This window comes from Leptosomus discolor, chromosome 2 (genome assembly GCF_034619465.1).
Source record: "Leptosomus discolor isolate bLepDis1 chromosome 2, bLepDis1.hap2, whole genome shotgun sequence".
In the NCBI taxonomy this organism is placed as follows: domain Eukaryota; kingdom Metazoa; phylum Chordata; class Aves; order Leptosomiformes; family Leptosomidae; genus Leptosomus; species Leptosomus discolor.
This window is the reverse complement of record NC_141392.1, coordinates 45,574,599-45,629,148: the sequence shown is the minus strand read 5'-3', so window position 1 is coordinate 45,629,148 and position 54,550 is coordinate 45,574,599. Positions and strand designations below refer to the sequence as shown.

At 43.1% G+C, this 54,550-nt stretch overlaps 1 protein-coding gene across 1 annotated transcript; it reads right to left on the bottom strand.

Annotated features, from left to right (window-relative positions):
- Positions 1-15,163: 15,163 nt before the first annotated feature.
- EGLN1 (egl-9 family hypoxia inducible factor 1) lies at positions 15,164-49,927 on the bottom strand. Its single transcript, XM_086460999.1, has 5 exons — positions 49,028-49,927; positions 21,475-21,594; positions 19,043-19,179; positions 17,496-17,563; positions 15,164-15,368 (listed from the first exon to the last, which is right to left on the bottom strand). Exons 1-5 carry the CDS (start codon positions 49,925-49,927, stop codon positions 15,304-15,306), a joined length of 1,290 nt encoding a protein of 429 aa, XP_086317125.1. The 3' UTR covers positions 15,164-15,303.
- Between the last annotated feature and the right edge of the window lie 4,623 nt (positions 49,928-54,550).

The window sequence follows — 54,550 nt, the reverse complement described above, 5'->3', positions numbered from 1 at the left end:
ACAAACATGCTTCACTGAACTGCAAAATAAGTTGCCTGACTGGACACCTGAGAAACAAATATACTTGATCTCCAAGACAAATCAGGTATGAGAGAGTTCAAATGTGTGCAAGCTATTTGTCAACACATGGTTCTGCAAGCTAAAGGCGAAAGCCATCTCGTGCTGTAGTGTTCCACTGGAATTGCTCAGACTGATTCGGATGATAACATTTCTAGAGGTTAAACTAGGTGGGGGTTACTTAGCTATTTCATTATTGTAAGAGGTTGCTCTTAAGTTGTCTTGAACCTGGTTATTGGGCAAGAAATCTTGAAGGTCAAAATTTATTTTCAACTATTTTTTACTTTATGGAAATGTTATCTAGGAAGTTTTTGTAATGTCTGATGAGTTGTGATGAAGGAGCGGGAAGCAGAATTTTTCTCCGGGCTAATAAAAATTCCTTAGTATCTTGCAAGAAGATGGGTAATAGAAATAGTCTGCTTTATAACACGTTTTAAAAGTGATAATGTGCATTCCTCTGTAACATCATGCACAGCGTCGAGTCACTATGGGTAAGAACCAGAGGACAGGCAAATAAGGCTGATATTGCGGTGGGAATCTGTTACAGACCACCCAGCCAGGATGAAGAGGTGGATGGAATATTTTGTAAGCAGTTGGGAGAAGTTTCACAATCGCTACCTCTTGTTCTTGTGCGTGACTTTAATTTTCCAGATATCTGCTGGAAATACAGCAGAGAGAGAACAGTCCCAGAGGTTCCTGGAGTGTTTGGAAGATTACTTCCTTACACAACTGGTAAGGGAGCCAATCAGGGAGAGTGCCCTCCTGGACCTGCTCCTTGTGAACAGGGAAGCAATGGTTGGAGGCCATCTAGGGCACAGCAATCATGAAATGACAGGGTTTTCAATCTTGGGGAAGTAAGGAGGGGGGTCAGTAAAACTGTGGTCTTGGTCTTCTGGAGGGCAGCCTTTGGCCTGTTTAGGAGACTGATTCACCAAGTCCCTTGGGAGGCAGCTCTGAAAGGTGAAGGTGTCCAGGAAGGCTGGACATACTTCAAGGAGGAAGTCTTAAAGGGGAGCAGGCTGTCCCCGTGTGCTGAAAAACAAGTCAGTGGGGAAGAAGACCAGCCTGGCTGAAAAGGGACCTTTGGCGTGACTTCAGGAACAAGAGGAGAATTTATGACCTTTGGAAGAGGGGGCAGTCTCTCATGAGGACTATAAAGAAGTAGCGAGGCTATGCAAGGAGAAAATTAGGAGAGCCAAAGCCCAATTAGAACTTAAACTAGATACAACCATTAAGGACAATAAAAAATGTTTCTATAAATACGTTAACAACAAAAAGAGGGCTAGGGAGAATCTTCCTCTTTTACTAGATGGAGGAGGAAACACAGTGACAAAGGATGAGGAAAAGTGAATCAAAAGGCCCCTTGAGCTGGAACACAGGGAGGACGGGCAGAATGTGGCCTTTACAATTAAAGAGGAAGTTGTCAGTGACTTGATACACCACTTAGATGCACACAAGTCTATGGGGCTTGATGGGCTACATCCAAGAGTACTGGAAGAGTTTGTGGATGTGCTCCCCAAGCCTCTTTCCATCATCTACCAGAAGTCCTGGCTAACTAGGGAGGTCCCAGTGGACTGGAGAATAGCAAATGTGACATCCATCTACAAGAAAGGCCGAAAGGAGGATCCGGGAAACTACAGACCTGTCAGTCTGACCTCGGTGCCAGCCAAGGTCATGGAGCAGATCATCTTGAATGCCATCACGAATCATTTACAGAACAACCAGGTCATCAGGCCCAGTGTCTTGGTTTGAAAGACAGGTGTCTGCTGAGGAAGGCAGAAGCCTCCCTTGAAATGGAAAATGCAACCCGCTTCCCTCCAAATTATTATCATTTTGAAATTAACGGGCCTTCAGGCAAAGATATGGGGAATAGGAATAACAATTCTTTACTAATATATATATATATATATATATATATATATATATATATATATATATATATAAAAACCACAAGGCAGGAAAAAAATACCAACCCACTGGTTTACACTGACAGAGTCAGAAATACAACCTGATACCCTGTTAGGGTGGCAGTAGCAGTCCGATAAGATGGTGTCTGCAGTCCTCCTGAAGTGATGGATGTAGTTCTGTTGAAGCAGCGATCTTCTAAAAGGGTCTGGTCTTCCTCTGAAGGTCCAGTGGTAGGTAGGTAGCTCTTGTCCTCTGGAACTCCAGTGGGGGGGGGGGGCGGGGGGAACTCCTCTGGGAATCCAGTGGAAGAAGGCTGCTAGGGTGTTCGAGATCTCGGGTTTTATTTAGCACAGACTGCTTGGCTCCTTCCCCCCAGGCGGAGCATCTCACAATGGGATGGCGAGTCGTGAGGCAGTTCCTTGATGGGCCATTAACAGGAGATAGTCCAGGAGCGAGTTATCGATGGGTCAGGCGATAAGGCATTGTTGTGCCCAGGAACAGAAGATAGTCCAGAGGTGGGAGGCAGGGAGCACCGCCCCACCTGGTCTCAACAGCTCCTGAAGATGGTAATAGAATACTTTTTTTTCTTTTGGCACATTTTACACTGTAACCTAGGACACCCAGTCAGCATGGGTTTATGAAAGGCAGGTCCTGCTTAACGAACCTGATCTCCTTCTTTGACAAGTGACCCGCCTGATGGATGAGTGAAAGGCTGTGGATATTGTTTACCTTGGCCTCTATAAAGCCTTCACCACTGTTTCCCACAGAATTCTAGTGAAGAAACTGGCTGCTCGTGACTTGGATGAGCATATGCTCTGCTGGGTAAAACACTGGCTGGATGGCCAGGGCCAGAGAGTGGTGATCAATGGATTTAAATCCAGCTGGCAGCCAGTCACAAGTGGTGTTCCGCAGGGGTTAGTACTAGGGCCACTTCTGTTTAATGTATTTATCAATGATCTTGACAAAAGGATAGAATGCACCCTTAGTAAGTTTGCAGATGACACTAAGTTAGGTGGGAGTGTTGCTCTGCTTGACGGTACGGAGGCTCTGCAGAGGGACTGCAGACCCAGGTTGGATCGATGGGCCGAGGCCAACTGAATGACCTTCAACAAGGCCAAGTGCTGGGTCCTGCACTTGGGTCACAACAGCCCCATGCAGCGCTACAGGTGTGGGGGTGAGTGGCTGGAAAGCTGCCTGGCAGAAAAGAACCTGGAGGTGCTGGTTGACACCCAGCTGAATATGAGCCAGCAGTGTGCGCAGGTGGCCAAAGAAGCCAATGGCATCCTGGGTTGTATTAGGAATAGTGTGGCCAGCAGGAGTAGGGAGGTGATTGTCCCTCTGTACTTGGCACTGGTGAGGCCGCACCTCGAGTACTGTATTCAGTTTTGGACACCTCAATACAAGAAAGACAGTGAGGTGCTGGAGAGAGTGCAGAGAGGGGCAGCAAGAATGGTGAAAGGCCTAGAGAATAAGTCTTATGAAGAGCAGCTGAGGGAACTGGGACTATATAGTCTTAAGAAAAGGAGGCTGAGGGGAGGCCTTATTGCTTTCTACAGCTACCTGAGAGGACATCGTAGAAAGGTAGGTGCAGTCTCTTCTCGCAGGTAATTAATGATAGAACAAGAAGTAATGGACTCACCAGGGTTTAGGCTAGACATTAGGAAAAAAATTTTCACTGAAAGGGTTGTCAGGCATTGGAACAGGCTGCCCAGGGAGATGGTTGAGTCACCATCCCTTAATGTGTTTAAAGGTCATTTAGATGTGGTGCTTGGAGACACGTTTTAGTGGTGTACTTGGGAGAGTAGGGTTGATGGTTGGACTTGACCATCTCAAAGGTCTTTTCCAGCCCGAATAATTCTATGATCTCTAGTAGTCCAACCACTATTTGTTTTCCCTTGGGGTACCTAGGTTGCATGGGAAGCATATTCTTACAGTACATTCAACCCTGATGCCTGTGCATAAGCTGATGAGAAGGCTGTTTGTGCCTAGCTGTGCATACGCTTCTCAGTCAGAGCAGGTGCTGCTGCACAAACTGTATAGGAATTAGTTACCTGAGCCTCCTTTCTAGGGATGTTTTTCAAGAGAACAACTACACGTTGCTAATTTGGAACAGACTGTGCTGCCTGCCACTGGGCCAATGTTAGTAACAAAGGGTACCAGGTAATAATATTTTGCAAAATCAAAGGTTAGAGAGGGCTTAGCTGTTAACTGGACAACTAGTGAATAATTCCTGAAATGCAAAGTAGCTATTCAAACTCCAAGCTTCCCTTTCTGCAGCAGCAGGATGAGCTATAGAATAAATGGCTTGTAAGGATTTTCTTCTTCCTCATGTGTTCTTCTGGAGCCCCTCGTTTCTGTCGCATTTTCCATACATGCAGCAACCCTGTACATCCTTCAGGTAAAGCAAGTTACATTTCACTGAAGGGTAGCAGCAAGAAAGAACAAATGGTGAGTTTCTGAGAAAGAGTGAGATGGACATCTTGTCTAAAGTGGTCATAGCAATTCATGGCGATGATGGGATGATGCAGTCTGCTCTGGCTGAAGAATGTTAAGAAACAGCCACCACAGCTGTGTGCTTCATCACTGCTGGATCCAGTTATCCTTGAATGAGGTGTCCATGCATCAGTTTTCACATTTTGCCACCTTAAATTGAAAGGCCACTAAAAGGTTGGACTGGGTGAACTGAGGTTACATCTGACCTATGTTCCCCTATAAGCAGATGATTGCTGCTGCCTGACACAGTAATGACAGCAGTGAAAGAGCTGCTCTCCAGCATCTGCTGCTTACCTGCTAGCCAGCACTCATGAATCTCACTGAAATACCAGACTGAAATACCCAAGTTCTTACTTGCCTCGGGATCATTACAGCTGTTTTGAAGTCTTGAGCTTAAACAACTGTTTGCATGTGAATGTAAAGACTCTAAATTAAATTACTCTTAAAGTGTATTTTATGGGTAGACAGGCCATGAAAGAGACTTGCATTTCAGTATGTCTTTGAAAATACACTGTGCGTGTTTTCATTTACTTGTGTATATAGAAAAAAATACCTAGGCACGAGGCTGTGTGGCGCTTTGGGATTCTTCACCGGGCCATTAGGTGGCACTCCTTGCACTTAAGGAATGCTTATTTCTTCCTCTCCAACCTCTACAGGGAAAGAGCAGAAAGCACAGAATTGGCAGGCTCGTTATTCCACCCACACCTGCACTCCAGGCTGAAGATGGATCAGCGAGAACCCTGAATGGACCACAAACACGTTAAAGGGAGAGGAATGGGGGTGTGGGGGAAGGTCTGCAACTAGCTGAGTGACAAGAAGTAAATTAACAACTGGGTTTTCTGTGTTTCTTTTAGGTTTGCTGCAAGAGAGACTTGGAAGATGAGACAGTAGCTCTTTTTTCTATTTCAGGGCTCAGTGAATAACCCCAAAGGCATCCTTTTGTGGTCAACACATACTGCACCACTTGCATCCATTGCAGTGAAGAATCTAATTTTCTGTCGCCATTTGGCATCAACCCAGCTCTGCAAGAGAGGCAGGATGGAGCTGTAGGAAGTGAAAGGGATTTGTAAAACTTAACTCCTGCGTCTCAGCAAAGCTGGGGAGCTGGAAGGGCGTGACAGGCTGAGGGAAGGGTGGTGTACTGTAGGTGTGAAAGCTAAAAAAGGGAGATGGCCATGGCCTTAATCCCTCTGTTCCCTTTTAGCTTCTGCCAGGCCAGGCTGCTTTAAGACTAGATTAAGTTTCTAAGTAGGTGCAGCAGCTTGGCCTGAATAGCTCACCCCATCTCCATCCCATCTATGCCCTATTGTTTGCATCATTTCAGCTGCTTTTTTGTCTTAATAAGTCTTAGACTTGACTGCATAACAAAGAACGTTTGAAGCAGCAAAAACCAACAAGCCAAATATTTGGCTCCTCCATTGCTTAATTTCGAAGCAGTTAATTCTTTTTCTTTAAATGACATCAACCTCTAGACCATAAGTTCTGTGGTCAATGCAAGTACCTTCTCTTCAGAGATCTGTCACTAGTCGCATTGAAAGACTGTGGTAGGATGTGGACTAGAGCTCAGGCAAGTCCTGGTACAGTGCCTTAGCTACACGAATATTGGTTTAGTTGGGGTTTTTAATTCTTCTAGTAGCTTCCTTTAGCAACTTACTGATGGGAAGAACAGCCATAAGGCCTCTCTGCTCTTACTCCACTTCCTCCCCTGCCTTTGCCTTCCCACTGACTACCCTGGTCTCTTCCCAGAAGTGTCCCAATAATTACCTGCTTTCTTCCCAGAAGGATCCATTCTGTGGGTATGCTGTCACCCATTTGTAAGCGTTTTCTGATTAACCAGGAGGGTGAGGGTTGTGTTTTGAGAGAGGCACGAAGCAAAAAAGCTGTGCAAACGGCTTGTTCGCAGGATGCCCACCTGCAGATGCAGGCGCAGGCTCTGCAGCGCTTGCCTGCAGCCAGCGCACAGTGGGACGCAGCTGCCAGCAGCACCCACACGTGGCTTGAGGAAGCACTGGCCATATTGTTCAACTCAAGGGCATTACTTCTCAGAAGCAAGAAATAGTTCAACCAGAGCAGTTTAATTTTTTACCGATTCAAACACCCCTTTGACTGCAGTATACCAAGTCCAATGGTTTTGGTGTGTTTAATGTGTAACCCAGCACACACTTGCTCTGTTACAGGCATTGCTCCCAAGACTTTTAGGGGCCGTGCCATTTATAGTGCACAGCACATCTTACACTAGCTGATTTTCAAACAACAGCAAGACGAACTCCCTGGAGTGTGACAGGACCACACAACTTGGCACAGGCTGCTCCAGGTAACGCAGCAGTGGAAGGATACGGTACAAAGTCTGGGCTGTTCTGGCAGATGTCAAACGGAAACATGTCCAATGCGAAGAGTCCTCCTGACGATAAAACATACCAGGGCCTTTAGAGAGAATGGCATCTGTGCCAGTTGGGGCATGGAAAGCTGCAAGAAGGGGACTTCAACCTTAATTCTGCCATCTTCTGTGGGATAAGGTACTAAGAATTACTTGGGTTATTCCTTTGATTTGCATTTAGCAGTACATATATAGGAAATTTAGTTTAAACATAAGAAACAACTTTATCACAGTGAAGGTGGTTGAACGTGGGAACAGGTTGCTTGGAAAGGTTGTGGACTCTCCATCTTGAAGACACTGAAACCCCAACTGGACACAGTCTTGGGCAGCCAGCTCTGGGTGGCCCTGATCAAGGGCAGGGGAGCTGGACCAGACCATCTCCAGGAGCTCTCATCACTGCCACCACACAGACCATGCCCATGAGGGGTAAGTCCCTCAGCTCATGCTGGGGGACTTCAGGCAGGAGCCGGGCCTGTGCCACGACACAAAGATAGGTACAAGGAAGCTCTGCCCTGCCAAGCTGGGTGGAGGAGCAGGTAGCTGGGTCACCGCCTCTCATGGCCTGCCCTGGCAAGGCAGGTTTTAATTGCTGCTTCCTCGCCAAGCCACGCTGGCAGGAGGAGGATTATCAGCCCTGCAGACGGTTTGAATTAAAGCTCAGATGTAATTAACTTTGAATGTACCTATAAGAGATTTAGGAGGCAGGAAAAGCATCTGATGACAGGAAATAGGAGGTACTTCAGGCACTGCAAAACCCAGAAAGACTATTCAAGCTAGCTGGCAGCGTTTCCCAGGCAATTTGGCAGAGTTAAGAGGACACCACCCAAGAGGTCTTACTGCTAACATTTGGGCTAAGACTTAGGTCTTTAAACACAGTTTGGTCAAAGCAGACACATAACCAAATAGTAAGTTATGCCACGACTCTGGAGCTGTTTGCAAGGTGTTATGGACACAAGCATCCCCTGAAAGAATGAGAAGACCTCAGTTTGGAGGAAAACGCTGAAAAGTTGCATTAATGCAGCCTTTCTCTTAATCCCTTTACAGACTTCAGAAACATTACCTTCCCCCAAGACCCTTCTGCAGGAGCGCTCCCAGACTAAACCAACACTTTGCACCCTTAGCAGCGCAGGCGCTGAACCGCGCATTGGGACAGGGTCAGTCCGTGCCCAGCCTGCAGCAAGTACTGAGGGGAATGCTGCTTTAAATTCTTCAGGAAGAGGAGGAAGACTGGAGGTCTCTGCTGTTGGGCAAGGATCCTCACTCAGCTTTGAGTTGTTGTATGATGAGTTGATCCCAGCCCCAAGTGCATTTTCACATGTGGTGGTGGAGTTGTGTCGAAGTGATGCCATTTTCAGGAGACTGACCAGTAGGTGTCCTGGTTGGAAATCCTGCATCAGCTTCCAGTCTCCTTGTGTCTCTCCTGTTCCTTTCTTCAAGAGAAAGACTACCCAAGCTTGTCATGAAACTGCTTCTGAGTGATGCTAGCATTTTTAGATACACTGAATTCAGTGCCAGCTGAAGGCTACATCCCATGAACTGCCACAGTTCAGCTGTGTCACATATAATCCACCACCTCTTCCAAAAGAGAAGGAGCACCCTCAGCAATTCAAGATTAGTTTGCTTCCCCAAGATGGGCAGCAGCTTGCTGCAGTGAGCTTTTGTCAAGCAGTACCAACCCAGGGCAGGCAGCAGCAGCAGCCAGAGGCCACAGTGCTGGCCATGACTTGGTAGCCGCTTCTCTCCAGGCTTTGTGTGCTTGCAACTCTCAGCCGAGGGCTTCGGTAGTGCCTGACCAGCTGGAAAGGCAGGCACCAGGCTGCTACCAGCCTTCATCTTGGAGGAAAAAAAAAAACCCACCCAAACCATTTTCCTCAGGCAAGTATTTTATAATTTAACCCAAGGGGTGCAGCACAAAAGCCAGCAGCTCACCTGACAGCAGACGGGACAACACTTGGGGAGCTAACACAACCTGGAAGGATGCAAAAGCAGTGGGATAGCAAGGGGCAGGGGACAGGCAGGAGCAGGACTGGCAAGGGAAAGTGCTGGGGAGGTGGGGAGCAGAGCTGCTGAAGGAACTAGAGCAGATTTGCAAACCAAATTGGGGGGGGGTGGGGGGTGGGGTGGTGTAACCAACTCCTTCCTGCTTCCCCTGCTCCTTCATCCCTGCACCAGGGATGTTCAGTCACAGATAAAGCTGCTCGCGAGTATCTAAACACGAGCTTACACCGTCGTAATCAACAACGACAAAGCCTCCCAACCGAAGTGCACAGCCTTTGATTGCTCCAAGTTAAAACAGCTTTTGTTCGTGCAGCACAACGTCCTCCACCTCAAATGGAGCGACTTGGCCCTTTGTCGTCTTTTGGACACCAATGACAAGTTTTTCTGCTCTCAGGGAGAGGCCTTGCCCCGGGCAGGGCACCAGGGGGACCCAGCCACTCGCTCTTGCTCCCATCTGTCCCCGGGGGCCGGTTCCCGAAGCATTTCTTCCACCCCTCGCCCCCGCTCCCCGGTGTGTGTGAGCCTCAGTTTACCGTAATCTTCATTCCCTCCCTGGATCCGCAATTGCATAATGCCGCGTGGTTATGAAGTTGCAGCAACTCTTAACTATATATAGTTGTTTCCTACTTGTGCTATTTTAAACAAAGGGTTTTTTTTGAAAAGAAAACAAACAACCAAACTTAAATGTTTTCATAGTGCAGGTGGGGAAAATAAAAGTAATCAAGGAATTCTAGAAGTTGGTACCTACAACCTGTGAAAGAGTTCTACATGTAAGAAAAATTTAGGACCAAAGAGAGTTAATTTACTTTTCACTAGTTTGTTAAGATACGACTGTGCAGAACATGTGCCCAGCACCACATTACTTACTATTATGTTGTGGCTGGGGAAGGGGAAGTGAAGGGAAAATAAATACACTCAATCTGACAGCTCAAACCTTACTCTTTGCTATCAGGAACACCATCAGCTCGACTTTAATCTCAGAAAACAGATTCTGCTGTTACCCATGGCCCCGATTCTCTTTGCCAAACATTAGTGGTATCCAATCACATTTTCCTTGGAGAAATATTTTCTCCTTGATGTCCAAAGATGTTGCCAAGCGCTCAAATAAAAAGTTCCTCTGAAAGATCTTTCAGTTCCGGTAACCCAAAGTACTGCAGTCGCCAACAGCCAAGATTGCACTTCTCAGGTTTAGAGGTGGTGGTGTTTAGTTTGTTTCTGTCTAGTGCCTTGTTGGGGTTTGGTTGGGTTTTTGGTTGGTTTTTTTGGTTTTTTGTTTGTTTGGGGTTTTTTTTGACACATTCACTCCCATCTTCACTGTACAGAAAAACTTCTCAGGATTACAACAGCAATTACTCAAGCTCCAAAATTCTAGTTCCCCTATGTTTCTTAGAGCTGCCACCATATCCTCTGCTATAATGCAATGTTAGTAACAGCTTTATAAAGATTGCTTACATACAGTAATGTAAGCAAGATACATTCGCAGCCTAAGTGACTTGCCTTTAAATAGTTCTGATCATTTTTTTTTTGCTTAACCCTTGCTTTCTTTTTAGGTAGTGAAATACCAACTTACAACCCAATACAATATTCAGGTATTAGGCTTCCTGTTTGTGAGTAGGAGTCAAATGTCTGCATTTTAGTTATTCTAGATGCATCTTTTATTTAAAAGCAAAAATAAAATTGAACCACACCAGCCCTTGAAAGGAGCCCAGAAGAAGAACTACTTCCACCCCAGCAAACCACACTTGACACATGGACAGGCCCACAAGGAGCACTGGCTCCACACGGTGAATATTCAGAGCTGAAATTTTACTTCCCATCTTCAAGAGCATTTGAAAGAAGTAATGAGTTCCCCCCAGTTTAGACACTGCCCTGAAGCAGTGAGTCAGCTGTGTGTGACAATGGCAAGTTGTTAGTCCATCTGTGTGTTTTACACCCTTCCCCACGCAGATGCTAGGCATGCCCTCCAAAGTTTGTGAAGATGCTGGTACTGGGCTTATAGGCTAAACGAGCTGGTCACCTTTTCCAGCATTTATCACTACATACACAATTCTCTGGAACTGGTTCTGTCTGGTAGGACAGAGGATCTTGAACCTGTTTCTGTCAGTTGCTATCCAGCCTCTCCAGACAGAGTCAGGCAACTCTGATTCAGCAGGCACTCCACCGTGAACACAGCTCCACAGCAGTGTAATAACACAGACTTCAGTGCAGGTGCAGTAAATACTTATATTCAAGTTTGACTTTACATCCGCAAAATAAAGCTATTTATTATGACAGCTGATGATGGGAGACCCAAGGTTCTGCAGATCCATACCCACTCCCCCCCGCAAAGCAGATGAGGTCAAAATCCAGTTAAGTCCCATGAATTTCTTCAAAGTCTTTGCTGCTCAGTACTCATAAATTCCCACCACGTATTTGCAAGTGCACACAGCACCCTGCATACCTGCAGGCAAGGTACACACGCTTACAGTGACTTAAAGTGGTTTTGAGACTTTGAGTTTGCTATTGTCACTTAGCACTCTCCCCTCCAAAGCATTCAGCAAGCACAAAACCAGTACTTTTCAGTCTGATTATACTTACCAGTATGACTTAGAGATGTGATCTTTCCACTCCCGACCTTAAAGTGGTCAACACAGCCAGATGTTTTACATAAGGTACAGGCTGTCAACTTGCTTCCTCTCAAAATTTGCAAGCGTCTTTCTTTTGAGAAACACCCAAGAGAGACTTCACCTTTCCCTGGTGCACTGTTTGACTTCACTATGCAGAACGATCCCCCTGCATATTGTGCTTAACAATGTGATAATTAAAAAACAATCGGGTCTACACAGGATGGTTGCAAGTGCGAGAAAGGCTTCTTCCTCGTTCAACATCAAACAAAGATGGTAAAGAGACTATTTCAAGAGAACATGTAAGAAGTTATACACCACTGAAGCATGGAAAAAGCCTCAAAGCGCTTTGGGATCACCTCAGTGCTGCTGTACTTAGGTTTCAGCTTAACACACCAGCAAGAGCCATCACCTTAGAGCAGAACTGAGCAGAACAGGCACCCAAGTGCCATGAAAGGTGCACTAAGGCTGGCAGACTCATGTGGATGTCGAGGTAACTCTTCCTGAGCCAGCACAAGATAGACAAGCACACACAGGGGGGCTTCACAAGAGTTAGCGCAATGGCAGAAGCACAACTAGCCAGCTGCCTCCTTGATTACCACACAGTCATTAAAAAACAGCTCGTCAAAAAGCTTAGGGAAATCGTGTGGCATCTCATATTGGCTGGCATCTGTAGATTCTGCCATTCTTCTGCCATCTTCAAAGGGCTCATAATCCACTGAGAGCTACATAAAACTGAAGAGCTCCCATTAAACCTTACAAATCCTGTTTGAAGAGGACTTCCATTTTGCACCTCACATACCTGTCAGGAAGTGGTGAAAAAACTAGAGCTGCCTCTATGTCCATCATCACTCTCCAGCCAGCCTAAACTTGCTGCTGTTTTTGAGGGAGAAAATTCATCAGGAAAATGATCACCACACCCAGGTAAACTGTACGCAGTCTAAAAAAATCCCAGATCCTTCTTCAGAGTAGAAATAGCTCCAATTTAAAAACAAACAAAAAACCCAAACCAAAACAAAATACTACCCCCCCAACCCACCAAAAATCCACATGCCCCCTTTATCAGGGACATTTATAAATCAGTTGCTACAGAGTAGTTTTAAAAGTTATGAAGACTACAAATAACCACATAGTTTTCAAGAACTTTCATACATCATCTTTTTTAATTAGATTAGCTTTACAAGCAACTTGAGAGCTCTTTCATAATGAACACTGCTTTTCAAATTACACAACTTTATAGGCAACCTGTAAATGAATCCTGAATTTCTTTGCCTGCTTTAGATAAAAGGTCTCATATTTCACAGCCAGCTAACATCATGAATAAAAATAGCATTATGAAGCTTTATCTTTAACCAGGACTAGACACATACAGATCATAAGACAGTTTAAAAAATAGTTTTAAAACAAGGACCTGCTTGATGATGCTCAAGACTGAATATTCAACCAACATGAAATGAACGGTTTCTAAATGACATGGAAGAAATGGCTGACCTGATTTGTTGACCCTATTGTAATGACTTACATGGAGTGAAAAATTAAGCACTTTTTAAACCTGTCTGGCAAGCACAAACCTACAGTGTGATTAGAATTTGATACGCCGTGTAACTGCGGAAGTTTGAATTACAGAGGGACTGAAACGAGTTTAAAGGCTTATGCTTACATTTATAAAACAAAACCAACCAAACCTCTGTTAAAGTAGTACTAGAGAAGATGAAGTAGAAGAGGTGGCTTTTTTGCTTGTTTCATTGGTAGCCTAAATGCACTGCAGACCAGACAGTAATGAAGATTTGCACTCCTTGGCCAGGTTGGCAGAGGCACTTAGAGTAAAGGTATCCTGCCTGTTTTTCTGGGAAGAAAAGAGGAAAGAGGAAGAGAACTGTAAAGGGCAAGAACTTACTAAAAAAGAAAAAGTGAAATCAAAACAAAACTGGGATTTCTGTTGGCTCTCCTAAATGATATACCAATACTAAATTTTTTCCCCCTTCTGTCAGTGTTACTAAACAATTAGCTTTTTCATGTTTTACATGAACAATAGTAATCTTTTTAATAAAAAATTACTGAGCTTTCCATAGAAAAGGTCTCTAATTGAATACAAACTATACAGATGTTAAAATTGTCACAAGTTGTAATATATACAGAAATATTTCTGTACACTCACATTGTTTTGGCTAAGTGAGGAAATAAGGGACAGATAGAAAACTGCAGTGGGTAAGTTGATCAGCCCCCAAACTCCTGTAAATATGAATGCTGTCTGTTATAGGTTCGCTTTTGTTTCTCAAGCTTTTAAAGCTCAGGGGGAAAAAAATTTTCTGAAAAAAAAAAAAAAGGAAAAAAAAAAAAAAAAAGAAGTAAAAATCAGTGTCCAAAACATCTATTTCTTAAAAATAAGAATATCCAGGTTTCTGCACATCTCACTTCTATTCTGTGATGTCCCCTCTCCTTGATAAAATTAAAACAATGTAAAAGTAAATGTTTTCTTACTAAATATATACCTCAGTACTGATCAAAGGGCAGTGCCTTTTTGGGGAAATCCTTCAGCACAGTGAAAACCTAAAGATGTATTGCACAATGAGCCTACAGTGATGCACTTCAGCTTCAGTGTGCTGACCATCTCCTTGATACTATATAATAGATCAAGGTGTGAACTTATAGACTGCCTGTGACACCAACATTTGAAAATGAAATTTTAAAAAAAGTGAATTTTAGATATTCTATTAACTTATATACAAAGGAAAGGGGAGTGGCAAGTATTCTTTAGAAAAGGGAGAAAGATCAAAATTTTCTGTCAAGTATGTAAGGAGGTTCTGGGTACCTCTAATAGCCTAGGAAAGCCCTTGTATATTCTTGTAACTTGATGGTATTTACCAGGTCCCCAAAGCCAATGACAGCAACCGATAGTGTCAAGTTCACTTAGTGCCAGTCACTTAAAAAAAAAAAAACTAAACAAACAAACAAACAAAAAACCACCACAAAAAAAAAAAAAAACCACAAAAATAAAACAAAAAACCCACCAAAAAACAAAAAAGAGACAGAAACTTCCCCTCTGTGGATTCAACATACAAAACCACAAACTGAATGTTACTAGTAGCGAGATACTGATTTGCTTCTGTTATTAAGGTTCAAGAGGACATAGTCAAAAAAAAAAAAAAAAACAGTACAGCAGCAATCTTTAAAAGTTAAGATTAGTGTGAGATATGATATAAAACAATCAGGTTTTTAGCTGGTAATTAAAGTGCTCCTTTTCTGACTTAAGGTGTAAAGAAAATTAAAGTGATTATCAGTTACTGGCAACCCTTACATTAAATTAGGTCTTTCATGGCAGAGGAGAACAGTATGAACAGTTTTACAAAAATAGATCCATGTTATTTTGGAGAATACTGTAATCTTTTTTCTTTTTTTTTTCTTTTTTTTTTTTTCAGTTTTTCTTTTTTTTTTTTTTTTTTTAAGACTCAATTTTGATAAACTGTACCTGGTCATACAAAAATTACCCAAAATTCAAACTTTTACCATATAAAAAAAGGGAGAGATGAATTGGATTTAGCTGGATGACAGGTCTGGCAAAATATAAGGATGGACAAATTCTATGTAGGGCACTTATTTATGTCCAGATGCATACGCTGTTTCTTACTGATTGCTTATCTTCTTCACATAAGCAGTCACAGGCCTGGAGTCACAATCACATAGTACAACGCTTCAGCAGTCAAAGAACCTTCTATTTGATGCAACATTGAAACACTTGTTTGCTTCTTTATTAAAATGTTGTTTTGTTGTTGATTTTCCTTTATCTTGTTATTCACATTCAGAAGTTAATAGATAGCATCAAGATTTATCAGGGAGAATAGCAAGGGGAGTTGCTAAATCAAAGGCTTATAAAACATCTTTCCCAACGGAGTCAGAAGGTTTATTAAGTTCAACCCTCACACCTTTTTCACCTGCAGAAATATGAAAAGGAAATCAGTATTTTCAGCATTTATCAAAGCACAGTCTATAGAATTGCTACATCAATTTCCAGGTAAGTTTTAATGAGAGTGCTTCAAAGAGTGTCTAGTACATATGATCTAGCAAGACAGATACTTTTGTATATATGCTCTGTATCCTGTGCTCTGTAAAGTTAACGAGCCGTGGTTACTCATAATCTCTGAAAGTGGGCATGTGTTTGGCTGCCCAAGTAGAAAATTCTGAAGTTCTGAAGATCATAATCTCAGTCTTTATAAAGGTAAGCTTGATGAACTGCCAACTGAGGATATTGTCCATTGTTCTATATCAGCATATCCAGAGTTTCTGGGTATTTACCTGTGTAAAGAAACTCTGAGGGATTTTCAAAATGCAACATTCTATTTGACTTGCTGCTAAAAAAAAATCAACAAAACAAAACCACCGATCAACCCACACCTCTTCTATCCTTTTTTTCTAAAAATTGGCCTAGATAACTTCAGGTACTCCCAAATAAAAGTTTGATTATCAAAACATTTAACAGACTCAGTATCCCATATTAAAGAAAAATTCACACACATTCTGCATGGCTTTAGACTGACACAAAGCCAAAAATGAATGGGTTTATATTGTATGTCATTTTTTTCTATAATTTTATATTTTATTGGCAGTAGAAAATGAAAAGCATCTTGCACAATTCTTGCTGCAGATACAGAGCAAAGAATGCAATTGCACTTGCAAACGAAAACTGAAACCACAACAATACAATAATAAATCAATTACAGGGCAAACCAATACTGAAACTTAAACCACCTCTCCAACCCAGCCTTCCTTCCTTAAGTGCCTGCAGTTTAGGGGGACCCTGGAGAGGGAGAGGGGCTGGGGAGAAGCACCTTCCCTGCAGACACAAGCCCACTCAAATCACTTCCCTACACTCTCTCTGAAATGGCAGTAGCTGAAGCTGCGTGGAGACAACAGAAACAGCTCTGATCCAGCAAGGCTGGCTCCAGGAGCGGCGCACTCACACGCGTGTGACACGAAGCTTGGCGTACAGACAGACACATTTCCTGCAGAGACCAGGCAGGCGTTATCCGGCATTCCTGACCACCTGGGAAGTCACTGTGCCTCACCGGGCATGTGCCACTGAGCAGGGGGACAGCCTGCCCGGCTGGACCTGAGGGACTCTGCATTTCTTCGCAAGCCAGGCAGGAGCCACATTGCTCTTGCCACTCCCAAAACGTACAAAGTCACCGGCTGCACCAAAGTGAACTGAATTAAACTGCAGCTTCTGCAGCCACTAGATAGCTCAGGGGCTACTTCTGAGCTTCAGACGCTTGGCAGCAAAGAATGGAAAGCTCATTTGAAAATGACTGGCATGTGTCTTCAACATCATTGGTTTCAGAGCTCTTGTCGAAACTGTGGAGAAACTGGCCCTGTGCATGTGTGCACTTGTGGTACACCCGGTTTTGCTTTATTTTTGCCTTAAACTACTGTAACAAAACCAAATTCCTGACGACAATTACAAGCATGACAGAAGTCCTAGGCCATTTCTCCTTATAATGCTAATTTGAACAGGAAAATTAGATCAACTTCCTCTTGAGGGAGAAGCCAGAAAAGGAAAACAGATGCTAGATATGTGGAATTGGAAATAGAGGAAGTAACTCCATTTTTTGATTCCAGATTTTCATTTTAGGCTTTTGTTTTTCCAATATAGAGATTCCAGTCAAGTTAAGTTGTATTCACTTGTTGAATCACTATATTTGATCACAGCTATGTCCAGGACTCTCAGTTCTGCAGTGCCTCACAAGTCTCTGGTATGCTTATCCTCCACACCTATTAGGGAGACAAAACTAGGGAGAAGCTGTGTCCCCCATACAAAAATACTAAGCAGCCTCAGGTCTCAGAGGAAGTGTGAGCAGGACAAGGCACTGACCTGGATTTCCCAAGTCACGGCCTAGCTGCTCAACCACTGGGTCACCTTCTCTGTAAAACCTGACTCTGAGTTATACTGTTTTTCTCCCCCTTTTTGTGCACAGTGTGGGCCAAGGAGATGAGGCTGGACTACTCAGCTACTCTTTCAGAAAAAAAAAAAAAAAAGAACACAGAAGATATTAACAAGAGGTTACCTGTCAGATATTTTACTTTAGCTCGTGCTCTTTCATCTGCATCAAAATACCACACTGTTATTGCGTACCTAGGAAAACGGACGGAAAAAGAACTCCTGAACTATGAGGAAAAAACAGTGAAGCAGTTGACACAAAACACGACCTAAATGAGGTGATACCTCTGCAGTCTGACGGAAGGAAGATTTCATAAAAGGACAATGCCACCAGTTCTTTTTTTCTATTAGTATTTTCTGAACAGTCATTGAAAGGGTGCCACTGATGCTGTAAAGTTTACACTTCTTTTCCCTGATGAGTTGCTATTACGGTTCTTGCACAGAACCTGTAATAGAGTCTCTCTCTGTACTACCTTGCCCTGTGACCTCATCTTTTACTTTACTTGGTCAAGTCCTACACTGACTCACACTGCAAGATTCTCTTTTTTTGGACACCTGCCATAAGGGAAAATTAACTACCCCTTCTTACACAGCTCCTCTGGTTTTCCACTTCCCTTACAGGATTTAAATATGAAATGCCAACTATTGAGAAAAGGCGTTAAGGAGCTTTAGTAAATGGCATTTTACCCTCTGACTCTCCTAAGAGCACAAAGGGGGAGGGGAGAGCAGTACAGCCTCCCAAAAGGATGCAAGAGGACATGCCTACGGCAGTTTCAAGTTACTTCTTGCAAAGGTACTTGTGTTATCTCACAGCTCCAGCCAATGTTCAGTGCTCCGGCCATCCAAATGTGTTGTGACATGGGCAACAGGAAGTCTGGATCAACAACTCCCACGATTTACCTATTAACACCCTCTGTAAACGCCACTCGAGATGTGGGAGCAGTGAATGCAGGTACCTTTAGCATCATCCACTGCCCTAAGCCGAGGGACAAAGGAGGTATCAAGGTCCCCCTGTGACTCAGACTGGGAACAACTCCTCTAACACTCCAGGAAAAAGGAAAAATTTGTGTATCAATGATTGTTTCTGCCCTACAGCCCTTTCGCAATTCCCGAACTAGAACTGGTGGCTTCATTTGTAAGTTTAGTTTTTTAGTGGCTTAGTTTGTAAATGTAATTCTTAGTTAGCATTTTCTAACAACTCCCTCCCAACAAGAGGGGACATAATACTGGAGTACCTAGTCAATCTTCCAGTAACACAGTAAGGCGCTAAGGACAAAGGGAGGGGAGAAGAGTGTAAAGCCATTACAGAGAAATAATGAAGACAACACCCCCTGGCTAAGGTGAGGTCTGCTTATGGCTCCATGTGCTCCAACCCAGTTCTGCCAAGTACATGCTCAGAAACTTCTGATGTTTCCAGTCCTTCCTCCTACCCACCCAAGATGATGTTTTCTCCAAAGTAAGAGATCAGACCTTGGTACAAACTCGGCAGCACAGCAGAAGCCAAATTGATCAGTAGGGAAAAAAAAACCCTCTCATCACAGTGCAACTGGAACTGTACATGGAAAGACCCAGTATCAGCTCGTAATCCATAGTGCCACATATTTCTTGTTAGGATTTGTCCATTTCTTGATAAAAGAGGCATCATGCAATATACAGAGAGTCCATTAGTCCTACCTTGTAGCAAATGCTGGCTGTACTTCATGAGGGTTGCGGCGATCAGACCAGAAGAATAGCAGTCTATCAAATTTGGGTTCAATATCAGCAAATTGGGCTTTACCTTCTGGAAATATCCGAAGGATGCCTCCACTTACCTACAAATTAAATGTTTAAAACCAGTGTTTGAAAACAATGTCTCATTGTATTTAAAAGTACCAAATATCACATTTGAAAATATTTCAGACACTTGGAACTGAAATAAAAACCTTTGAGATGCCACAGAAATTATGAATCTATGGCTTTTCTGTTGATATATTTCATTTAACAAAGCGTTTTATGCTTTTTCACTGAGTAATTTCAGAATGCTTGCAAATATTAAACCTCCATTCATGTTTAAGTAAAAAGCTGTGGCTTTATATTCGTTGGTTTTTTAGCTGCATTACCTACTTGCAAAAAATGGACAAGACTGACTGATCTTACACAGGTGTCTAAAAATATACCAATACAGATGACAGAAACATCGTATTTCACATCCAGATTTCGCCCCTTCCCATTAAAGAGATCGCTTCGCTTAACAGCGGCATTAGTTCATGTCATGTTTCTGTAATTAAGATGAGGAAAGACTAGGAAACTTCATACTAAAGTTCGAATCTGTATTACTCCTGGTGAATTTAGATCTCTTCCAGGCTTTGAAAAAACAGAACTACCTATGCATGCCTAGAAAACAGCACAAGTAGGTGGGTTTAATTATTTTTAAGTCACTAGGTGGGGTTATTTTTAAGTCACGTTAATTTCTTCCTACCGATAGTATTGATGTTGTTAAATCTAACTATAGATAGCCACTGTAGGCCTTCATTGGAAAGTCCTAACAGTGCAAGTGCTAACAAGGTAAATTGATATAAATGACTTGGTTTTTAATTGTGATCTAAATCAGCACACAAGAAGTAACAATTTAGATCAATTTGTTCTCCTCAAGAAAGTTTGAGCTTCCTTCTTTGCTAACCAATATGCTTGGTAATATATTAATTTGTAATTTAAAATAAGTTTTGCAGTAAATGAAATTCCTTTGTTCATAAATTAAATATGCAGCTAGTAAATTCTGTGAAATGTAAAAGTGTAATTTGCTTGACTTCTGCACTCTGGTATGCATTAATTTTTTTCCAGGAGAGAAACCATAAATCAACTAAAAATGCCCCAAAGCTGCATTTTAAGACGTTAAGTCCAACCAGTGAACTTATATGCAAAGATGCTATCATGGCAAAAAAGGCTAATAACTTATTTTCTAATTGAAGGATCAGATTTGACATTTCAAAGAGGAAGTCAGAAACAGAAAGCTTCCAGTGCAACTATTTCTGACTCAGCTTCCCGATCTACCATTTTTATGTGAGCATGTTATCAGTCTCATTGTCTCATCCAGCTCTTAAAAGAAATGGCCAGCACTCAAAAAAAAAAAAAAAAAAAAAAAAAAAAAAGAGAAAAACTCTCAGCTGCAACCTGTGTTGTCCATATCTGGTGCACCCAACTGACTGACTGTTTACATGCTCTTCCACATGCTACTTCCTAAGTACAATAAAAATATCAGTAGGTTTTATACTTCTTTTTCATGTACAATAAGAATAAATTTCTCCATAGCTAACACTGCACAGCTATCAAGGAATAAACAAAGCTACCTTTGCATTACTCTTGTGCTTTCAATACAGCCAGTTACCTACACACATTCTTTGAATCTACCTAATTGCACTGAATTGCTAGGAAAATCCTTATTAAAAATCCTTGTTACTTTATCACAGTCACTACATCTATGGAGAGTTTCAGTCACTGGTAGTAAATTCTTAGACCACTTGAACTGTGTTATAAATCTATTCTACACCCTGTATCTACAATGATACAAAGACCTGTGCTGTTTTGAACTATACTGATACAGCGATAACCGTAACACTTGGCTTATTTGAAACTGCTCCCGAGTTAGAGCATCTTTCTTTTTATAAGCATACTCAATTGAGTAATCCAGTCGCACAAACAGTAAACTGAAGATTCAACAGGAATGTAAGGAGAAATAAACTAAAAACAATTATCTTTCAAATATTACTCTTTGTGCACGTGTCTGTGGGGGTGTTTACCATATAAATAACGTACAATAATTGCATAATTAGATATTTATGAAATTTGGATACTAGCAGATACTTACACGTATAATTAAGAAACATACATGAAAAACATGCAATTTTCCTTCAATCTCATTGTCAATAAGGTCCTGCTGGCACCATTCAAAACCTTGAAAATAAACCCCTCACCCCTATCTGCTCTCACTAACAACAGAATCGGGGGGCAAAGGATACCCACAGTTAACGTAAGAATGAAGGCACAGAAATAAGGACATGAACAAAGACCTGTAGGCAAGTTGCATTAGCAAGCATATGCATGAAAAAGTTATAGAAATTACTGCATACCTTGGCATCCCAGTCTTTATTAAGATAATATATACACGTAACACATCTTCCATCTCCATTTGGATTATCCACATGGCGCACATATCCCGTTCCATTGCCTGGATAACAAGCCACCATAGCCTAGAGTCAAAGAATCAAAGACAACAATTAATTTTATCTGTGTGTGTTGGAAAAGCCTACATTTAATCTGTATTAATTCCCAACTTATTCATACATACGCAACAGAAAAAATAAGTTAGAAATAATGGGAAAATAATTTTTTAATCTGTTTTCTTTCTAGTTAAAAAACTGGTTTTGAACACAAACAGATATCTACAACAAAGGCACGAATCACATTGAGAGGAACACTGTTAATTAAGGTATGGAAGGTAGGACTGCTCCCATATTGTGACTAATCCTTCAGACTTCTCTCCCTTGAATGAAATACAAGAGAGGAAAAATGTCTTGCGCATAACTAAGTGCTTCTCCTTGTGATAAGGATACCCATTTTCCAGACTCAAGTTCACAGACAGCTATCTTTTTGTCTTTTTTTTTCCCTCTTCTCTCTCTTCTGTGATTCCAATGCAAAGAATTCCTCCTCAAAATGTAGCATCAAACTTTATTTTTAGGAGACTTTTTAGACAAGACCATTAGGCCATCTTAATCACTCCAAGTGCATTCTTGGGCTTGTGTTTTGTCCTGTACACAGGAGGTCTTTGAACCTTTGTTGAAACAAGCCTACATGTACAACAAAAACATCCTTTTTAGTCAAGAAGTGAGAAACTGAAAACGGACACCAAACAGTAATCTGCAATAACCTTCTGACATCAAACGATTCCCCGTACAGTAGTATATTCAACTTCCCAAGCTGCACTTAGATCAGCTGACTTGAAAGACCCTTGGAAGGTGGTTTAATTTCTAAGTCTTCAGACATGCGGATGTGAGAAACAAACTGGCCATCTTGCTAACAGATGGCCTGATTAGCTTGATTAGCTATCAGTTCACACGGCTGGTTTGCTGTACAGCACATGCCTGTATCTTTATGCATTTGCTGGCAATAGTAATCATTTCAGGTTTTTGAGAAAAATCAGAACACAGTTTTTCCAAAGTCACACACTGCCACCACAGTACTCAGATGTCCGTAGTGACAAGAGCCTATTTGCAAAAAGCTGTAACACGAATTTAAAAGAAAACTGAAAAAGTGAGTTTCTACCAACAATCCAATACACTACTAGCCTCAATGGATGTCTGCTGTCTGAAAAAAAAAAAAAAAAAAATCCAAAAACCAACAAACCTAAAAACTTTTGAACGCAATCATTCCCATTTACATTTAGCCTGGTTAAGTTAGAATTTAAAGTCAGACCCCTGGATTGGAACGCTTCTGCCTCTCATGTAAAAAATCACGTTTTCCCAATAAAATGTTAACTGTGAAAATGTAACATCAAAGTATTTCAAATCAACTGTTTCAGTGCATTTTTTGCTTTATACTGGTAATTTTAACTTCCCCCCCTTTTTTAAACATTAACAAATACAGCTTTCCACAGTTTGCATTACTTGCAAGAAACTGCTTTGAGCAGGCTAAAAAATAATTTAAAGTACTTGCAGTTCAATCAGTAAAACAACTGCATACCACTTGTAAGCAGAATGGATTTTGCTACAGCAGCAAATGTTTTAAAGTCTTTATTTCCATATATATGGTACTAAGGGAAGAAGCAATTTTTTGGTAGCTGCTTCTAGGCAGAAATCAGAACATAGTATTTGCCAAAAAGTAGCACCATGGTTATAGAAAACCCCCTAAAAACTAAGCCAAACTTCATTCATATGAGATGGAAGTGACTATATTGCATGAAAAATACTTAAAACGACAAAATTCAAATATTCTTGTAATTTTTAGATTAGGCACTTCAGATTCTCAATACCTTTACTGTAATCATAGTGTAGTCATCATTACAGGTCTCATGTTATGTAAACATATTACATGTATCAAGTAATGTGACCTAATATTTGGCAAAGTCATTACTTACCCCTTTTGCTTCAGGAAGATAAACCCACAAAAAATCAAAACAGTGAGTAAAAGATACCAAATAATGTAATAAGGGGTTCTGTAATTTCCTTTCTTACAAAGAAAAACGGAACAAAACAAAGGCGAAGCTGGGCTGGAAGAGGAAGATATTTGGTTTCCACTAAAAGCCAACCCTTTTGAAAAAAAGGCCCACGTACTACATAAACTCTATCAAGCTCTCACGGAGAGTGCTGAAAGCAGATCCAGGTCTGATCCTCTAACAGCATTCCTAATAACAGGAAAATTTTGATTTAAAATCTTCTGCTGAGAAGCATCACGTAAATTAAACCCTGACATTAACTGTTGCTCAACATCTCTGTGAAACCTACTAAAACTCATTAAGAATGAAGAAAACATTGAGACCAACCAGCTACAGCAATGTCAATTCTCACTGAAATCATGAGGAGTTAAAAAGTCTTCAGGCACGTAAGTGACCTACATATCTGTCACTGAGCTAAAAAAACCCCTGTGGTGTTAAAACTTTAGGACAGTCCCCAGGTCTCTCTGGCCAATACGGGTTTTTTTTCAAGGGCACACTTGATTGCCATCTGTTCCTCAAAAAGATAATTTTGCAGTTAGAGAAGCATAAATTTGCATCCTATTGCTATAGTTTCTTTTATAAGGTACCAAAACGGGTACTTGTTCTCTTTGATGAAGGGAAATCAGGAAAGGAATCTTTTAACATCAATGCTGCTGAAGAAAAAGAGGACTGGCAGCACTTTTTGTAAAGTCCAGGGAAACACCAGTTGTCATCAACTTCACATAAATAGCAGCCATATTCAATGTCAGAACATTTCATGCAATCATTTGAGTCTAAAATACCATTAATGTTTTAAAAAAGCCCTTAATTTTGACTTTATGGTCTGAACCTTCTGTTATCATCAACTGCAAGAGACGAGAAACAGTCTTGCTGCGATAACTTATCTAATTTGTAGTTGTTATAACAGTAAGAATGACTCAGCCTTTAGCAGCAAATTGGAAAGCAAACAAACTCACGAATCCACCGGTGTAGCATAATACAGATTGCTTTTGCCAGTTAGTGTGACAATTCTCTCTCCCCAGTTGAACTATGATAAGGAAAGTCACAGAACTTGACAATTTACAGGACACAGGAAATACATTGCTTTGTGAAACAATATGAAGCGAGTTCATGTAAAACTATCATGTACTGCAAGTTTATCCATATGGAAAGAATAAAAATGCGACGCAGGTAAATAATGAAGTCACACATTTTTGTTGTTGCTGTTTTAACATTTTACAGTATAAATAAGCAAGCAAATACATGTATGCCATGCAGAGAGAAAATCTGGAGTTTGTGGCTCTTTTTTTTTTAAACACTGTTAATTGCAGTCAAGAGAGTCAGACATCTGAGATCAGAATGTCCGAGACTCTCCGTCAACATTTTAGACTATGAACAATAAAGTTGTGTAGCTCTCCAAAACAAACAGCTACCTGTCTCATCAGTTCTCCCATAAAAGTAACTAATGAATTCAACTCCAGGCATTACTTGCATTTTCTTAACAGACAAGGAAGTCTTCCCTTCTGTGCTTCTTGGGCACTACAATTTTAAGGTATTCACTAATCTTAATTTCTGCAAAGAATATATTTAAGTCGCACACTGGATTTGTTCACCCACTGGATTCCTTTGCAAACACTTAATACTAACCTTCTTTAACCCAACCGCATTCTCTTGTAGTCTGAGCACTCACCCATGCCTAGCACATGAGCGCTGTCCTAAGATACCCTCTGGAATTCATGAGTAATCGAGAAAGCATGAAAGCGCCCTCACCACTCTGCAATCCGCCCAATTTGTGTCTATCAAACTTAAGTACTCACACACTTAAGAAGTTGCTGATCGCTGTTCACATACAGATGTTCTACTTGCAAATGTTTAACTCTACGAAATTAACTTTAGGCCATCAGCCCATTATGTTGTTAACAGAGGAAATAACTGAAACCACATATTTTTTTGCTAAACATTGCCATCCTTAGTGAGCCAATTAATTACTCTAATTAACGATTAAATGCACGAAGGTAATATTAGAAGGGATAATCCATAGTCCACACGGTTTTGTTCACTATGTAAAGAGGCACCAGATGTGACACTCATCAACCCTAGGAGCCTGGGAGGCACAGCACATCAGTGCAGCCGATTATTTCATTTGGGAGCAGTCTCGACCTCCTTTCACAGCCTCATCCATATATAAAGAAGGAAAACTTGCAGGTAAACAGACCGAAGCTTTTTCTGTTCTCTCTATTCCTCTCACAGCTGGATACCTGCAAGTTTAGGTATTGTTCCTTAAAAAAACACAAACAAACAAACCAAACCCAAAAAAACCCCAAACCAAAACCAAAAGCAAAAGCAGCAACAATAGCAAACTCTTAGGAAAGAGAAGAAAATACCACTTACGTGACAACATAAAATTCCTTAAGGGGGAAGAGGAACCCCAAACCACAAACATAAAATGGAGAGAGGATGTGTGCTCTTGTCATATTAATTTATTAATGTAAAATAAATTTGTTGTTTAGCTCAGATTAAAGAAAGCTGCATCAGTCAAGGAGATGTCACTTTTGCTGTTTGCTGAAGGAACTGCAAATCTCAGTGAGCAAAACAAGATGTCTAAATGCAAGACCGATGACTTCCTACCAAAATTTATCAGATGCTCTCACAACAACTTCACTGGAAAACCCTGGCATGGGTTATCTGACAGATTATTCAAAGAAAGAAAAAAAAGCCACACATCACTGGAATGAAGAACAAAAAAAACAAAAAAAAAAAAAAGGAAAAAGAAATCAGACATGTCCCATTTTTGTCCATCTGGGAATTATTTCTAGTTCCAGAATTTGTTCATCCCTGACAAACAACAGTCCTGAGGAAATGCATTTCAGTTTAAGCACACATCAGTCAAGATTTTTCACAAGGTGTACAAAGTAATAATCAAACTGAAGGAAAAAAAGACTGTATTGGTACTACCTTGTGTGAGCAGTGTCAAGATTACTGACTTAACCATGCTAATATGTACAACTTGGCTTGGATTCATAACTCTTTCTGCAAATTCTTCACAAACAGGGACAGAAACTTGCAACAGCAACAGAAAGTATCAAAAGGAAGAAAATTCTGTCAGCCTTACCCAAAACAGAGAAAGCTGAAAGAAGTAAACTCTTTGGGACATACTTAATCCAAACTAACTTTCATCTGACTAGAACTTTATCCTGATATCCTCCATAATATAGTACGTAAGACTAGAGTACCAAGTTTTCACACAAGTCAACACTGAAACTAGAAAAAACGGAGAGAAGTATCAATCCTTGCAGAGATTCCCTCATTAAAAATCCATGCCTTGCAATCATCATCAACTGGAGAACCTGCAAAAGGAAAGCAAACTACTATTTACGGGCTTAAAAATTAAACAACACAGTAGTTCACACATCCCCAAAAGAGAATGTGAATCTGTAAATTTGAGTTAGAAGCTAACATAAAGAAGAGACTGATAGATTGCAGCAGCTTTGAATCATTTATCTTTAAGCCCTCTCTCCTAATACTAAGTTACCACTACAGCCATTCAACTGTCTATTAGCAAAGGAGTTAGGAGGTTTATTTTCTGTTGCATTTCTCTCTGCAGGTACGGTAAAATACCTACCTGCAGATTCAAAAAACTGAAAAACAACCAACCCAAAAAACCCCAACTACTTCAAACACCAGCTACTTGGGTCATCTTCTGGCAAGCACAGAGTAAGCTGCTCTTCTAGGAAAAAAATAACTGAAAACAAGGACAAGAAGTGTGGGTCACCTCTCTCCTATGGCTGCTGAAGGCAGCAGCAGAAATTTTAACAGGAAATTAGGCTTGGCAGAGCTGCCAGCTCTTGAACTGGAGAAGTGAAGGCAAACTGAACTGAGAATGCAGATGAAAAATGAACTCGGATAAGAAGGGAGAGAGGAAAAACTGAGAGTCAACACAGCTTCTTACACTACAAATAGAATCAGCACCTGGCTAGGTACGTGGATTTTATCTTCCACGAGCTTCTAGGGAGTTCAGAAACTAATAGTAACCTGATCTACCTCACTCCTTCCCAGGCCTTTCAATGCAATGGTCAATACAGGATTTCTACTTGTTTTGACAGAACTGCATTTCATAAGGATAAAAAATTAAACAATATAACACACCATCAAAAGTTTGGCACAACAGATTAATACTTCTACTACATTGCTTATTTCTAACTTGCAAATTAGATGCTGATTTCTCTGACTGAAGTTCCCCAAAAGCTTGCCAACATAGCAGTTCAGTAGCTTCAACTTCTTTTCAAATCAAGTCACTGCTTTATTCTCTTCTTCAGTTTTACGTGTTTACCTGCTTATGACATTCACCTCACAGATCTTAATAAACTGACACAAATCAGAAAGCAGAAAACTTCATGCTGGTTCAGTGGCTACGTTCAGCCTGGCCCTATAGGGCCAGAAGATCCACATGGAGTTTGGATCCAAACACCTCGAATGTAATGAGAGCACCATTCAGCAAACAAGCTCAGCTATTTCTCACTGTAGCTACATGAAGTTTGGTACTTCCCCATTACCACTTAATTCTTACTGTGCTCAACACCAAGACCGCACCAAGTTGATTTCCAAGTATCATTCCTTTCATTCACACATGTGCACAGACTCTTAAGAAATGTTACTGAGCTCTTGAATCGCTGAAGAAATGTGCATACAAGTTTGGATAATTCATCAGTTCTTTCCAACAGCATAGGAAAAGAATCCCAGAACTGCCGTTGCTTAAGTCTGATAGTCAGGGAACGACCATAAATGTGGGATGTGCTCACACTTTGATGAATACATCTAATAAACAAAAAACTTACATAGGATAGAGAAGCTCTCATGAAACTATCAAGCAGGAGCCTCTAACCCGGTGGAGACTCACTGCAGGGACAGAGGGCGACAGAGGCTTTGACTGAGCCCCAAGGAAAGCAGGGCAATCAGAGAAACGCATCTCAAAAGGTGAACCGATGGGCAACTGAAACCAGTGTTATAGACAGACATAACAGGAAGACTTAAAATACACTTCCTAACTCTCAGCTGAAGTCCTGCAGCCCCCACTGCTACTAAACAGAGATAACAACATTTAAACATTAGCAAGGTTCTCTCTGCTCTCCTGTACCCGAGCTTGTAAAGTTGCAAGTCTGAAATCTCCAAAGGCAAAGAGATCACTCAGCTTACAAGCTTCAGGGGAAAAAATAAAGATTGTATCTTCCTTAATAGTTAACACATCCGCATTTTCCAGGCTGCTAACCAAGTTAGTAGAACATGCCTATGCCCAAAACTGTGACAGCTTAACAAAAAGGTGCTGGTTTAAAACTGAATCAGTGAAAACGGTGCAAACACCCCTGTAGTCCTTCAGTCTTACCAAGGCCTAGCTTCCATTAACTTAATCAAACTGCTTATTAGGAAAATAAATAAGGAAAATAAAACTGGGTTCAAATTTTAAAAAAGTGTAGCGTTGTGCACCAGCTTAAACAGGATATCAAAAAAAGAGTGAAGCTTATCTAATGCATCTCTGAATACAAACGATGTCTTCAAGCCTAAACCACCTGCATCCCCTTAAAAAAAAAAAAAAAAAAAAAAAAAAAAGGCACTATGAGCACATCCAGGCTAAGTTAGTGCTTCAAAGCACTAACAGCTCCCCTAGGGTTCAACAGGACATGTTCTGATAGTTTTGATATCAGAGACTACTACAAACTTTAAAAAGTCAACAACTTAGAATAAAGAAAAAAAAGAAAAAAAACCCACCCAAATATACCTAATTGAGGCTTCTCAAAGAAGGTAAATGAAAAGCACTGTCACCAGGGGCCGAAAGTTCTCTCTTAAAAGCCTAGGAGCAAACACAACATTTGACTTTGCAGCCAAGAGTGGTTTAAAGCATACTTTGATTTGTGTCAGCCTAAATCTGTCTACATTATGATTAAATAAGTTGACCAATACGCTTCAGATTCAAGCAAGTGTTGAATAACGTAAAATGTGTTTGTAGAATTGGCTGGCCCGTGGATAACTCCTTGTTCCCTCCAAGAGAAGCAGACTTGTGACTCAGTGTTTTGGCACTGTACAAAAATTTGTCAGAGACATAAGTCAATCAACACAATTTTTAAGAGTCTGTTTTTAATTTAATATTGTAAATGCTTTCAAATGAGTAATATCATTTAGAAAATAAGTACTTTGAAACTTTTTTTACCCCAAGATAGGGCAGAACATTCTGCTCTCACATAAGACTAGTCAACTTACTAGTTTCATCACTAACCATTCAGAAAGAGTGCAGAGAAGCAACATCTTCAAGAACTAAAAACAACACCACACTAAAACAAATTACAACAGTGCACTAAAATAGTAAGAAGTTAAGTCTCATTCAGATACATCATTTAAAATGTATTCTGACAGTTGGCTCTTTCCAGAGCCCACCACGTGACATCAGCAGGCACACTGGCTGATGACACATGAAAAAGCGTGGTTACCTATTCTAAGATTACATATGATCAGTGAATTTGTTTACTTGTGCAAGATCTACTAATAAACTGAACTTACATTACCTTAAAAATGAAGCATGCACACTAGCCCAAACTTCAAAGGTGGAGACTTTTTATAATTCTTAATACCAGGACAGGCTGGGGAGGAAGAAACCATACAGATTAAGGGTGGGCAAGAGGTGGTAATTTTTTGTTATATTTTAACAACACCTCTCTGCGATATCTGTAAAAGTGAATGGCTGAGAGATTTGCCATTTAAAGAGTATCACTTATCATCACTACCATTTTTCCCTCAAAACTATACATACTAAGAAAACTGGAACTACTTCCCTATAGAAGAAACGAAACTGTACATGACAGTTTTGCTAAATACTAGGAGATAACTATATATAGACTAAAAAGAGGACTGGTTTAGTTATTTCATTTCTTACTTAAAACTGTAATTTTGTATTTGCTTTAAGGAGCAAAATAACCATAGAACTGAAATTTAGCTTGCAGGAAAGACATCTTTATATAAATTTGAATGTTGTGCAACTGCATGGTAATAGGATTCCATGTTTAGTACTATGGTCAGCCAGATACTTGGAGGTACTTGCGTACTGTAAGTATCTTAAGTTTACTGCACCTACACAAACATTTACTGAAGAGTCCAAGTCAAGGTCTCAGCTATCACCTCTAGATTTTAACCACAGAAGTGTTTACTGCCATAAACAGTATGTTGAGGAAAATTATTTTTAAAATAGTTTTTAATGGTATTTGCAAGGGGACATACATGATTCAGCATGCCCACAGCATTCCAAACCTGACACCATACACTACAGCATTCACTCCTACTATTAAGAGTCCAGACAATTCTTTGAAACTATTTATAAATTAAAAACCCAAATAACTATGCACTGAAATGCTAATAGACAAAGTGCTGTTTTAATTTATATTAACACTGCATGAAAGTCTGACTAAAGTTTAAAGCCAAATAGGAATGAACAGCCTGTAATACGCTTTCAAGTCACCTACAATTTAAATCCAAGAAACGCTGACTCTGCCCATACTGCTTTTTATAGACTTTCACATATAAACTGTCTCCATCCAAGCCTTTCTTTACAATCCCACCATCGCACTGTAATATGGCCTCTCTCCCAGCTGGTATAAACAACACTCGGTGGTTTTTTGGTTTTAACCAGATCACCCAGTGTATCCAGTTCAAATGTAAGCAGGCATTATACAAATCTACTGGTGTTCCAGCTGTGTCAGGCTCCCACCAGCATTTGCGGAGAGCCTCGAGGAACAGCTGTGGCCACGAAATGCTAAAGGTTGACCATAAACGCCAGGAGCAGGACTGTTGACGTTGGCAGGCAAATCAGAAAAGTGACTCCAAAACCCATTCCTTCTATGTACATCCCAGCAGAGCCAGACACATTATTTCAGGTTAAGGAGGCATTCTGCCATGACAGGGAGGCTGCCATGGCCTACACAAACTCCTGGAGGAGGGTGGCTCAGGAATGCCATGTACTTGCTTTAGGAGTATGTGGCCATGTGAGCAAGAGAAAGATCTGAATGTACCCAACACTGACTCCAGGCAGCAAAAAACACCTGAAAAAACTGCCTGTCCTCACCTAGCCAATACAAAAGCCGCATCATCTTCTTATAAATGCCAATTCAGCTGACTCTACAGCAAATTTATGCTCATGGCAGCGAGACCATCTTTACGTTAGGATCTCGGGCAGAGAGCAGAGCTTCCTGGTGCCGCTCCAACAGGCTTCTTCCCACTGTCCCCATCAGTCACAACCACTTATGCACCAAGAGGCCAGCATGATGGAAAAACACATCACCCTCATGCCTTGGTAAAAATAAAACTAGCTGCTTACCAACTGTCAATTGATTAAGCGGAACCCATCTGGTTTGTTCCAAGCCCGTTTATACTCGGCATTAGGAAACTGCTAGGAAAACAACTAATCCAGGTGAAAAAGTTACCTACTTTCCTCCTTGCCATTCTTTCAATTACAAAAAATAGTATTTTATATATTCACCAAGTTATTCACCCTTCCTAAAAGGCTAATAGGTTCCTCCACAGATTTGTCTTGTTCTGTGAACAACTAAAAAACTTGTTGACGCTATCTGTCAAGGCTCCTGTCAATCAACATTGCTATGACTGTTGACAAGTATTGTGGTTAGAAGCAGGATGCTAATCTCAAACTCTGAATTTCCCACTCTAACTCAGAAGATGGCCGAACCCAAACTCCACACAAAATGATGATGTAAGCAGAAAAGCCATAGTGTACAAAACCTGACAGGAACAAGAAGAAAGCCTCTCTGAAACAACTTGTCACTGAATTATTTTTTTTCCTCTTTCAAGGCATTCAGAAGAGCACAGAACCAGGACCTCTCTCCCCAAATGCTCACACAGAAAAATTAGAAATCCTAACGCTGGCTGAGTTAGCATGCAGACAGTACTTACATCCTCTTAAAACCGTCCTGAAAGCACCGCATTTAGTAAAAAAGGGAAGCACACTGTTCCACATCCCGCCCAAAAATTATGCATTTCAAGACAGATCACACTCTCCTCATTCTCTCATGTTTCTGCATAAAGGTTTTTCTGTACGTCCTTAAAATTCCAATCAGCAGGGATTTTTCTGGTAAACCAAAAGACATTTAGGGCTTTACAATCTACCGTACTTGATGGGGAGAGACTGCAGGGATTAGCAACCGCCTAGATCAGAGGTGTCATGTCAGACCATGAGGAGTGTTCCATAGGACTTATTTATGCAACCTACACGCCAGACCTGCAGAGCTTGAGTTTTATTTTTCCAAAGCCTGTTCCCAGATTTAAGTTGTGACCAAACAAAAATAAAAATATGCAAGAACATAACTGACGAAAAACTGTTTGTCTCAGTCTACAAACATCCTGAAACAACTCGAGGATATGAGCTCCTCATCATCTTAAGCAACAACAGTGGAAACTACTGACGGAGAGATGATGTACAGTGAAACAAAAGGAAGACAAAGAAAGAGAAGCAGACATCAGAAGTAAAAGCAGCACTGACAAAAGTCTGCATTAACTGAAGGGGACAATAATGCTGAGTAGCATGAGAAATAAGGAACAAGTGGAACAACAATCAATTCTGCGAAAAACTAGGTTCCAGATTTCTATACAAGAAATCAACTTCACCTTCAAGTCATCAGGCAATCACTTCAGACTCCAGAGTTGTTTCATGTTTCAGCCATAGACCATACTTTAAAATGAAATTTCTACATCATTACTGAAAATAAACATATGCTCTAAAACAGGTTACCTATTATTGCACACTAACAGTAGATAGTAGTTTCTGAATAGGAGACAGCATCCCGTGGGCAGCCAACTGATTTACTAACTTCTATTACATGTAGTAGATGGCCCTGTATCTTTACATTAAAGATACTCCAGATCCTAGAACTCACTTTGTATCCTCTTTAAGTCTTCACCTGGTCCGACATGTGCAACCAAAGAAGAGGAAAACTAATTCTGAAACCAGAGAAGGGCTGAAGGGAAAACAAGGAAGAGGAGGAGCAAGTAAGGACCCGTAGATGGTGGACGCGCTTGCCAACCATGTGCTGGGAGCAAGTTCCACAGCACAGGTTTTAATTGCCACTGCCCTGCCACTAACCCCATGAAATCAAGCTGCAAGCACTAATGACTGAGATACCCCATCAGGCCTCAGCTACAATTGCTTTTCTGTGTCCTCCGGTTCCTTAATCAACTGCACTACAAAACACCTCAGACATCAGAGGTTACTCTCAGCACACAAAATTGCAACTGAAAATAAGAAAAAAAAGCCACTGCTCCATGCACAGCACAGTACTATCATGCTCATATCCACCACCGTGTGCAGAAGGCTGCTCATACAATCTGTCTCCTAGATAAAATGTTCACACAGAGTGGCCTTGCAGAAAGCTAACTACCTTCAGCCTGTCTCTGACCCTCTGAATGGCAGCTCTGCCCTCAAGTATATGAACTGGTCCCCCAGCTTGGCACACACAAACCCTGAAGTGCCAGTAAAAAGACTAACATATTTTATTCCCAGGATCAATACAAGCAATGCTATGCTGCTACCAGCAAGATGATTGAAAGTAACTCCAGAAAACAAGAATTTAGTTCTTCTGTAAATGCAACCTTAATTAAGGGTTCCCAAGCCAAGATATCCCTTCCTTGCAAATGAAGGACAGATGATCAAAAAAAGTATAAGAGACTTTTCAAAGGGAGAAATCTCAAAGGGACTCAGTCTTCCCATCACTAGTGAATTCTGTTCCCCACTGAGCCATGGAAGAATCCTGTTGTTCCCTCTAGAAAGCTGTACCCAAACTTACCCACGTGTTTTTTGGAATTTTCACTCATTCAAAGTCAAATTTTCACTGGGGTTGCACTACGGAACTATTACTAGTCGAACTGTAGAAGCTGAAGCCTCAATGGTAATGAAGGATCATTTGTTACTAGTTTTGTCTTTCAGTGGGTGTGTACCTTTGAGGTAGCAGGATATCAGTGTAGAAAAAAGCACACTAAAAAGTAGAAGTCAGAAGCAACACCTCTACAACATTCACGTTGCTATATGAGAATACTATCTGAAAATAAAGCTAGTTGATAGTATCCACATTTCTTGTCCTGCAGAAGAATATTATTTTCCATGTTTACAAGGCTCTTTATAAAGTTATGGGGCTAAATAGGTAAAAACAATATTTGTTTATTTTATTACCTATACAGCTTACAAAATAATTCTGGCCTAGCCTTTGGCTTATGAGAGACCACTCCCGTTTTCAGTTTTCACTAAGGAAAATGACAAAGTCAGGATTCCAGTGTAGGAACTCCTGTGCTGTTCTTGAGTCTGTGCCAGGTGTTAGGAGGCCTTGGGGAGTCACTACCTGACATTTTCTCCAAGCTATAATGGAGATTTAATAAAAATTTCCTCAAGGCATTACCTTTAATGAAAAAATTGGAAATTTTAAACTATAAACCACTTTAAGCATGGATCTTATTTCCAAGGCATCCCAAAGTAGTGGAACAGGCAAAGCAAAAGCAATAAAATTGTAAACTGCAATAGGAATTTCACGCCAGCAAACTAACCTCCTCTCAGTGAAAAATGAGGAATTACCAGCAGGATCCCCACAGGACCTGTACTCTTCATGCATGACCTGGGAAACGAAGGTGAGCAGCAGAGTGACAGTGTTTACATGCAATTCCAAAATACATCTCCCCTGGCCCTGAATGCAAAAAGATGCACAGAAGGGCAAATTGATACCAAGTGTCTGGACAACAAAATGGCAGGTGAAATTCAGGAAAAGAGTAAGTGCAACGGAATGCTGTTGGGGGGGTGGGGTGGGCGGGAAGCCCCCTTACTCCTTATACACACTGATGTCTTCTAAACTGGATAGCATCAATTTAGAAAAAAACCTGTAGTAAATACAACCTGTTCTCCTAAGAACATCATCTCAGCACAGGGGCGTCCAGTTCTGGGCCCCTCAGTTCAAGGACAGGGAACTGCTTGAAAAGAGTCCAGTGCCGAGCCACAAAGATGGTTAAGGGGGTGGAACATCTCCCTCATGAAGAAAGGCTGAGGCAGCTGGGTCTCTTTAGCTTAGAGAAGACTGAGGGGTGACCTCATCAATGTTCATCAATACGTAAAGGGCAAGTGTCAGGAGGATGGAGCCGAGCTCTTCTCAGTGTGGTCAATGATAGGGGCAACGGGTGCAAGCTGGAGCACAGGAGGTTCCACGTTAACATAAGAAAAAACTTTTTCACTGTGAGGGTGACAGAGCCCTGGAACAGGCTGCCCAGAGAGGTTGTGGAGTCTCCTTCTCTGGAGACATTCAAAACCCGCCTGGACGTGTTCCTGTGTGATCTACTTCAGGTGGTCCTGCTCTGGCAGGGGGGTTGGACTAGATGATCTTTCGAGGTCCCTTCCAACACCTAATGTTCTGTGATTCTGTGTCATAAAGCACTAGACAGAGAAAGGCAACACAGAATACATCACTATGCTAGCGTACCAATTAATAATGTACTTGTACGTTAAATACTGCAATTCTGCTTGCCTTACCTTAAAGGGAGTAGCAGAACCATAAAAGCTGCCAGAAGGGCAGCAGGAATGACCAGAAACATGGAACAGTACCTATCTGAAGAAATACTAAAAAGACTACAATTCTTCAGTTCAGGAGGGAAAGAGTATCAGCTGAAAAATGTGTGGAAGCAAATGCCAGACTTTTAAAACCATGAAAAGTAAAACTACTGGGAAATGAGTTTTCACAACACAGTCTCAAAGACACTGAAATCACCAGGCAGTAGGTTTGAAACAAAAGGAAGTTCCTCTTCCATCTAATCAAACTGTGGGACTCGTTGTTACAGGATGTTGCAGAGGCCAAAAGTACAAATGGCTTTTAGAAGGAGATTACATAAATTAATGACAAATATGCCCATCCATCCGTGTGTATTATGAGGAGTGGTCCAGATGCAACCTCTGGCTCAGAGAGCTCCTGAATTGCCAAAAGATGGATGGTATATAAGAGCATCAATTTATAATAATTTTGAAGCTTCATATATACACCAATTACTGGTAATTTACAACAAATATGTAATGGTATGAACACAGATGACAAACACTTGTGTGAAACAGAGACATCTGATAAGGAAGAACTCCTATCTAGTAAACATGAGCCAGCAACTTGCTAGAACCTGAAACTAATTAGCCAGAGGGAAAAGCAATGTAAGTTTTGAGCAGAGTTGGTCATCAGCATTTGAACAGTAACAACAGCTGGTTTATACTCTGGTTTACTGTCTTTTTTTTTTTTTCAGTAAGGCTGGATACTCTTCAAGAACACATAGCTTTAACCTACAATACAGGGATGGTCTAGCATCTAGTTCATACAGAAGGTCACTTCAGATGAGCACAACTCCATCTGGCTTCAATTTGCAACTAGATATAGGGCACGGATGGTCAAACTGGCATCTCCAAGAGGCATGTGGCTCTTATCTTTCAAATGCAGTCCTTGCAGAGGCTAGCCCATCGACAGGGTGCCTGCAACTGCTGAACACCTGGCAGAGAGCAGCAACTGAAGCAAGCCTAGTCCTCTGCACCCCTGCCTGAGGGGTGCAGCTCACCTCTCTTGGCACCTGCTCCTTCTCACTTCTCCTCTCCCTCAACAGCAAAGGAACCCACCACTGCAGACATAAGCAGGAGCAGCAAGTACGTGTGGGGAACACAGATGAAAGAAAAATGACTAGGAGTTAAATGTGGGGTGAGGATCCTAACTGAAGAGTTGCAGGTTTTTGATTCGTACAGCAGCCTGACAAAATATATGAGCCTGACTCTTACCTGTTCAAAGGTTCCCTCCTCACACTTCTCTGAAACTGTTTTTCATATTAAGTGTGTGGCATTTTTCTTAAGTAAAATAAAACTAAAACGTACTGAAAATAATCATGTCTGGATGTTTGTTACAAATTTTCTACATAAAATAAAGTAAAAATATGGTAAATATTGAAGTGTGGCTTTGAAACAGTGTATTTCACTTTTCTGTGTGTCTAGCAAAGAAAGGATAGCTATGCCTGGTGCACTATGCTCTCTCACTATAGGACAGGTCCCAAAAATATACATAACTTCAAAATTATTTTGGAGAGACAATATGAGCCCCCCCATAGATAAGTAATTTATTTTAATTTCTTAAACTTTTGCTTAAATTATTCTTGCGAAGTGTACACATGCTTTAAATCAGCAAGCTATCCTAGGACAGGACTGAGTAATGGGCACATGCACATCTGAATGGTAAAACAAGTAACATGATAGAAAACAGTGCAGAAGCAACAGCACAGACTGTAGTACAAATGACCACCTGTATGACCAAAAGGGATCCAAGCCAGCAATACTTCAAACTGTTAACATCACTTACACATCTGACCACAATGTTCCTTTAAGAAGCAAATGACCACTAGTAGGAAGACAGACTTCTGGTCACTTTCCTCAGACGTGAAATAAGCAGGACTTACTACTGATCGTGCCATTGCCAGAAAAACCCTATTTTAACAGACTTCAAGCCAATTTTTGCATCTCCTGCACTCCAAACTGCAGGTTTTTTTCCCACAGAAGGGCTGAGGTTGGCAGGCACCTCTGGAGATCATCTGATCCTGCTCCCTGCTCAGAGATGGGTCACCCACAGCAGGCTGGGTGACCAGCAGTCGAGCAGTCGGGTTTTGAGTATCTCCAAGGACGGAGACTCCACAACCTCTCTGGCAGCCGCCTTCTCTGTTTGATCACCTTCACAGTGGAAAAAGCATTTATTACGTTTAAACTGAATTTCTGGCATCTCAGTGTGTCCACTGCTTCGCCACTTGGCACCCTGGAGAAGAGCCTGGCTCCGTCTTCTTCACTCCCCCCATCAGGTATCAGTACACACTGGTACTGTCCCCCTGCACCTTCTCCTCCCCAGCATAAAGAGCCCCAGCTCTCTCAGCCTCTCCCCATATGACCTGAAAAAGCAAATCCACTATAATGAAGAGTGCTACTGACTGATTGACGCTCTGTCATATACGGACCAAAGCAGACACAAATAAGGTTCAGCCAAACAGAGGTACAATTAGCCAACATCTATTTCATTGGGCATCACATAATACGCCAGCTGAAACTGAGTCAGTTTAAGATGCCCTTATCAACCGGCCACAGTTTCCTTTCTCACAGCAGCAAGGCTGTGTGCCAGCTGCCTGAACAACAACGCAGCAACCACTGGAACTGGAAGGGCCTGATGCCTTCAGCCGAGCACAGAAGCTGTTGAGGGAGCTTGGCATCCATAGCAAGAGCTAGCTGCTTCAACAGACTTCAACAGGACAGAGAGCAGTAAAAAGATAGATATGTTATTAACCAATTATAAACTGCTTTGGAAACCTTTCACATGTTGCATCCCTGGACTTTTTCACAGTGCAGAGAACTTAAACATATGAGTATTTCTGCCTCAAAATTAGTATGGACCAAGTTTTTGATCTACGGCAATTTAAATTCCACATTACCACAATGGTCAGGTTACTCTATCATTGTAACTTTTGGTTTGACTAGTCACTTCAGGGCTGTTCTATATAGCTGCAGCTTTCTAAACTACGCAAGCAGGAAGATAACAGACCCTGGCACACCAGGAGGTCAGCAAGGCACAGTAAGAGCATGCCAAGCAGAGAAACTATAGCCTCTGTCACTTCACCAAGAATTTTGAGCTATCAACAGAACAAAGTGATGTTAACTGACAATAGAAGCGCCTCCTGTAAACAGATTTAAAATATCCTTATATAAAAAACCAAACAAACAAACCAAGCAAATACATATAAACCCCTCAAGTCTGCAGCCAGTTTATTGCATTTTAAAGCTCCATCTGACAACCAACATGATGATTCCTCCGCCCTGTTAGGACCAAAAGGGAGAACAGCTTCCTCAACTCCCTCACTGCCTTCACCTTTGTATCATTTTTAACATGACACTTGTTTTTCCTGAAACAAGGCAGGGCAGTTTCAGGCTCTGCTCTCACAGCAGCATGCTGGGGCCACATAGCAGCATCTCCTCAAAAGCTGTATGTCCTTTGTACAGTCCAGAATGCCTTCACGGTCAAACTATGTGCTCTGAGCTGGTCTGACCCTGAATTATGTGTAAAATCAATCCTCGGGTATAAAACAGTCTTTTTCACTAGGCCCCATTAATACCCTTCAACTCTTTATTAGGGCACTATGCACACAACTGCTCTACCTTCAAACATAATGTCCATATAGACGTGCAGGCACACACACTTCTACTCGATTCCTATTTATAACATATATGCTAACAAAAATACTTGAGTAGTTTTAAGTTAAATACCAAAGAACAAGAAAGTCTTCAAGTATAAGCAGCTGTTACGTGCATAAAAGCATTGCTCTATTTTTAACAGACACTGCCCTGGAACAGTGAGTGAATTCACTTTCAACCCGAAGCTTATGACTGCCACTTACCAGCTAATTCTGGCACAAGCTTGCACTGAAAATATGCTTGACCAGCTACCGTTAACCAACAATATCCAGAAACTGGAAGGAGTTTACAAGGACTTAATGAGCACCAAATGACTTTTTCAAAAGGCCACAAAGACCAGCATTAGTCCTCCTTTTGAAGGGTCTAAATAGCAAGTCACAAATGTGGAAGACAAAAAGGGTATCACAAATAATGACTATTCCATTCGGTAGCAGCTGCTAAGTCAAATAACTTTATTGTTCTGTTCACTGAAAATACTGCTTTCAAAATATTATTTCCTTAGTGTAGTGTAAAAAATATGCCAATGATTAAAGATCTTGTATTGATATAGTCTGAGTAAGGTTATTTCCAAAAACACACTTGCACAGTCAATCCCTTACTGTGATGTAAAATAACAAAATACAGCAGCACAAGAAGCAGGGACCTCCATGACCATCCCATGGAAGAATTAAATAACCAACCCACTCAAAACAGTCCCAAAGTGAATTTTGAACTGAAAAAAGTGCTGTCTTTGTACAAGAGCTCTCCGAGGAGCCTAAAGAAAACCTATTTAGTTTCTGGATGGGCCAGAAGAAACTTCTGCTTTATACGGAGTAACCTTTTCGCTTTTATAAAACAACTTTCCTTTCTGCTGCAGCAGAAAGCCTTCATTTAAGCCACAAGGTCAAATGTAGCTTACTAGCTACAAGTATACTATGCACACACCTACAAGTACCTACATACGTACCTGTACTCAATACAGGACGATATAGTAGCAACTAGAAAGACAGCATGCTGCAAAATTCCAACAGCAACCTAGCCTGTTCAAGCCAAAAGCTGACAGATATTAACCAGAATGGTCTAAACACCACAACTGAATTACAAACTTCATGAATACAGGTAAATGTCATGAAAGAGGACAATATGCTGTCATTTTACTTGCAGGAAATAGCTGGCAACCTATTCAGAAACTAAGCATCATCTAGAAAAAGCGAAAACATCTCTCAAACACCCAGTCAAGGTTACTGATACAACTAACCCAGCGATTTGAGGAGAACTGCTGTTCAGACAGTCCTATGACTTGGCAGGACATCACTTCCAAGGAATTTCAGTCCAAGAGGCCACTGGCAAGGGAAGATAGTTCTTCCTCTCGAGCTGTACAGCTATGATGAGAAAGAAGCATGCCACTTCATTTTTGGGTAGTATTGAATCAAGCACATTCTGCACAGGAGAGACAGCATAGCACATTAAAGCAGCAACACAGTCAGAAAATCATTGATATCACTGACAGAAATAATGAAATTAAGTACCCACAGTGAAATCACCAATGTGCACAAACCACCAGGTTTCTACCTCTAGAACAGCAACAACTCAAAAACAACTGCAGTTGCACAGTCAAAAGCGACTGGGGAAAAAGCAAGCAACAAACCAACCCAGGATTTCACAGAGCCATCCTAATGCACCATGGAACAGAGAGGAAACAGGACAAGAGAAGAGATAGGTACTGAAATTGCCCATTTCAGACAAAGCCCCTGAAGCAGAATGAGTAGCAAGCTGCAGTGCAGTGTTCACCACAGAAGATGCCAGCTCAGCTGTCCTGAACCAGAGAAACTAGGAATGTATTTGGTGCTAATAAACTCTAGAACAGGGACAGACAACAAGCAGAAGTAATCTAGCTAGTAGGTTGATTTTGAAACTGCAGGGGGAGCAGAGATGGAGGGGAAAAAAAAAAAACCAGTTTTAACTTGGGAGAAAATACTTTTTTCCCTATGCATGTTACACAGCAAAGTTTCTGTATAAAACTGTCACAAGGAAGATCTTCGGAGAAGAGAAAAATGCATTTCTGGTGGCAAGAATTGAGTCTCACACTGAATATGGAAGAACAAAGAAAAGTCAAGAAAAAAAAATACACAGCTAGCAAACAATTCTTAAACTGTGTTTAAATTTTCACGGGCAAATTTTAGGATAATCAGTCCCTAAGTGTTAAACTAAGGCTGTAGTTTGGCAAACACTTGAAGCTGGCATAAATTTGCATTGCTGCTGAAAGAAAGTCTCACCATCTGCCAGTCCTCTGTGCCAGCACAAACATCCGAACACTGAACCAGGAGCACTTCTTTTGCCAGTTGATTTTTCAGATGGATCAGTTCCTCAAACCAGTTCACAGGATGGCCATGTAAATACTTGTGCTGGCAAAGAAGAGTGACGACTACTCCTCCAGCAGTGCCAGTCGAAAGCCTTCGTTGAATTACAGCCTAAGACACAGGGGTATGGAGAAGTTCCCAGCAGTCACAGGTGCTCCCCACTCACAGACACACTATATTCAATACCACACTTCAAAGTTACAATCATCACACAGTTGCCCCTCAGAAACTAGTGTATCTTTGTAATTTTCTCTAGCAGGAGAACCTGCCAGAATCTCAGCAAGGCTCACACTTTCATTTTCACTGGCCATAAACAACTGTCTTTCCTGGATGCTGTGCTTCTTGATCAAAAGGTCATTTGCATTAGAGACAACAGACAGCCTTTTGATCATCTGTTCCATTTGGCACCCAAAATGCTTGTACATGAGGAACAACCACCAATACTGTACTCATCGCGTGTCAAGGCTCTACCCCAACAGGGATATAACCGTGGGCTGCTGACTATCCATGAACCACCATACAATCCACCGCTGACCACACTCCTCTAGAAGAAAAAAACAACGCCAACAGAAACATTGCTATCAGGAAAAGAATCGAAAAGGATGAGCATCAGTCATATTCTGTATCAAGGTGAAGCAATGCAAGTGATTATTGGCAGACAGAGAGACATAGCCACCCTTTCCCACAACTCAATGTCATTCAAACCCATACAGTCATCCACAATTACATCCACCAATTATATCAATGTTTTCTACCAAGAAATAAATCCAAAGTGTGACAATGAAATAAACCCCCAGAATGATACAGAAGGATCTCTATAACAAGGCATGCCACAAGCAAATTGAGGAGAAGCTCCCCCCACTTTACAGACATTCCGAAGCCCGGATCCCTGCACCCACCTCTGCGCTCACTTTCCTTCTACCACCGTTTTGCCACCATCATCACTTTGCAGTACCTGCTTGGTTGCTGAGTCCTTATTTTCATCTGTCGTTTTATTGCCGCACACACTCACAGTTTTATTTTGCAGAGTAAGATGTAGCAAAAAGAACATCTAGAAATCTTGCTCAGGTTTTCTGTACGCTATTTTAAACAGCACCTGCAAAACTCAGACTTAACTTAGCCTCCTCCCATGTTCCCTCTGCCCCCTTTCTCAGTGTTACAGGGCTGCTGACAGCTTCAGCTCTATCAGCTGATTACTGCTGCTGAGTCATATTTCTCTTTCCTTGGTAACATTAATCCAACGTGTTTGTAAGAAAGCTGCAACCCAAGTAAACAGCCAGAGCAGAGAGCCTCTTCTTTCCAGTTTATAAAAAAAGGCTAACAGCAGGGTATGAGAAATCACTCACTCTTAGAGGATTATTTTCTACAGAAGCATTACTAACTTTCAAGGAAACTAATTTAACCGGGCACAGTCAGACTAGTCTGAATCCAGAGCCCTCTAGGTCTTCAGAAAACTCCAGGATGCTCTAGCACGCAGCATCATATTTAAAACTGATGAGCATCCAGGGAATTATAAGCAGCAGTTAAAGTACCTACAATCAGGTCAGTTTATTTTGAGGCTGGAGGCAGGGAGAGAGTAAGAGAGGAGCAATTACATAATTTAACAGTTTCAAGAAAAAGCAGAAAAGCAGGCTTGCACAATGTGTAGCTACTAAAGCAAACTTTTAAGCCGCTGGTGTCTGAGAAGCAGTGGCTGCCACTGGCCTACTGGTAGAGATAGGAGAGCATTAAAATGCATCAATTTGAATTGTAGGTCTTCTGACAGGTTACAAGTGGGAATGAAGCAAAAACTAAAGGGATGTAACAGGGACCCTAAAACCATCTATTCAATCTCCTACCAATAATAGGCACAGGGTAGGGTTAGGAGATGAGTGGCACTGGGTGTGAGGGGAGCAGAAGCAGGAACAGCTAATAGATCAGATGTCCATTTATATGGTGATTATCAGGAATCCAGTCCATGACTGGGATGTCCCAATATTACTGCAATACCAGTGAAGAATGCAAACATCAGATTTATACGAAGTTTTAGATGATCAGCAGAGTCAACAACAGGGGAGACACCTAGCAAAAAAACCAAAACCAAAACCATAAAGCTGCTCCCTCCCTTCCTCCCTTAACCCCTTCTCAGCCTCTGTATGGGGAAAGAAGAAAAACCGTCTCACCTGGGTGAGATTTCATTCCCTGACTTCGATGAGCAGGCCTATATCTCCACTGGCGATCTAAGATAGCACAGTCAGGAAACACAAATACATGCACATACAAGAGGGGTAACGGATAACAGAAAGGAAAAAAAAAAAAAAAAAGAGAGTATTTTGGGAGGAGATGGAACAAGAAAAACCTACAAAATAACAGGAAGTAGGAGAAGGACACCACAGCTCATGTATGCAAGTATGTGACACCATTTGCTAGAGAAAAGAAGAAAGCAGAAACTGGAAATAAAGAGACTAAGAGAACAAAGGCAAGGAATGCAGTAAGTCAGGACTTATGAGATGAGTAGATAGTTAGCTGTTCTCTTACATTTGCTGCTGTACGGTCCACACACTTCAAAGGCAGTTGGCTAGTACCTACCACTACATACCTTTCAGGCTGGAGAGTAATCTACCAAGGCCCAAGCAGAACTACATCAGTTTAAGTAGACCAGTTCTAGGTAGCCCAGTTAGTCTAGAGAAAAGCCCTACCAAAGACTTTCAAATGTAAAATCTCAGGTTTCTCATACTTAACATTTTACCTTATTTCATGTCCTTTATCTTAAGAGACCGGCCCTGGTGAATGTAAATCAGTTTAAAATAGGATTCCATTAAAACAGTGTAGCTTTTTCCCTGATAGATAGTTCTACAGGCTAAGAGATGCAGGGTATACATCTCAAGACCCATTTCTTTTCCCCTTTTCACGTACTGCTTCTAGACACTTTGTAGAAGCGATAGCAAATTCAATGCCAACACCACCAACAGGTATACAAGTCAAGCCCTAACTAAATTTGAAGTGATACTCTAGGTATCGTCTCTTACATTTTATCTACAGATATTTTTCCCCAACACAAAAAACAATTAGCCTTGATGAAAATCACCATTAAAACCTTTGATCAACAATCCATCAATTTCTGTAAAAGTACCCAGCTGCTAGTTAAAGCACAGAGAATAAAACTCTTAAGATATTTTTTAAGACTCAGTAACAGAAGGAAGGTAGGAATTTCAGCACACTGTGGAGTGGATTTATTTATGATTCATTCCCTCTAATAGGATATGCTTGTTTACAGAGCTTGAACTAGATCTGGTAAAGGTTAAAGATTCAATAAAAGCTCCTGTGACATAATGCCAACCCTTGCACAACATTCAAAAACAAAGCCAGTTTTCTAAGATGACACTGCAGTGAAACCAACAACAATATTTTAAATAACTGGCTGCAATTGGTTTGGGGTTTTTTGCTTGTTTTTATTTAAAGGTCTAATTAAAAAAAAATTAAAGTTAGGCTTAAACCCCAAAACAACACACCTTCAGAACTCTTAATACAAAATCACCTTCTCCTCAAAGCTACAACACTGCATTTCTCAAGTAAATTACTTTTTAAGGAAACACAAACTCTTAGACTTCACTACCCCAGATCTCCTCAGTACAGCTACATCCCGGACATTCATGAGCACCGCCCAATTCTAGCAGGTCCCCTGTTGCATGAGCTGCAGTACCAAACTGCAATCATTTAATAGCATCCATCAGCTTGTGCAGCTGGCATTAGTAGAGTTTTATAGAGGGCAGGGGGATCCCCAAGAACTTGAATTCTTTTGCTGGTTCAGATCCTGGGGAACTACAAATCTCACCAGTAATGCTGCAAACTTTTTATTTCGCACCTTCAGTAAAACGGTACACTAAGTTCTCCACACACTAACTAATGCAAACCACAATATTGCAACATAGGCATGCAGGAGTAGTAAAATTATTCTGTAAGAGTTCAAGTCAGTCAATGTGCTACATTTCCGTGCATTTTGGTCCTGTTACTTGAAATATTTACTTGAAGTAAGAATAAATATTACACTGGATTGTTCCTTTTAAAAAGTTTTTGCTGTGAATGCAAATCAAACATACCCACAAGACCTGAAAGCAGACAGTTTTTGACTAAATGAACTAAGCAGCTGTTGCCACACAAAGTGTGCTAACAGAAGAGCTCCAGAGTAACCTGTCACAGCTATTCCAGTATCTCCACTGCACACCCATCTACGCTGCCAAGAATAAAAAGTTTACTGGGACTCTGGCAGCAATGCAATCAAACCTCAATTCAGAAAAAGCAGGAGCAAGAAGTGAAGAAAAAACTACTTCAGATAACCAAGAGGTGTCTCTGTGTTTATTTATATTATATTCTGCCTCAATATGAGGAAAAACTTCTTTATATTAAGGGTTGCAGAGCCCTGGAACAGGCTGCCCAGAGAGGCTGTGGAGTTTCCTTCCCTAGAGGTATTCAAAACCCGACTGGATACGGTCCTGTGCAACCTGCTCTAGGTGATCCTGCTTTAGCAGGGGGGTTGGACTAGATGATCTCCTGAGGTCCCTTCCAACCCCGACCATTCTGTGATTTTACATCTTCCCTTTCCCCCTTTAAGCAGCCAGGAGCCCTGAATGGATGTACAGACGTTTCCACTGCCAGACTGCTCCCCCTGCCACAGCCCTTCGACTCCACTTACTGTGGCCTTAATGGCAGAGGAAAGGTGCAGTTCTCCATGGACGCAAAAGAGAGAAGATGAGAGTCACATCACTCCTACCTCTGCTGACTTTAGAAACAAGCATTCCCAAACACTGAAAAACACGTTTCAACAGATCAAACCCTTCCAGTGACTTGCCCATCTCTTCTGATCAACTGCTTCTGTTCAGTGAACTCAGGAGTGAATCTGTGAAAGTTACTGACAGTTTTCATTCTGCTCTTGCTGAAACTTGAGGAAATTGAGCTTTCCTGCAGCACTACAAGCACTGACTTTCATGGGGAGGTTAAGTGAAGGAAGGTGAGAAGACAGAAAGTTACTCCTTGATGGTACAAAAATGCATGAAGCACTGCACTTTTACAGATCTCATCCCTGCACTTGTTCTGATCCCCCAAATACAGAAGAATTTCAGCAGACTGAAAACCAAGGGGGGGCTAAACAATTTTCACTGCTTTGCTGTTGCTCCACAAAAGCATGCGGCACGAAGTGATTTTTGTCCATCTTTCACAATTAGCAAAAGAAATGTAATATACAGTAGTCCAGGAGCTGCACTTGTGATTCAGGATTACAATTCCAAAAGTCGTTTTCTAAAGCCCTGGAACATATTATTACAGAAGCACACTGCTGCATATAGAAACAGAAGCAATATTCCTCTTTGCTGCATAAAACTGAAACCTAGCAAAGCCACTGGTATTTTTAGAGTGCAAGTTTGAAGCGCTGGGGCCTTGAAGAGATTTAGGACTGTTTGGAAGGTAAGTTGGCTTAGGAAAGTCCAAGCTAACAGGGATCTATCAGGAATCTAGACCATGTCCTCGTTAGAAAGCTTCAGCATAGTACTGGTTCAACTAAAGGTGGTCTTTCAGTACATTTCAAGAAAATTTCTTTATTGCGGGAGTTTCCCGTGCCCCAAACAAATCCAAGGCTGTTTTTTGCCTTCCAGTTTCTCCCCTCCTCCCTCCCACAGCTTCCTACCAGCTGAGATTCTGCAGCTGCAGCAACAACAGTCTGTCTGTGACAGTGCAACCACCACGACGGGATGGTTCCTACCAGATCACTAGCTTCCTTATGTTTTAACAGAGGTAGCAAATTGTGAAGGGGCTTCCCTTCCCCCCTTTTTTTAAAAAAACTGAAAAGATACTGATGAATATTCATTACTAGTCCTTTACCAAGGGCGTGAATTTTATTTAAAGGACTGGAAGGGAATTGCAAATTAGGCTAAAACAATGGGAGATTTTGACTCAGTTTTCTGGTCTCAAAATACAGCTAAAGAGTAAGATTTTTGCAGAAAAGAGACTTGATAGTTAAAAAAAAAAAGTATCACCTCTGCCCAAAGCCACCCTGCTCGGTAGGGCTGCGACCCTGCTGCCCACTGCAGCACCGACTGCCGGGGGGGTGGGTTACAGGGCCACCGGGGCACTCGGCTCACCGATGCGGGCCTCCTATCCCCATTTTTAAGTCCAGCACTCAGCAGGCTGCATTCTGAGCCAGGACTTAGCAAAACCCGACCCATTCATGCGAGTCTGCAAACGTCCTGCACAGGGTTTTTCACACTACTCAGCCAGAGCCGTTCCGCTTGAGGTGCGCCCTGCTGCTCCTTCGCAGAGCGCGGTGCAGACGGCTGCCCCCCGTTTTGAGGAGCCAGCGAGTACATCGATTTCAGTTTTTTCGGGAGACCACGGGAAATTTCATTAATGAAACGCATTTCAATATTCATCGCCTAGGTCAAGTTTTTAACAAAATGCAAGGATGTAAGCGAGAGAGCGCCTTTTTTTTTTTTTCCTACGCTGGAAAAGCGAAAAGGTAAACCAACCCCTTCACACCTCCTCGGTCGAGAGCAAACCCCGGGCGCCGACCGCGGACGACATCCGCCGGGGCTGCGGCCAACCCGGCCCGGCCCCGCGGCTGGGGGTGAGGGTCCCGCCGCGGCCGTGCGGGAGGGAGGGAGGCAGGCGGTTCCGGGGAGCGGGGCGGCACCGGGCGCACCCGCACGGGCGGACTGACCGACAGACATCCGCACGGACGGACGGACGTGCGCACACGCACGCACACCCGCGGACAGGCGCACACGTGCGCGCACACACGCCCCTGCCCGGGGAAGCGCCGGCCCGCCGCCCCGCTCCCGCCCGCCCCGCTCCCGCCCTCTCCCCCCCCCCCGCAGGGGGGGTGGGGGGGGCGCACCGGGGGTCCTGGCTCCCGCACTCACTTTCGTCCTGCCGTTGATTTTGTAGTTGCCCAGCTTTCCGTTGCAGTGTCGGATGAGATCGTCCATGCTGTTCATAAGGAGCCGGATGGTCTGGCAGCCCGGCTCCTTGCCCTCCACCCAGGTGATTTTGTCGCCGCGGATGTCCTTGGAGGAGTCGCTTTTCTGGCTGACGAGCTGCCCGTCGGTGAAGCGGCCGGTGTGGTGGAGGGCCCGCACCTCCTGGGCCACCAGCCCGCCCAGCTCCTTGCCGAGGAAGTCATCCACCACGCAGATCCCGTGCTTGTTCATGCAGGGCACGATGTACTCCAGCGCCAGCCGCTGCGGCACCAGCGACTTCGTCTGCCCGTTGGGGCGCAGCGCGGCCCCGCCGGGCCCCGCCTGCACGCCGCCCGGGTACAGGTTCGACTTGTCCCGGTACAGCAGCACCGCCTCCCCGGAGGGCGAGGGAGACTGGGCCGCGGCCGAGGCCTCCGCCTTACCGCCGGCGGCTGCAGCGGCGACGTGGTTGTTGGTCAGCGGGGCGGCCTCGGCGGGGCCCTCCGGGGGCGGCGGCGCTGCGCCCTTCCCCGCCACCCGGCCGCCGCCTCCCGCCGCGGCCCCGGCGCCGTGGGCGCGGGTCGGCGGGGGATGCCCGCCGCGGGGCTCGGCAGCGCCCCCTGCCGCGGCCGCCGCCGCCGCGCCTCCGCCGCGGCAGATGAGCTTGTGCTTCTTCCAGTCCTGGCGCTGGTGCTCCTTACTGCAGTAGAAGGAGCTGCGGCAGCGCCCGCACCGCAGCAGGTTCTCCATCCTCCCGCACAGCTCGCAGTACTGCCGGTCCCTCTCGCTGCTGCTGCTGCCGCTGCTACCACTGCTGCTCTCGCCGCCGCCCTGGCCGGCCCCGCCGCCGCTGTCATTCGCCATGGCGCTGGTGGTGCCGCCGCAGCCCCGCTCCGCCGCCGAGGGGTTATGTAAGGAGGCGGGCGGGAGCGGCGCTAACGCGGGCCCCCGCCCGGCCGCGCGGGGAGGGAGCGCTCACTGCATCATGGCCGCCCGGCTACGCCGCGGCCCCTGCCGCCCTCCGCCTCCGCCGGCCCGCGGCCTCCTTCGCGGCAGCCGGGCGCGGAGCTGCCGCGGGGGCCCCCGCGCCGCCCTCCCTGCGGCGCTAACGCCGCCTCATCGCCGCCCCGCCGGCGGCGGCGCGGCCGATGGAGAAAGCGGCGGCGGCGGCGGGGGGCAGCCGGCTGGCGCGGTGGGGGAGGCTGCCTTCCGCTCCCCGCCGGCCTCTCTGCCCAGTGTGCGGGCCGGCGCGGCCGCCGCCTCTCCCCGCCGCGCCTCCGCCGCTGTGTTGGGGCGAGGAGGAGGCGCCACTCTCTCGGCCCGCTTTGCACGTACGCCACTTCCAGCCCGCCAGCGCCGCCGGCACGTCAGGCGGGCGGGGCCGGGCCGGGGCGTGGCAGGCCGCTCCGCGGCGCGCCCCACGGCGGGACCGAGCAGCCCCACCGTACCGCCCGAGACGCGGGGCGCAGCCCCGTTACCGAGTGCACGGAGAGGCCTCGGGCTGTGGCCGGGTGGCCTCGGTCGGGGCGCCCCAGAAGCGGCGGGAGGGCGGGCGGGCGGAAGCGCCCCGCCGAGGAGCGCGGCCTCCCCGGCCTCTTCCGCCGCGGACCCACGCCGCCAGGGATGAGGGGAACTCTGCTGGGGTGGGGGGGGGCGCGAGTGTCACCGGTATGGCTTGCCCGGGGCACTCCCGCCGTCCCCGCGCGGGGGGTGGGTCTCTAATCCGTGGGTGCCCTTGTCCCGGTCCCCACTGGCGAGCTGCCCCGCTGCCCCTCCGGGTGGAGCGATGGGGTGCGGGGCCGCCGCGGGCGAGGCAGGGGCCACCGAGGAGCAGGAGGGGCGCCGGGTTGACATGGAAGCCGGGCGTCGTGGGCTTGAGTGACAGGGAGGGTGGCGGCAGCACCCGACGACAGTGGAGGGCCAGGTTTTGTCGCTCTCAAAGGCCCCAAAATACCTCTGCCGGATGGCCGGCAGAGTGGGACGTGCGCTGGCGCCCTCATAAATACCCTGTGGCTTGTGTCCCACCTAACTCGGCGGTAACAAAGGCCGGAGTCAGGCGGGTTAAAAAAGCAAAAGCAAAAAGCAGGAAGAAGGAGCAGGTGATGTGGCCGCTGAAGTGCATAGAGTCCAGAAGCTGAGGCAGTGCTGTGATCAACATGGCAAAGCCCGACAGGAAAAAGGAAGCTGGTTTGGCAGAACAGTGCTGGTGGAGGGACGAAGGTCCTGACACAGTCACGTCGGCTGCCAGAAGCTGCATGAGGACCTGGACTCCTCCGCGGTGATGTGTAAGCTCCAATCGATTCAGCTTAACTGTGGCTGTGCTTGCTTGCCGTAGATACTAAGAAAATTGAGTGTATTCAGCAATTTCCTGCGATACAGCCCAGCATGGTGGCCTGTGCCTCAGAGCCTCGTGTTAAGCTGGAGCAAGGACTCCTCCCAGGCTGGAGGTTTTCCTGCCCACCCGCTTGGAGAACCATTTGGTGAACAGACAGCAAGTGTTTGCTCCATGGTCTGGGCTGGTGAGAGGCAGCGCCTGCAGTTGGTGTGCACTGCCTGTAAGTTAAGCAAATCCATTCTAAAGTCCAAAATACATGAGCCAATATACGGATCTGGAGGTAGAAAGGTGAAATGAATCCTCTGGTTGGTAGCCCATAGGCTGCCACAGGCTTTCCTGTGATTTTGCATAAATCAGCATTTTTTGCCACTGTAGAAAAGGAATAGTAATGCTTTCGCTCCTCACAGGCTGTTGTGAGGCCTAAGACTGTAATGTACTTGTATTATAGTGAGATGACTTTATGTACGCAACTAAAATGGTTTGGTTCGTATCGTCTCTCTATATGGAACTGGATTTAAAATTGACTGACGTAGCACTAGGACTTGGAGGAATGTTAGGCACTGTGTGTACTGGATGCAAGAGGAGAAACAAAGTGTGCCAAGGCTACAAACGCCTGTGGTAGGTACACAGAAAATGAGAAGGAAAACCAGGATGAATTATTAGAAAGGCAAAAGGAGCGCTGAGAGGACAAGGTCACAAAAGCCCAAAGGATGAGATTTCAAGGTGAATGTGATCAGCAAACTCCAAGGCTGAATTAAAAAAAAAAAAAAAGCTGAATGAACTGGAAAAACTGGGAACTGAAAACAGGTAGATTTGCAGATTAGTGATTTCTTTGTTCCTGGCTCTTAAAGGAGGAAAATACAGTGGTAGAGGCAGAAGCAAGTGGGTTAAAACCAAGTTTTAAGTCCAGAGCATAGAGTGGACAGATTTTTAATCTAGGTTTAATGAGAGTTGTTCTTTAACTACAGGTATATAAGGTATGTCAGAAATACTAGTCTAGGCATTCCTCTAGCTTGCTTTAAACTGAGATTAATGCAACTGAATTCCGTGGACTTGCAGCATTGTTAAACCAGGCTAAATGAGAAGAGAGTCAAGGCTGTTATTTTCAAAAACTTCAGAAATGCAAACAATGACGTTCTGCCAGAAAGAAACTGAAGAGTTAAAGACCTTTTGCATTTGTTGTGTACTCCTTCAGCAAACATAATGGATATGAAAGTCACAGACTCAAAACTTAAGAGTCCAACTACGAAACAAATAAGAAAAGGACCAAGGTACAAATGTGGTGCCTGGCTAAAACCTAATGATAGTTATTAATTCATGGGCTAATTTGGCTTCAAAAGTCTTCTATTCTTTCCCTCTCTTTCCCCCATGTCTTTCGGGATGCAATTAAAGGTCTTGGTCTTAGTTTTTACATTTGCTAATACGCTAAGCTACTTCAGGTGGTCTTGACATACTGTTCCCCAGCATGGTCAACAGAAATAGCAAGCTCGACAAAATCCATCTTTGGGTATATGAAGATTTGCCATGTTTTATGATTACAGCACTTCACCAGCAGCATAAAACAATTTAATGAAGGCTGCTGTCCAGTGACAAAGCCGCAGAAAAGAGTGGTGGTGGCAAGGAAACTCTGGGAGACAATGAGTATTTATATTACAATAGTGTCTACAACATGCTAGAAATGTTTTCCAAGCATATAAAGACTCTATTCATTGCCAAAGGGCTTGTCGCTTAAAAGACAGCATAAGGACAAAGCACGACGAAAAGCACCATATGGTATACAAAGCAAAATGACCAGCGTCATGGTTGCCAAAACTGAGGGGGAAGGGACTTCCTCCTCTTTCTTTTCTGCTGGTTACTCTTCACTTGCTCCCTAACATGGCATTTCCAAGATAGCTAACTTCTTGTCCGTGTCAGTGAATGCTGGAACAGAACCTGACTGCTGACCAGGTAATGATGAGACATACTGCTTTGCAGAGAATGCAGATGAAAAGTCTTTATTAAAGTAATACCAGTCACGATGAGGGTGTTGTGGGATAAACTTAATGCAAGGTCATAGTTTTTTGTCACCAGTTAGATATGGATCTGACGTGTTTATTAGAAATGCAAAAAAAAAAAAAAAAAAAAAAAAAAAGAGTTCGTCAATGAATAACTTCTCTGTTTTCATTAAGTGATAATAATGACTGCAGTTATACCATGCTTTTTATGTCACAGAATCACGTCTTTTGAGTACTGCAGCGGTAAGGTTGTATAAGCAACTGAAAAAGAATCTTTGAAGCCCAGGGAGAGAGGGGAATGGAGAATAACAAGATGAGAGAAGTTTAATTCACAGAACAAAATCAGCTTGGAAATAAAGTTTAAATGAAAAGTAATCTCATCTTCAGATAGTTTTGCTGTGAACAGGAAAAAAGTCTCTGGGACTCCAGGCTAGGTTTTTCACTGCTGCCAGAAGGCCACTTCGAAGCTACACATGCTCCTGCAGTTGGTGGTAGTGTGAGGCGTCAGTCAGACAGATGTGTGTCCACAACAGCATCACAATTAAAATTCAGAACTTGGGGCTATTTGCTAGGTGTCCCCGCCCCGACCACTCCACTATGTTCTTCAGCCTGGCTGCTCTTATTCCACTTAAACCATTATTCACTGATCTCAACAGTGGCATTTTTCAAGCTTGCTTTTCATACTAGCAAGTGAACTGTAACAGGTTTGCAGCTTTTCCAAATAAAACCAGAGAACTGTTTGTCTGAGTTGGATTCTCTGTTAAACTCACTTCCTTTCTAATCAGGACAAACTGTACAAAGTACATCCACAGGGCTATGCAAGTGCTCCTTTGTTGAATGCACGCTCTTTTTCCTGAGGTACTCAAAGGGTTAGCGTGGTTCATTCATCTCCCAAATACCCGCCCTGCCCCTTGTTTCTGCGAAGCGAGGAAAGGGTCACCCATTAGAGGGGGTCAGGAAGGTGTTGGGATATCGACTTACCAGTGCCCACCACTGCGACCATTATGGAGGGGCACAGGTCTGCAGGGTTGTGTCAAGTCACTCTGTGGCCAGCACAAGCTAAGGTGATCTCAGCAGTTTTCAAGATCCAGGCTTCAGCTCTCTGATGCACCAAGAGCTTGATATTCTCCTGTCCCAGTACGAAGTGGCACACAGCCC

Bases quoted from the DNA above. Each gene is read 5' to 3' on its own strand.
- EGLN1 (XM_086460999.1), bottom strand. From the start codon at position 49,927: ATGGCGAATGACAGCGGCGGCGGGGCCGGCCAGGGCGGCGGCGAGAGC. The intron at 21,595-49,027 runs GTGAGTGCGGGA...CTTTGACTCTAG, and splicing joins AAATCAACGGCAGGACGAAA to GCTATGGTGGCTTGTTATCC. The intron at 17,564-19,042 runs GTAGGACTAATG...CCGTTTTCCTAG, and splicing joins CAGCCAGCATTTGCTACAAG to GTACGCAATAACAGTGTGGT.